Source organism: Nycticebus coucang, chromosome 11 (assembly GCF_027406575.1).
Source record: "Nycticebus coucang isolate mNycCou1 chromosome 11, mNycCou1.pri, whole genome shotgun sequence".
NCBI lineage: Eukaryota > Metazoa > Chordata > Mammalia > Primates > Lorisidae > Nycticebus > Nycticebus coucang.
Genome location: NC_069790.1, coordinates 56616259 through 56684839, shown reverse-complemented (window position 1 = coordinate 56684839; position 68581 = coordinate 56616259). Strand labels below are relative to the sequence as shown.

The following is a 68581-nucleotide window of genomic DNA, read 5'->3' as shown; positions in this document are numbered from 1 at the left end:
TCTGCAAATATTTTCTCGCATTCTGTGTGTTGTCTCTTCCCTTTGTTTATTGTTTTCTTTGCTGTGCAGAAGCTTTTAAGCTTGATGTGATCCCATGTGTCCAATTTTGCTTTGGTTGCCTATGCTTTGGGGTTATTACCCAAGAAATCATTGCCCAGACCAATGTTCTGAAACACTTCCCTAATGTTTTATTTTAATAGTTTTATATTTAAGATCTTAGATGTAAGTCTTTGATCCATTCTGATTTGATTTTTGTACATGGTGAGAAACAAGGGTCTAGTTTCATTCTTTTGCATATGGACATCCAGTTTTCCCAGCACTATTTATTAAAGAGACTGCCCTTTCCCCACTGCATGTTCCTGACACTTTTGCCAAAGTTAAATTCATTATACATGTATGAATTTATTTCTGGGTTCTCTATGCTCTTCCTCTGGTCGCTGTGTTTGTTTTTATGCTAACAACTTGCTGTTGGGATTACTAATGCTCTGTAGGATAATTTGAAATCTGGTACTGTGATTCCTCTACTTTTGTTCTTTTTACTTAGGTTGGTGTTGCTATTCTGGGTCTTGTGTGGTTCCATATCAATTTTGATATTTTAAAAAGACAAGGATCAGCTAGGGAAAGATGCATAAAGATAGACTTTGCCACTCAAATGACTATTTCTGAATGTTCAAGCTAAGGCTGGAGCAGGCTAGGGAGTGCGGGCTTTCTGGAGCACATATTCTCAACTAGTCACAACACATTGGTGTACTGCACACTCTTCCCTCAGGGGAGAGTAACAGTTTAACGTGTAACATTATTTTTGCTGCGAATGAGGAGGTGCTCCGTTATGATTATAACCAGCAGACAGGATGCTGAGCTGAGCTGATCATGCAGCATAATGTAGAGTATACCTTTTTGAGGGTAAAAGATGAGAAGATAAACTCAATCCAGTATAAAAGAAAGACAAGCATTTGTTGGAACATGTGAGGGTCTTGCTTAGTGCATGTAAAAGTATTATTAGACCATTCGAAACTTGACTCAAATAAACTCTTAAGGTGAAGGGTAACTAGTTGGAATGTGTAGTAATTTCAGGACGCTTTCGTTTCTTTTTTAAGTTTTCCAAAATGTTCCCTTTTTATAAACTGCTATTCATCTTTTCAAGTACGCTACCCACCCCAGTCTAGAATTCAACATGTGCTACAAAACACAAATGATGTAAACCACCATCTGCAGTATTTATAGCTGCGCTTTGAGTTGGGGTTGCCAAACCCAGTATTCCTAAGAAAATCCCCTACAGGTCACAACAGGGTCTAAAAACAGAGCTGAGCACAATAGATAGTCCTTATTTGGCATCATCATTTTAGAAGCAGTGGACAAACCTTCTCTTCAACCCTGTAAGGCCCCCTCTAATTCTCAAAATTAGTCCAGCCTAGCTATATGAATGGATATTAAAATTACTGAGGAGGTGCTCACGGGAAGAGGTAGATGAAGAGAGAGATACTGTCTGTGCCAGAGGGAGGCCTGCAGGAGAAGGTCTTGGACTTCTGGAGAGAATTCCCCAGATAGGACAGGGATTCCACAGACCACAGATGGGGACAGACGTGATGCAAGAAGACCCAAAGACAAATCGGCTTGGCCAAGCCCATCCCTGCCCTCCCCACAAAGTCATGCGGCAAACACAACAGAGGATGAACTCCCTGCACGTCAGTTAAAACACTCCGCTGCCAGCGGACAGTCTGACTTCCTCCCTAATAGGAAGGTTACACACACAAACAGATAAACAAAAAACCTGCCCTCTGCACCCGTGAAGCCATAAAAGGTCAGCTACAGGACGTGACCTCTTCTAACATTACCTGGAGAACAAAAAAATAATAATAAGAAGAATTTCCCTCAGAAACAACTTCATTCTTCATTTTGCCTAAATATAGGGAAACATGCAAACATGTTAGGCAAATGTGCTAATTGACTACCCGCCACGTTTACAATTTTACTTTATAAAGGAAAACCCTGCTGTGTCTGGACCAAATAATAAAGCCCTTTCCAGGAAAGTTCAATTTGAGGACTGGCTATATGTTTCAGTGAGAGACTTTGGCCCCTGGGAAATATAAGAAGGAAAATGAAGACATACTGGTAATAGATTTTCTGTCTTTTAATCCTGATGGGAAAGCTCCTTTTAAAGATTTCAATTTTTAATGAAGACGTAGGACAGATGACAGAACCGATGAGAGTTCAATTCTCGCCCAGCCATCTACTCAGGTTTGATTCCCCATGAAGATTCAGTGCTGAGTCCACTAGCGAGGGAAGGAGGGAAGGAAAATAATGTCTCTTGCTTCAAACGTCTAACGGCCTCCAGCTCTGCTTTGCCCACTTTAAGTAGATTGCTTGGTTTGGCCTCTTACACTGTTTTCTCTGGAAACCTCTCACGCTTCTTCTGGGTTGCACTCCTAAACCGCTGGAAGTGGTCTGGCTGGGCAGGAATTAGAGTCCAAGTGCTTTTTTATGACTTTATTTGACCTACTCCTCTTGAGCGCCCTGTGCTTTAACAAACACAGAACACAAATGTATGGACAATTCCTTACAATTACGTCCTACAGGAAGATTTGGTTGTTCCCTACTCCTTCTTTCCAAGTTTTACTGCAAAAGAATAAGCACGGCTGAATCCAGCTGGGGACGCTTATGGAAAAGTTTACCACAGAAACATTTGCAATCAGTTAAGACTTTGGTCCCATAATGCTTAGCAAAAGAAGCTGAAGACCAACCATTCGGAATGGAAATGGAATACATGCGCCGAGCCTCATAGCTAAGCTTTAAAAAGCCACCCATGAAAAAGATGTGCACTTTTCTCATTGTTTGGTGTCCAGTAAATGGAGACACCAGTGGCCGTAAGGAGACTGCACCCACTATATTTGTGTCTGCATCTGTACAGAAGGTTAGTGTCCCCTTGGCTCAGGGCTAAGTCTCACCCACATCTGTTTCTACTTTCATCTCTCTTGCCCTGTTCATTTCTGGCCAGGAGTCAAAAAGAACTGCAGGTTTGTAAGTGCCACGGAGGCAGGCATACGGTGGAGGAAGTATTTTCCTCTTTATTAAGCCTATGTTTCTGTTTTGATTGTTTTTTCCTGTTTCACTTAATTGGAAGTAATCATAATGGAGTAAAGGTTTTTATTAATATTCTGGAAAGTTACATTTTAGTCCATTTAGAGTGATAAAAATGCTGAGAAACTTTGTTTTTACTATTGAACCTAGGTCATACAGAGAGACAGCTCTGTACTGAGAGCTCATAGGTTTTAGTGTTAGGCAGAGTTAATTCTGATCCTAGCTCTGCCACGTACAGGCGATGGGACCTGCAGCATAGGCTTTCTCATCTGAATAAAAGGAATAAGAAAAGCCCAATATCTGTTGGTTGTTGTGAAGCTGAACCATAAATATATGCTAATTGCTTGGAAAAAAGGGGACTATTATGGATAAAGAATAGCTCTTATGAGTAGTGTGCACTAGTGAAATGCAACATGCTGGTCGCACTCTGCAATTTAAAAAAGAAAAACTTGCTGGTTATCATCCCTACAAAATCTAATTATTACATAGTGGTTTTCCATTAGGTCCAATAGAATGTCACTGCTGTTAATAAAAGATGTAAAGGCTTACTGAGGCATAGAAGTTTTATTTGCTTAGTGTGAGTGAATGGGTCCAAGGACAACACATTTATGTTTGGGAAGAAAGAAACAAATTTCTATAAAAGGCAATAGCACACTAAACATATCAGAAAAAATCAGAACACTGATAGACATGAAAATAAGTCCTGGTGCGAGGAATAAAGAAAAACGGTGATTATCTGCTACAAATCAGATAGTCCATGCAAATAAAACAGATAACAAGATTAGCCAAAGAAAACCATTCTCCTTCTCTCTCTACTATTCTCTTGATTATAATCAGTATTAGCTTTTAACTGAAGGGAACAAGGCAGGTTCCAGCTAGGTAAAGCCAAAGCCAATCTTGGTCAACCATGTAAGGGGACAGACGGATTTGCCTCAGAATGTCAATTTTGCTTTGTAACCAGTAATGTGAAGCAAGAAGACTTATCTACACTCATCTAACTGGATCATAAACATAACAGACACTGAAGTCTAAAGAATTTGAAGAGATTTAAAAGACAACAACACTTTAGGCATTTATTTCACTTCTAGAGTCAAGCAAAGTTGAGTAAGAAATATTGTACTATTTTGATAGGATTCACTCAACCAGCTGGGTTTAAAGGTTACTTCTTCTGCAAGGGTGATGGTGTTTGCTGTATCAGGGGAGAGATTTGTCATTCTTATCTTTAAAGCTGTGATTATTTTCTATACTTCCTAACAATTTCTCAGGTACCCCAAAGACAGCCACATCCATCTGCAGTCTCTAAAAATAAATGTTGGTTCTTCTCTTTCTCTCTCTCAGATGAGGTTGACTTTCATAAACATAGACAGAGATTCTGCTCAACATTGGAATCTTTCCTGTAATCGGTTTTCTTGTCTCCTATCTGGTATTACTTACTTCCCTCTGGGTCAGTCCAATGAAATTAGACCTCACCATGCCATACTGAATAAAGAAAAGGAAGACCATGAATTAATGAAGTTTGGGTAATGTAATTCTTTTAATGAAATTCAGGCTTATTGCTTTAAAGAACCTACGGTAATTAAAACTAGACTGAGAACTGCTTCGCTGAGATTCAAATTTAATAAATAACGAAGCAAGATTTGCAATTAGAATATCCAGGCACCAGCTCAAGTATTGCCAACACCTGCTTATATTGTAAGTATATTTTTTATTCATTTATTCATTCTTTCTGTCAACACAAACTTACCGAGCAGGTATTATTTGCTAGGCAGTACGCTAGATGCTAGAATGGCTAACAAGAGCGAGTAACTTCTTCACCTGCTTGTTTCTTGTGCATTTGGAAAAACTTTTTCTCTAATTAATCATCCCCCATGATCTTATTTATATTATTCAGCATATTCATATAATCTTAAACTCACAATTAAACCATAATTCATGTGGCTTTATGCTACCTTTTTTCAAGGGCAGAACTATTCAGTAATGCTTCTTTTCCTGCAACTATGTGTCTTAAAAGATCAAAAGCTACCTGAATCTATTTTCTTTTTCTCTTATAATTTACATAAAATGTATGCCTTTTAACTAGATGTCATTTAGTAGATCAATCTTTTTTTTTTAATTTCTGCTACACCAATATTACAAGAGTTCTAACCAACAAGAGAAATATTATAATGTCAAAAGTACGGTAAAAATACAGTAGAAATACATATTGATGGGAAAAAAAGCTGAACCCTCTAACATTGCACAGTAATACAGTAGTCTAAATTGGCAAGATTATTCTGCAAAGATAAGCACAAAAGGATACAGCCTTATAGTGCTTGGGAGTACATCCAGTGCCTCAAAAGGACACACAAGCCATAAAAAGCACAGGTTTTCATAACCACAGAGAACTCAAACGTATAAGCAAGAAAGGAACAAGTGATCCCATAGCAGGGTGGGCAAGGGATTTGAAGAGAAACTTCTCTGAAGAAGACAGGCGCACGGCCTACAGACTTATGAAAAAATGCTCATCAGAGAAATGCAAATCAAAACTACTCTGAGATATCATCTAACTCCAGTAAGATTAGCCCATATCACAAAATCCCAAGACCAGAGATGTTGGCATGGATGTGGAGAAAAGGGAACACTTCTACACTGCTGGTGGGAATGCAAATTAATACATACCTTTTGGAAAGATGTTTGGAGAACATTAGAGATCTAAAAATAGATCTGCCATTCAATCCTATAATTCCTCTACTAGGTATATACCCAGAAGACCAAAAATCACATTATAACAAAGATATTTGTACCAGAATGTTTATTGCAGCCCAATTCATAATTGCTAAGTCATGGAAAAAGCCCAAGTGCCCATCGATCCACGAATGGATTAATAAATTGTGGTATATGTAACATCATGGAATATTATGCAGCCTTAAAGAAAGATGGAGACTTTACCTCTTTCATGTTTACATGGATGGAGCTGGAACATATTCTTCTTAGTAAGATATCTCAAGAATGGAAGAAAAAAGTATTCAATGTACTCAGCCCTACTATGAAACTAATTTATGGCTTTCATATGAAAGCTATAACCCAGTTATAATCTAAGAATTATGGGGAAGAGGGAGAGGGATGGGAGAGAGGGGAGAATGGGCAGAGGGAGGGTAATTGGTGGGATTACACCTACGGTGCATCTTACAAGGGTACATGTGAAACTTAGTAAATGTAGAATAAATGCCTAAACACAATAACTATGAAAATGCCGGGAAGGCTATGTTAACCAGTGTAATGAAAATGTGTCAAATGGTCTATAAAACAAGTATATGGTGCCCCATGATCGCATTAATGTACACAGCTATGATTTAATTAAAAAAATAAAAAATAAAAAAGCACAGAGTTCCAGAAGAGGAATTGAGTCTGGTGGTCCCAAGATCTGCTGAGACCTTTTTCTTATTAGGGATACAGTTACTCCTAAGCACTAGAGTTGAAATCAAAGTCTGGCCAAATCCTATCAGGATTTGGGACTGTGTCCAAGCTTCTTCTCTCAGTGGGCTCTTTTGTCAAAATGAGGAGGTCAGACCAGAAGTTCTTTGAAGAAGTGCCCCCCAACATTTTGGCACCAGGGACTGGTTTTAGGGAAGACAATTTTCCACAGACTGGGTTGGCAAATGGTTTCAAGATGATTCAAGCACATTACACTTGCCTTAGATCATTAGGCATAAGAAGCATGCAACCCAGACCCCTCGCAGTGTACTTCGATAGGGTTTGTGCTCCTGTGAGAATCTAATGCCCGTGCTGATGGAGCAGACGGTGATGTGAGCAACCAAAGCGGCTGTAAATGCGGATAAAGCTTTGCTCCCACCAGCCACTCACCTCTGCTGGGAAGCCCCGTTTCTAACAGGCCATGGATTGGTACTGGCCCATGGCCCAGGGACTTAGGGACCACAGCTCTAAAGGAACTACCAGTTTAGACATCCTTTGTTTCTAGAATTAGAGTTAGCAACAGAGCTGCTTCCCAGGTGGAAAACTTCTTTAAAAACAGTTGCTCTGGGTGTCACCTCCCCGGCTCCACTACTCCTTTTGGGATTACCACAGGAGACAGTGGTAAAAGTGGCAACTCCATGTTGTGGGTTAGGTTGTGTTTCCCCAAAATACATATGCCGAATCCTAACCTCTAGTACCTCAGAATGTGATCTTATTTGGAGATAGAGATTTTTAAAGGGCTAATTAATTTAAAATGAGGTCATTAGTGAGGGCCATAATCCAATTAACAGTTGTCTTTATAAAAAGGGGGATTTATCTTTTTTTAGAGTTGATTTTTAATTAAAAAGCATAACTACATACATTTATGGGATACAATGTGATGATTTGATACTCAATATGGAATGCTTAAATCAGACCAAATAACACAACCATCACCTCACTTATTATTATTATTTTTGTGTGTGTGTATAGTAAGACATTTAAAACTTACTCATACTTTTTCTTTTTTTCAGACAGAGTCTCAAGCTGCCACCCTGGGTAGAGTGCCATGGTGTCATAGCTCACAGCAACCTCCAACTCTTGAGCTCAAGTGATCCTCCTTGCCTCAGTTTTTCTATTTTTATTTATTTATTTATTTGTTAGTAGAGACGGGGTCTTGAATTTTGGTCAGGCTGGCCTCTAATGCCTGAGCTCAAGCAATCCACCCACCTCAGCCTCCCAGAGTGCTGGGATTACAGGCGTGAGCCACTGTGCCCGGCCTACTCTTAGTTATTTTGAAATACACCCTTGCATTGTGCACACTAGGTGAGATCCCACCAAATGCCCTCCCTCCTTCCACCAATCGCCCTCCCATCTTCCTCCTCACTCCCCCCAAAAGAGGGATTTATACACAGAGGAAAGACAATGTAAAGACACAGGGAGATGGCAGTAGTCGCCTACAAGCCAAAGACAGACCCCTGGAAGAACTAGTCTCCCACAGCGCTCAGAAGGAGCCAATCTTACCAGTACCTTGATCTCAGGCTCCCACCCTCCAGGTCTGTGAGGCAGACATTTCTGTCTCTTAAGCCATCCAATTTGTGATACTTTATTGCAACAACCCTAGCAAAGCAATATGCACCACTGAAATGGTTCCAAGAAAGAAGAAAAAATGTCTATGTCAAATAAAAAGAACCTGGACTTCCTGCCCCTTCTAAAGACATACCCTAGTTTTCACATTCTCCTGTCATGGGTCTTCTTCCCTCCCCACAAATCCTGCTCCCTAAAGCTGCATACAGGCACATTTTACCTAGATATAAGCAGGCCAATTTGATGGCAGGATTTGTAACCTTATTTGTCCTTGCTTACCCACCCTACTTCCCTGCCTCAGAATATTTTTCCTTGTGGGTTGGACATTGTAATGCAGAGCCCTTTTACCTACAAAATCTATAGAAACATATGTGGTAGGTAATCAGGAACCTCTGAGACATTCTGAGAGGAGGAATGACATGATTAAAATGCTGCTTGAGAAATATAATTAGTAACCATCCAAAGGAGGGATTAGTAAGAGGGAGAGGGGGCGGCACCTGGGGCTCAGTGAGTAGGGTGCCGGCCCCATATACCAAGGGTGGTGGGTTCAAACACAGCCCCGGCAGAACTGCAACAAAAAAAGTAAGAGGGAGAAATAGCAGCGGAGGGACATTGATGATTACAATGGATCAAGCAGGTCCTCTGACCATGTCCTCAACAGGATTAGACTAATCAACAGTTCTTAAACCTGACTGGGCAGCAGAATCACCTGCAGGGCTTGTTAAAACACAGATTACTGAGCCACGTAGAGATTCTGTTTTATCATGTCTGGGGTAGAGATCCAGAATTTCCATAAACCTAAGAGAACCGACTCAATGATCATTGATGGTGCAAATTCTGTTTATTTGGGGACATGTTAGCTAGGAATTAGAGGCTTCAGAACCCAAAACTAAGGGAAAAGATAATGTATTGGTGTCCTCCAATCTGACTACAATCTTAAATTAAAAACATAGGCATTATCACTCCAATTTCACCACCTTCCTCACCCCAGTTGACCATAATTAATTTATAACTTGCAAAACCTTTCCATTTGACTTTCGAGAACAATTGGTGAATTCACAAATAATTGTTCAGTTCATCGTTCTATGTAAGTAGGCTGAGAAAATATTACCCCCAATTTGTTGATTAAAAAAAGATACTCAAAGGGGATCTTACTCCATCTCATTTCTGTTCTTGCCAAGATTTTAATAATTTGCCAAAAAGATTAATGTCCCAGCTCCAGAAGTTGCTCTTAACATATATGATGGAAACAATATTAGACTGATAATTAAATTCACACAACTAATTTAAAGCAAAGCACCACACAATCAGAATCCATTAAAAACAGCCAATCAACCTTAACCGACTTTGTCTCCATTGGTAAATTATGGATCCTGCTTGAATATTCATCCTATAGGGCTGACCAAGCTCTGGCTCTTCCCTATGTTCTTAAAATTTATTTTATATTGAGTAGCTTCAAGCTACAGATTCAGCACATAGTCCCTTGTCAAATGAGGAGAAAATAAGCTGCTTGTTTCTGATTTCCTTCAAGTTCATGAGAAGAAAAATCCCAAGAACTGTACTTTCTATTAAATTGAGAAGAGGGACGCGTAAGGAGGAAAGAATGTTGCTCCACAATAGCAGTGCCACATGGCTGACCAGCTGGAGCAGAGCCCAGCTGTGGCCCCACCGCCCTCTCTTCCAGAGAGACGCCAGCGTGGCTCAACCTCACCCTGGAAGGGTGAGAGGGGCCCTCACAGAAGGAGTCTGCCCTCAGTCTCCCACAGAGAAGCCAGCCCTCCCTTTCTGTAGCAGACTGTGTGTGGTTACAAAACTTTGGTGCGCGCTCTCTTTCCCCAACTCATACTTTTTAAGTCCGTTTTGTGGCTTTTACATGAGCATTTAAGCGTATTGGGTCTTCTCAGGCTATCTTTGGATTTAAATGAGTAGCTTTTATTTCCCTGGGGCTTAATTTCAATCAAAAGATCAGGGTTCCATACTGACCCTTGAGAGAGAGAGAGGGAGAGAGAGGGAGAGAGAGAGAGAGAGAGAGACACACCCCTGGGAGATCTGTGTTTCAACCCCTCCTTCCTGATCGCTATTTAAAGCACTTCTTCTGACTTGGGGGGAAATGTAATATATAGTTCCTTAATGTGTTTAGTTCAGGACCTCATGAATCATGTGGATTTCTCCACAACCTAAGTGGTTATTATGCTGACCCAAGGGTGTGCCTTTCTGTGGACACTTCGTCTTCGTGTCCCTGTTTATTTGTAGCAAAGGAGCTCAGTTCTATCAGACACTGATTAGAGGGACAACGGAAGTCGTTATCTACTGTAAGTTGCATACAGCAAAAAAACAACTGCCAAGTGTTGTTCACGTATTTGAAAAGGCTGAGCTTTCAAACCTGATTGTGATTTTTGGTTTACGGCTTCCCCTTCTAGCTCACACCCTCAGTAAGGGCAAGATGACTCCTTGTGCCAATAGCACCTTTTCAGGAACAACGCTCCAACCATGAATCTTGGAGATTGCATGCAACTTGCTTTATTTAAAACCTCCTTTTTAACTATAAAAGTTTTGTCCTTAGTCCTTCCAAAGCTAAAGAACCAAAGCTGCTTCCTTTGCTTACTTCTGGATTTCAACTTTGCAAGGAATTTTATTACTTGGAGAAAAACAGTGGGGGATGGTAGGAGCAGTGAGTTACTTGGTGTAACTCAGAGCTGAGTGTGAGGGAGACACTGGGCTTTCTCACCAGCTGGTATACATCAAGAAGAGGCAGGATTTTTGTAACCCTTTCCTGGCTCACTAGTTTCAAAAGAAAAGCTAGACACTCTGTTTTGATAAAGAATTTTTTGTGGAAAACATATATACAACATAACACTATAAATTTATTCATAGGTAAATATGATTAATAGAACGTCACACTGTTGGTTTCTGTGTTTTTAATTATCACAAGAAAGTGTGAAAACACAGAGGCACTGAACAGCTTGGGTATCATTGACATCCAAATGGGACTGCTATTTGCTTCTTTCTCAAAGAAAGGACTTTTTTTCCCATTGAGGAGTAGCGAGAGAAAACACAATCTGAAAATTATAAAGAAAAAGTATAGAGTTGGAGCCACTCTTGGGCAAAGCCCAGCAGTGTGTTTGAATGTGCTTCCCTTAAGGGTTAAGTCCAGGGAGCCTCCCAGGCAATGACAAAGATCCCACAGCCAAAGTTCGGCTCACTCCCCTGCCCCCAACATCCAGACTTCCAGACATCAAATAGTTAGAAAAAGTGTTTGGTTTGAAATGATTCCTGAGGTTTACTTTGCCTCCCAAACCACATTCTTCTTACTCTCCTCCCCCAGCCCACTTAAGAAAAGAAAAAAAAAGAAGAAGAGGAAAAGGGCTTGGAATTCTGATGATAGATTCTCATAAAATAGTCCACGTTGCCTGCTGAGGCAAAAAAAAAAAAAAAGAAAAGAAAGAAAGAAAGGAAAGGAAAGGAAAGTGGGAGGGAAGGAGAGAAAATCTATATAAAGTCATAACCCTCGCTACTAAAAGGTGGGTCTCCATTGGCGATATCTGTGTGCCGTTCTTCTTTCTTTCTTCTTCTTTTTTTTTTTTTCTCATCAGGAAACAACTTTATACAAGGAATTAGAGGGGATTTTTGTTTGTTTGATTTTGAGACAGATCTTGATTCTGTTGTCCGGGCTAGAGTACATTCTTATTTCTTTTTTATCTCAAATTCTTACTGTAGTTTTCCTTTTGCACTTTTCATTGTAATGACTTAATTCCATTTTAGCCCATGACAGCAACTATGTTTTCCCCTCCCACTGATATGGAGAAAATATCAACTATTTTCTTTTCTTCTTTACCTGCCCCCACCCCAGTCCCGTAGAGAAGGAGACACCAACTCTTTTCTGAAGCTCAAGGTCCTTGGACATCCCAAAATCCTTAAGTCAGTCTGTGGTCATTTTTTAACCTATAGATACTTGGGGCCCACCCTTGAAAATTCTCATTCAGAAAAGTCTAGTTTGAGGCCTTAGAAAATGTAATTGGCTCCTCCAGTGATTTTTTTTTTTTTGGAGCTGAGCTTAGAAAACACTGGTGCATGTATACATCTACACACACACACACACACACACACACACACACACACACGTTGCCCCCCCTTATTGACTGCTATCTGAGAAGAACAGTGACCATTAAGGGTTCTTTATGTAATTCTATTATAGAAAATATCCCATTTGTTCTTTACTACTAAACTTATTGAAAAAGTGACCAGTCCGGGGCGGTGCCTGTGGCTCAAAGGAGTAGGGTGCCAGCCCCATATACCAGAGGTGGTGGGTTCAAATCCGGTCCCGGCCAAAAAAAAAAAGTGGCCAGTCAGATCTTACTATTCCTACTACCTAACCCCTCAGGCCACTTGCTCCAGGTACAATCTAGCCTACCCCTATATGATTTCTAAATCAGTAGCAGTGGCCTCTTAATCATAAAGCTCAATGTTCTCCCCTAGTCCTCTGCTTCTTAGACGTATTTTCAGCATTTAACACTTGACCATCTTCCCCTTGCTGAGGCCCCTCCTCCTCTGGACTATGGAGATCAAAACTCACCTGCACTCCCCCAGCTCTCTTCCTAGTTCCCCCTTACTCTTTCGGTAGACCAGCGGTTCTCAACCTGTGGGTCGTGACCCCTTTGTGGGGTCAAATGACCCTTTCACAGGGGTTGCCTAAGACCATCCTGCATATCAGATATTTACATTATGATTCATAACAGTAGCAAAATTACAGTTATGAAACATCAGTGAAAATAATTTTATGCTCGGGGGTCACCACAACATGAGGAACTGTATTAAAGGGTGGCGGCATTAGGAAGGTTGAGAACCACTCCTGTAGACCCTTATATTCTTTCTACTATAACTCCTCCCATCACAACTCTCCCCCCACCACCAAATCTGTCCTTGGCTATTTTGCTTTCCATCTCTACAAATTTTTCTCTGACAGAGCTTATCAGTCCCCATAGCTTCAACTAGTGTCCCCTCACCAGGAGGCTCCCCAAAATACCTGTGTAATCCTCACCTCTCCCAAACACCATTCCTCTTCCCTTATTGCTTGCAAGACTCCATTACCTGGCTCTTCCACTGTCGTACCAATGTTAACATGTTAAAAATGGCATCAGTATCTCCTCCAAAACCCACTGCCCATCAGATTCCATAAAAGGTAGCTCACCTGCTCAGCTATCAGGGCTCAAAGCTGCAATATCATCTCTGATTGGTTCCTATCACTAGCCCACAACACCCAAACAGAAATCGAGCCCTGTTAATTCTTGCAACCCAATATCTTCAACCAAGTTTCCTCCTTTCCATTCCTAGTGTCAGACTATAAATTCTATTGTATTTGAAAAATGGGGAAGATTTTGAGAAACAAGTAATCAAAGAAAAATTGTAAATGATCAAGATGAAAGCTGAGTAATCCTTGAAAGACAGGTAAGGTTCTAGTAAGTCAAAGGAGGCGTAGGATAGAATCTGCTGGGAAGATCAGCATGACTGAAGGTCTGGATGTGGGAATAAGCATGGCATGTGCAAGTACAATGAGAATTTGTTCAACAAAAGCCAAGTGTGTTATTTAATCTCCAGAGGCTTCTCTGCAATAAACCATGCTTGCAATAAACACACCCTTATGCAATCCCATCCTCTTAGTAGCACTGCAGCTCTCCCTTTTTATTATAGAATGTAATGGAAGTGACACTGTGCAGGCTAAGACAGAAGGAGCTTCGCCACTTCCTCTTTGCTCTCTTCGAACACTCCCTGGGAGTCAAATAAGAAATCGTATGGCTATCCTAGAGATGCCAGATCTAGACATTTCAGCCAACAGTTCCAGCTAAGCCCAGTCTTCCAGTCATTTCTGTTAAGTCAACAGAGATGTGAACAAAGCTATCCTGGACCCTTTAGATCATACCAACTGCCATCTGAATCCTAAGAGACCTCTGTCAATACAAAGTAGAGCAGAGTAAGTCTTACTTAAATTCTTGATCCATAAATCAAGAGATATAATAAAATTGTTGTTGTTTTACTCCATATTGTCTTGATATAGTTGGTTAGGCATCAATAGATAACAAAAAAAAAAAAAATCAAGGCAGATTTTTTGGGCAGTAGAAAATAGGATTAGGTATGTGTAGTGATTCCATATTACGAATAGTTTTGAAAATATCAAGCAGAGAAACTCTTCTTACAATATGTGGTTAATAGGGAGCCAGTGAAAGTTTTTGAGCAGTAGAATAATAAACATAGCATTGATACTCTGGCAGAAATATACAAAAGGCAAAGATATAAATGGCAAGTATTTGGCAATTTGACTTAGAAGACCTAAGGTCCAAACTTGGTTGGATGATATTGAGAAAGTCATTAACTTGAGTCTGCTACCACATGGAAGTGCTGTGATGGTTAAAAGGGTAATACACATGACAGTGCTTTGAAAACTCATTCTAAGCACTATGTAAAATGTATTATTGTTCAAAATATGAGAGAGGGACTAGAGAAAATTGAGATCTGGGATGATTGGTTTAGTCTCTCTCTAACTTTATTTCCTGCAACTTTCAGATTCATAAGTTGTACAGTAGACATGTTAACTATGGAGAGTAGCTTCAGCATGCCACACCTTGTAAACTGTTCCCTGATTATCACAGTTTGAATTAGCTGCTCTTTCATTGGTGCCTTCACTGTACATTGTGCTCTACAATTCCATATTATTTACAATGGCAGTAGTTGGTTCACATATTTGTCCCTTCCTAACTACTACACTCTGAGTACCTTTGATTACCCAGCATATAGTAGGGTCTTAATAAATGTTCAATTTTTTGTCTATTCACTGGAACATTAGGGATAGCAACACAAGAAGGACTGAAATAAGAGGCATCTTAAAGGGGAAAAAAATACAGGACTTTCTGATTGATTGAATTTGTAGAAAACAGAATAAGGAAAGATCAGTAAGGATCTTGAGGTTTCAGATGTGTGCAGCTATAAGAACATGAATACACTATGAGACTCAATGAAGATCATAAGAATTCTGGACATAATGGAAGAATCTTGCAAAGCTGAGATATGAATATCTTTTTGTTGTTGTTGACAGAATTTCACTATATTGCCCTCAGTAGGGTGCCATAGCGTCACAACTTACAGCAACCTCAAACTCTTGGGCTTAAGCGATTCTCTTGCCTCAGCCTCCCAAGTAGCTGGGACCACAGGTTCCTGCCACAAACAGGAAAAGGAAGAATATTAAAATTCTTCCTGAAAATGCCCAGTTATTTTTTTGTTGTAATTGTCATTGTTGTTTAGCAGGCCCAGGCCAGGTTCGAACCCACCAGCTCCAGTGTACGTGGCCATTGCCCTAACCACTGAGCTACAGATGCTGAGCTGAGATGTGAATATCTTGAACTGAGAAAATGGCAAAGCATCTGAATAGAAACATCCAGAGATAGTTTTAAATGTAAAATTAACCTTCATTTCACAGAATAAGAGTCAACTTTGAGTTGTAGTGCTTATATCAGAGTGATGATATCCAGTATCTCCTAAATAAAAAAGTCTTCCCCAAGGTATTATGTAGAGAGAGAAAAAGAGGCCCATCTTTAGGGATCACAAGAAAGAAAAAAGTTATAGAGATTGAAATCTATTGACATTAATAAAATCATCAGTGTAGCTGGGTGTTGTGGTGGGCGCCTGTAGTCCCAGCTACTCGGGAGGCTGAGGCAGGAGAATCGCCTAAGCCCAGGAGTTGGAGGTTGCTGTGAGCTGTGTGACGCCACGGCACTCTACCAAGGGCGATAAAGTGAAACTCTGTCTCTACAAAAATAAATAAATAAATAAATAAATAAATAAATAAAAATAAAATCATATCAGTGGTGATATCACAGCAGCCAGCAGCAGTTGCCTACTGGTCAGCCACTGGTCCTGCAAAACATAGCAACTCCAGATCTAAGTTCAGATCCTGAAGGCTGCCTTTCCCCTCCTTTCACCCTCTCTGACAATGGTACCATCATCTACTAAGTGTTGTCAAAGAAATTTAGAAATCATTCTAAATGATTCTTCCCTTACTTCTGATATTCCCTCAACAAGTTCTATGAAGCTATGCCCTGAAATGTAATTCCCATCCTCCTTCTCCTGTTCAGCCCCTACCACCATGTGCACTTACTTTTTAACTGACTGTTTCTAATATCAGCTCCCCATGGCCCTCCTTCCCACTGCCAGGACGAGAGCCCCGCTGAGCACCCCTCAGTCATTCTCCGTTCCTCACCACATTCACCTCTGTCCTCCATGATATGAATGCCGCCTACTTCTTCACTTCTTTTCTGATTCTTTGCCTCAAGCAGTCATCTAGCCATAGGAAATTAGATGCAGGTATTTTAAACACAGCATGCTTGGAAGAGAAATCATCGGTTTTCCAAGTCCTCAAGTCCTTTCTTCTGCTGGAGTCTCCATGGCAGAAATGTAACCACAATGAGGTAGAAACCTGGTGGCCACATTTGATTCTTCCTTTTCCTGATTCTCATTCCCCCAATCCACCTAATTCTTGTCATTCCAAATGTTATCGCTCCAGATCCTCCCACAATTCCTCTCTCAGCTGGAAGAGGCTCTGAAGTTCCATTTGCCATTCTCCCATCTATTCCCTAGACCACAGACAGAGTTATCTTTGTAAACACACATTTGATCAGGGTTAGAGTTAGCGTGAGGATTAGGCTTAATATTTGAGTAGGGTTTGACACTTCTCACAGGGTTCTCACTGCTGTTAGGATCAATCCTTAACATGCCTTTCAAGACTCTCCCTGAGTATCTTCTGGTTAATTTGGAAAATACCATTGCAGACTCAACCCCTACCTCACCCATCTTCCTTCCCTTCACTAACCTGTAACCATTTATCATGAACTGACTGTTTGAGTCCCCTTCCCAAATTCATACTAACCCCAATGATAGTATTTGGAAGTGGAGCCTTTGCAAATGTATTAGGTTTAGATGAGGTTATAAGGATAGGGCCCCCATGATGGGATTAGTGCCCTTATAAGAAAAGGAAGAGACACCAGAGCTCATTTGAGCACACTTGTTCATGGTTGTAATATCTCTCCTTTCTCTCTCTCTCTCTCTCTCTCCTTCCCCCCACTCCCCTGGAGGACACAGTGAGAAGGTGGCAGTTTGCAAGCCAAGAAAAGGGCCTCCACTGGTAACCATGTGGGCTGGCACCTTGATTTTGGACTTTCCGGCCTCCAAAACTGTGCAAAATAAATGTCTGTTGCTTAAGCCACCAAGTCTGGGGTAATTTGTCATAGAGACCTGAGCTAAGACGCCATTGTAGTTCCGAGTTTGTCATTTCCTTAGTCTTTCCCCTGCGTGCCATGGCTTCTGTCAGGGCCTCTGCCATGTACTCCCATAGCATCCTATATAATTCCTCTAAAATGGTGTGTACCAGCTTATTATCTAGGCTTGTTTAATGCCCAACTTTTCTTCTAGACTCTAAGGCCAGAAGAGCAGGAACCCAATTACCTTAGATTTTTAAACCCCATCACAGTGCCAGAGATATAGTAGGCATAAAATACATATTTAGTAAATGCATGGGTGAATAACTTAATTGCACCAGGCTGCCATCATATTGCTTATTTCCTGTTTGTTTCCTGGAGTGCCAGGCCAACAAATCCTCACTCATCAAGATTATCGCCTCTTCTAGGGGTGCCACCTTAATATTCCCAAGTAAAGCTAGATACCTCCTTTCTGTTTTCTCACAGACAGCCCTCTGTCACTAATTTCTTCATTGTTTATCTCTCTCACATGCCCACTAAATTATGAGCAATTTTGGAGGCAATTATCTTAAGCATCTTTGTATCTTCACTGCCTATAATTCAGTACATTTGTTTGAATGAATGATAAATGATTCACTGGAGAGGGAGGAAGTTGAAGTAATATTGAAAGATGGAGCTAGCCTACCTGATAGGATCCTGGCTACCTTATTACCTGATTTGAGAAGAATTATAAAAGATATTAGAAACAACATTTTATTTTTAAAAAGAGATGTCAAAAGTAAGAATGTAAATATAGTCATTTTACATCAGCAAAACACCTTCAGTTAATTATAAGTCCACTCTATTAGTTCCTTATTGTTCTTTTTGTTCTCAAAGAACATTTTAGCCCATTCTTTGTTGTTGTTTTATTGTTGGGGATTCATTGAGGGTACAAAGAGCCAGGTTACATTGAATGCATTTATTAGATAAAGACCCTTTTATAATTGTGTCCCACCCCCAAAAGCCATTCTTTGTTTTTAATAACAACTTAAATAGTAGAGATATCTTAGTGTTCTTTGAGAAATCAATGCAAAACATTAAAGACCATACAATTTTAAGTTGTGTCATGAGTTTCCACTATTCTTTTTTAAACAATTCTTTTCCTATTTGTAATTTTTCTAAGCATTACTGTCATTCTATGGCTTTAATTTTTGGAGATAAAATCTATAGAAGGAACAAATTAAAATTCCAAAAGTTGGTGAACTGTTCTATTTCAGACCTCTGCCACTGACTAATCGCAAGAGATTAATGGAACCACTTATGTCTCTGGTATAACTCCATTATGCCTCACATGACATGTGGCAATCTTGACCATAAAAATAAAGTAGACGGTCTCTTAAATCCTTCTCACTCCCTGCTCCTGCCATTGGCTTTCACTGGTGTCCAGGGTTTACCCATACAGTTTCTCCGGCTTGGAGAACATTTTGTATTATTTGAGACCATTATTGATGGCTCAAATTGATTTATCATATTTTTACTAGTTTTTCTTTCTCATAAGACTGTGTACTTCTATTTTTAAAAGAATTTTTTTCAAGTGAAATTCATGTAACATGAGAACATATGAACATCTTAAGGTATAATTAACCATCCTGCTGTAGTAAATTCAGAGGCATTTAGGACATTTTCAGGCCTATGCAACCATAACCACTATCTACTTCCAGAACATTGTCATCAGCCTCAAAGGAAAACTTGTACCCAATTAGCCATAATTATCCACTGTCCCCTCCCCTAGTGATACAGGACAGGTGGTGCCCCAGCTAGATGGAGGACCCGCCCCCTCTGCCTCTGTGGTGTTGGTGAGGCTGGCAGCTGGTATAGGAAACAGTAGGCTGGAAGGTTGGAGTGTAGGCAAGGCGAGGGCCTCCCACCCCTCCCACCCCCTCACCCCCACCTCCACCGGAGGCTCTAATAGCCAGAGGTGCAGGACAACTGCTGGGGAGACACCAGGTGCCTTGGTATCTCCTTCCCTTTGCACTTAGGACTGAACAGGGAACCCCCATTTCCTGTGCCTAGGTCAATTTCATGTAAGTTTCCTAGGCCTCACTTCCTTGAATGGACTGTGTCCATTCATTAATACATTCATTCACCTTGCCCCAGCAGAAAGGACTGTGTCCATTCATTAATACATTCCTTCATCTTGCCCTACCAGAAGGGACTGTGTCCATTCATTGATACATTCATTCACCTTGCCCCAGCAGAAAGGACTGTATCCATTCATTTCCTGTCCTCCTATACAAGGAACCCATGCACCTATATATATACCCCTAGACAAAGAGCCAGGGGACAGACGGAGAGACAGAGAGAAAGAGAGACAGCTTTTTTCTCCAGGTTTTTCTCTCTGCCAGGAACTTTGGTGTTTTAGTATTCTTTTCTTTTCTATAAATAAATCCTGTCTTACCACAGATGTGTGGTCCATGGATTCATTCTTCAAATCGCCAACACCAAGAACCCACTAAAGACAAAATTCCAGTATCACTAGCACCTGGCCACTACCAGTGTCTTCTCTTTCTGTGGATTTACCTATTCTAGATATTTCATGTAAATGGAATTACACAATATCTTTTGTGCCCGGCTTCATTCCCTTAGTGCGGTATTTTCAAAATTCATCTATGTTGTAACATGACTCTAATTCATTCCTTTCCATAGCTGAATAAATTTCTCTTGTGTGGATATGCCATATTTTATTTACCCACTCAACTGTCAATGGACATTTGGGCTGTTTCCACCTTTTGGCTACTGTAAATAGTGCTGCTATAAACATATCAGCTTCTTAAAGACTGGAATTATTTTATTTTATTATTATATTTTTTATTTTATCTTATTGAGAAAGGGTCTTTCTCTGTAGCCCAGGCATGAGTGCAGTGGCATCATCGTAGATCATTGGAACCTCAAACTCCTGGGCTCAAGCAATCCTCCTACCTCAGCCTCCTGAGAAGCTGCAAACACAGGCACACACCATCATGCCTGGAGAATTTTCCATCTTGGGTACATTTTCAGGCCTATGCAACATGGTCTTGCTCTTGCTCTGGCTGGTGCCAAACTCCGACCTCAAGCAATCCCCCATCATGGCCTCCTACATGCTAACATTACAGGCCTCCAGGCCTGACCCAAAACTAGAATCATTTATTTCAATATTATCTGTGTCTGGATAATTAGTTAACCAGAAGTCTTATTTATAATGACATAAATTACTATTTTAACTGATACTCTAAGGCAGGCATACACACACACACACACACACACACACACATCCTCTTCTCCTTCCATTTTTCTCATCCCAAGTAATGATACTAAGTATCATTAGTAGATACTAACCTCCATTTTCCATATTTAATTGATCACCATGTCCTGTCAATTCTAAGTCCTAAAAGTCTTTCAAACCCCTTCCTCTCTGCCTTCACTGTTTCAGCCTTATTTTAGTTTAGGGCCTCATCCTCCCTGGCCTGCAGTATCATGATACTTTTCTAAGTGACTTCATAATCTCTGGGTTGTTTACACTGCTGCTTCTTACTAAAACACAGACTAGATAGTTTCATTCTCCTGCTTAAAGCTCTCCAGTACTTCTCCGTGTTTTATAGTGTAAAGAAAGATTCCTTAATATAGCACAAGATGCCTTGTATAATTTCCCTCTATCACACCAGTAGCCTTGTCTTTCTATTACTCTTTCACTTTACCCATCTGCTAACTCTGAGAATGTACTGATATTTTCCAAATGTACCTTCTCTTTTGTGCCTCCCTTTACTGAACAAATTTTAAATCAGTACCAGCTCTGACTCCAACCATGATAAATTGTATAGACGCTGTGTTGAATAAGACAGGCAGGGTCCCAGTCCTCACGGGGTGCACCTTACAGAGCAGTGGTCATGTTGGCCTTTGAGGTGGATAAGTCTGTTACAGGGTCTGTTCTGTGCACTGGCTTCTACTCACTAAATGCCAGTAGCATGACCGTCAAAAAATGTCTCCAGATACTGTCAAATTTCCCCTGGGGGACAAAATTGCCTTGGGTTGAGAACCGCTGTTCTAGAGGGAGATCATTATAACATTAATTATTTAAGCACAAATTATGATCAATGTCACCTCCAGCTAAACATGTTGTATCATATTTCTAGAAAGGGTTTCCTCTTTTTTGTGCCTGGGGGATTTCTCCAAGGTTTAGTTTCATCATTCCCTTTTCCTGGAAGCCTCCTCAACTTGCCCAGGCAGAACTAGTGACTTCTCATTCTTGGATCCTCTTTATGAACCACTTTATACCTTGTTAATATAGTTTTCACTGCAAAAATGCAAAATTTCTTTGTTTTGGAGAGCTAATAACGTGTCATTTTCTCAGGTTAGGCAAAGTAATCCCGCCCCATTAGTGAACTGCCCCTACTTCAAATTTCAGTAAACAAAGGATTCCAGCACATGCAGATTTCATTTTGTATACTTTTTCCCAACCATAAGAATTTTAGTTCCAATATATAAGAATTATGAATCACTCCTGTTGGGGATAATTAAAAAAAAGAGAGAGGAAATTGGGTGATGGGAATTAAAAAGTAAAGGAAGGTAGATGGGGTGGCAGTAACAGAGGTTTTTGCCTTGAGGCTTTAGGAAATAAGAGAATCTGAGGAGATGTGAACCAGGACCTCAAAATGGTACTCCCATAGCTGCGAGGAAGGAGGGAAGGGATATTTGTATAAAAGGCCTGATGGCATGCACTTTGGGGAGTCATCTCTGGGACTGAGGATGCAAGAGTCAACAATTCTAAATCATGAAATCTAAAAGGCACTGCACATTTGGATTGCGGATCAGATACAAGGTGAAAGATCTTTTCATATTTATATTATCTTTAGCAAAGCAAATTTATGGGCATTTCATTGAAATAGCAGGGGAGAGAGACCCTGAGAAATTTCACTTGAACAAGAGATACTAAATGGAAAGCAATTGTATCATAGGCATTATTAATAATTTAAGATGTGAAAATGTCACTGATCCTTCTTTAGCATGCTGTCTTGAGAGTTCTACTTTAGAGATGATACAAAGACTTACAAGGGTTTGCATTTAATCCCTTTATAATTGTATTGTTCCCCCCCCCCAAAAAAAACCCTAAAGTTCCTTAAATTGCAAAATCTCCTTTCCCTCACCATTGGGAAGAATCTGCTGTATTTGTAACAGTCTCCTAAGATTGGAATCTCTTACCTTTATCCCTCTACCTAACCCAACACAAAATAACTCCATCATTGTCTCTTGAACATACGATTCAAAATAAGACGGGGCAAAGGGAACATGCAAAACCCACACTCTTCTCTTGTATGGAGATTCTGAGAGAAAAGTGGACACGAGGCCTGCAGAAATGAACTCAACTTCAGACAATAGGTGGAAGTGAGAAGAAGAGAAAGCCCAGAGACACCAAACCAGAACTGCCATGGGAGAGGTTCTATAAGAAGGAAGGCAGGTGTTGCAACAGGCACTGGAAGATAGAGCTCTGGGGAAATACTGCTAGAGATCCAGGCAGGCAGGTCTGCAACAGTAACCGACATGAACAGAGAGACATGTCCTTGAAGTTTCAGAGTAGAGCTCCATCCCCAGGGTATAAGCAAAGGGCAGTGAAGGGAGGGCTGCCAAGATCCTGTCTCTGGCTCAGTTCGTAACATTGTGTCTTGCACAGGGGGTAGTAGGTTTGTTTAATAGATTAACAAATCAGTGAGTGAAAAGTTTTTACCAATTGTAGAAGAACCAGGCAGGTTATCAAAAGAGAAACTCAAGTGTAAGAAAATAAGATAGAGAATCTGTTATAAAAATGGGTCTATAATTTAGTCTGGGTTTCAGAAATACAAACGAAGCCCACACACAAAAAATGGAGTCACTGATTCAAATGCAATGAACAATGCTCAGAAAATACTAGAACTAAAGCCTCTTTCTTTCTTTTTTTTTTTTTTCCTTTTTTGAGACAGAGTCTTACCAGGTCGCCCTCGGTAGAGTGCTGTGGCATCACATCTCACAGCAATCTCAAACTCTTGGGCATAAGCGATTCTCTTGCCTCAGCCTCCCAAGTAGCTGGGACTACAGGCGCCCACCACAACGCCCGGCTATTTTTGTATGTGGATAGTGCCATAACTACTGTGCTAGGAACACCAACCCTAGAACTAGAGCCTCTCAATTTCTTTCATCTTCAACAAGGACAGGGCCTATTCCCAGAATCTGGGCGGGACTGTGTCTGCAGGTGTGCGTAAATGGCCACATTTGTAAAATGAGGTGCCTATCCGAAAACCCATTCACAGACACAAACAACAACTTCTGCAACTGCCTTAGTTCAGCATCTCACACATTCTGAAATTCTGAATAGGCAGATTTATTCCCTTACTCTACTGGATACTTCAGAAAGAAAGTCCATTTCTTAAGGCTCCAAAGTGTCGTTTTAATTCCAGTATCAAATGTGACGTGGAAACTACAGGGGACAAAAATATGTGTCTGTGATGTCAATGTATAAATAAAATGTTTCAAAACATCATCTGGACCTTTGAGGATATTTTCTAGAATGAGTAATGGATCTGCAATAAACCAGGAACTTTCTTGCCTCTCCTGACCATTGTAATTACCAAGGGAATTATACCCCAGGTCCACAGAGTGGTGAATTCCAAAGTGCTGTAACAGGGGGAATTAACTCCACAGAGGAACTGAGGCTACAACCTGGATTTCGTTAGTACCAGGTTCCAACTATTAGGCAAATCACCTTTCTTAAAGCGCTAGCGTAAATACTTCAGCACACTGTAAATGTTACGTTACCCAAATAACTTTAAATAAAGTTGGGACCAGCTTCCAAATAAAGTTGGAAGACCAATAAAATGGTCTTCCTTTGATGTTACAAATATGGCAGTAAAAAATGATTAATAGCCAGAATGTTCAGCTACCTTGACCCAAGGAGGATCAAGAATAAGAGGAAGATAGACAAGGAAAGGGAGAGAATGGCCAAGGGTACCAAGTTTCCGTGAGACCAGAGGAAGAAGTTCTGGTGAGTCACTGCACGGCATCATGGCTATAGTTAATAGCAACGTATAGCATATTTCAAAATAGCTAAAAGAGAAAATTTTCAATCTTCCAACCGCAAAGGAATGATAACTATTTGAGGTGACGCACGTGTTAATCAGCCTGCTTCAGGCATTCCACAACATATTTTATGCATTGAAACATCACATTGCAGACTGTAAATATATGTAATTATTATTTGTCCTTTAAATTAATAAAAAACTTAAAAGAAAAGCAGTAAGTTAACAGACTTACTAAGGAGAGCAAAATTAACATGAAGGGGGCTTTGTAGAGTGAAGCAGAATAGAAAAAAAGGGTCATCTTATCTGGATTCCCACTTTCCCATCTTGTCCTGTTCAGATCTGGTATCTTCATGATGTTATCACTGTGATTTATTTAAATCCAAGTTTAACCGTAACAGTCACATTCCTCAACATCAGCTCTCCATCTGAGGCATGATCAGAATCTCCTGGCAGGCTTTTTAAAACACAGACTGCTAATAACTCACACCTGAAGTTTCTGATGCCTTAGGTCTGAGATGGGGAATGAGAATTTGTGTTTCTAATAAATCCTAACATCACTGGTCCAGGGACCACACTTTGTTGAATCTCAATTTTATCCTTGTAAAATAGTTGCTACCCTTTAGATTGTTGTAACGGTTACATGTTTGCAAAATATTCTAAACAAGTGCCAGATGTTATTTTAATTTAAAGGAAACAGAAAGAAACTTTCAATCAAGAGACTAGTACCCTAGTTACAGGTCTACCATAAGCTGTCACTTACCTTCCCTAGGTATATTTTCTCATTTATAGAATGGATTAACTCATGCAGCTAGGACTTATTGACCACTTATTGCATATCAGACATTAGAAATATGGTAGAAAAACAAATATTAATTCTATACATTTATAATCATAATTATGATTGGGATGATATTTAAATTATCTTCCAACACTAAAATTAAATGACTTATAATTAATAAAATTAGCTTTTCTCTATTCCTAAAACACTTTGTTCTTCATAAATTTGACTTAATAAGATAAAATGTTTATGAGTTATCAGCGAATAATTGGGTGCTACTATTGGGTGAACTGGCTAAAATGCATTTATGTATTATGTAAGCAAATTTCATGTGTTGATTGCCACTCTATCAATAAAAGGAAATTTTTAAATGTGTAGGTCAAATAGCAAACCATCAGTGAAGAAAATAACGAGTATTTATATTTAAGTTCTATACTCTCCAGTTATGTATGCCAAATCAGTATTGAGTAAATACTTGTTGAGCATCTCCAGTCCAGCACTATGCCAGGATTTCGGGGTCAAAATGTGAATAAAATAAGCATTACCTCTGCTATAAAAGACCTCACATTTAAATGAACCTAGTTAATGAACAATTAGCTGTTTTAATTAATCGACTAGTTTTATAACAGATACTAAAATACAAGCCCTTTTGTATGTAAAATAGGAAGAATTGACCCATTCCAGGATACCAAGGAATTGAGCCATTCAATTGAACCCATTCCAAGATACCAAGGAACATCTTAGACAAGGCACTTCAGCTCTCTGAGCCTCAGTTCTCCTACTTGTAAAATTGGAAATTATAAAACATACCCCACCAACATTTAGATAACGATTGTTGGCACTTTGACATAGTTTATGTGACATTCTCACCATTCTTACTTACACTACAGGGTATAATGGGTAGTTATGAGGTCACATTAACTAACGGGAAGATTATCATACAAATTCAAAGGTCAAAATCAAATTTCAAATTTTAAAGAGTTCACCAATAATACCATTAACTTAATTTGGTAGTTATTTTTAAAATAAAATATAAACTATATTAATTCTCCACATGGTACACATAGAATTAAATCTTCATAATTCTTTTTCTATATGTAATATAGGAACCAAAGAGTATGTATCTTGATCCATCCTCAGGGTGAATCAATCGTTTCCCAACACTCAGACCTTTTCTTGCAACTGAAGTAAAAGTCTCCTTATTTCTTCCAACTACTTGAAATATATGAAAATATGATCCTAGAAACCAAGTCAATCAAAGTCCTAATAAACCAGAGTGGACTTTTGGAATGCATCAGCATTCTGGTGCTCTTCAATTTAAGGACGAATTTGGAACTGGCTGAAAAAACGTAATCAGCATCTTCTCAAGGAAAAAGGTGGCCTTAATTGAAAGCTGAAATGTGTGCGCCCTAATAGATCTCTCTGAATTACGAGGCTTAGAATAGTCAATAACAAGATACCACAAAGCAACCATTTCCATATAAGAATACTCAGAATCATGCCTAAATAAACTGGTTGTCTAGTTCATATTTCTACAGTTGAAAAAATGGGGCACTGAAAATTAAACTGAGTTTCATAAAATATGAAATAAATAGACTCTGTCTACATATTTAAAGGGACCTCATGGGAAAAAATTTATCATTCACTCCCAAGATGAAAAAAAAAAAAATCTTTATGCGCTTGAATGTTCCTGCTTCAATAGTAAAAAGTGAACGAGGAGGGGCGGAACATGGGAAACCCAATGAAAAACATTTTCGTGGAAGACTTTCGAATGAGAGTGAGTGTCAAAATCAAACAGCTGATGCCGATGGTCTAGTTCTGAATGTGTATAAGCCTCTTGCATATTAATCCTAACACCATCCTCAGACCAAACCCAGTTGTTTTGAGACTCTGATTACAACTAAAATTCTGCGCTAAATATGTATATTACCTCACCCCTCTCTCTTCCACTTCTCTCACTTGGATTCTGTTGCCCTGAAACCACCCTCGCCAAGTTCACCAGTGACCTACAAGGTACAAATTTATATCATCTTTTAGCCTTCCTTGACACCACAGAAAAATTTTAAACTTTCAAGCACTCTAAAAATTGATACTCCCATCCCCAAACAACCTGTTTCATTTCCACTGTGACAGTGAGAGTACTGTTTTGCTCCACTTTTTACTCCACTGTTGCCACTTTTCTGTTGCCTTGGTAGTTTTTTGTCTTCTGTCCATGCTTTACATGCTGAAGGCTTCCGGATTTTCTCTTAGGTTTCGCTATTTTCTACTTCCATACACACACACAACCTAGGGCATTTCACCTGCTCTATGACGTCAGTGATCTGATGATTCCCTTATCCATAAATCAAGGCCAAATATCAATTATGACCTAAATATCTAATTATTTAAGAGATCTCTCCGCTTGGATGGTCCGTAATCACCCCTCTTTACGCTCCCTTCCCTTATCTCCCGCTACCCAGTTGCGAAAGCAGAAACTGGTGATGTGCCTGGAGTCTTCCCTCTCCCCCATTCTCACAACCAAACATCTCTGCTTTCCTTCTATTTCTAAAATATTTCTAAATCTTACCAACTTCTCTCAAATTCCATCATTATCACCCTAGTTCAAGCCCCCTCTGCTTCCCCTCAGAATCACTACTGTGGCCTTCTAACTGATTTCCCTTTGCGGGGGTCCTCAAACTTTTTAAATAGAGGGTCAGTTCACTGTCCCTCAGACCGTTGGAGGGCCATACTGTAGTTTAAAAAAGAATACATGAACAAATTCCTATGCACACTGCACATATCTTATTTTGAAGTAAAAAAACAAAATGGAAACAAATACAATCACACCGCCTCATGTGGCCTGCGGGCCAGGCCACAGTTTGAGCACCCTTGCAGTCTACTGGGTTCCCCTCATCATTTATCCACCTTGCAGCCTAGGTTGTCTTTTTTTAAAAAGCCCTTTCTGGTTGCAGACCTTCTCTGTTTAAAACTTCCATGGCACAGTTAAGAATAACACAAACACCAGAATACAAGTTAAAAATCTAAATCTTTTAGATTGGGCCTCTATTAAACCCACCAAACTCATCTCTAGCTCTGTCCTCCCCCCTTCTCTCCACAATCCCACCCTGCTGAAATGCTTTCCCTCCTTAGACAGCCAGATTTTCTAAAGCCTCTTTGCCTAGACCACTTTCCCACCTCTTTGTAAACAGGGATTGAACAAGGATGTTGCATCCTTTAGGAAGCCCTCCCACCTAAATCTAGATCAGATGTCCATCTCAAATCCCTCCTTAAACACACGGGCACTCTTCCCCTCCATCATACTCATCAGACTCTTCTCTATCCTCAAACAGAGTATAAGCCCCTGAGAGCAATGACGATGTCACTCAGTTTCATGTTTATATACCCAAAAAGTAGTACAGTGCCTGATAGAATAGTATGTATTATTTGAATGAATATACATCTTGTCTCGTATAAATAATCAACAGTAACAGAATATCCTAACTGATATGACCTAGTGCAGCAATCTTCATGCCTTCTAAAAAAATATCACAGAAAGAAGTCAGCCCTTCAACTAGCACCTGATTATCAGCAAATACCTTCCTTCTTAGCAACTGTTTGACAACTAATCCAACTAGAACCGGAACTATAATGAAATAGGGGAGCACTGGTGCTTTTCACAGAGTGGAACCTCAGTAATATGTTCCAAAGGAACGTCAGTTGAGTGCCAAACTTTGATCAAAGAAAGAAGCCTAAGTTTAAGACAACATGGCCTTGTCAGGCCTTGTGCATGAGCCAGATTCACAACAATGCTCTAGGCCATATGTAACGGTGTGGTAAGTCTGTAATCTGTGAGTTGTAAGAAGCTGAAAACATCATCTTTTCTTGCATCAAAAAATAATTTGGGAATAGGAACCCAGGTGTTAACTATCTAGCAGCAAAGTTGCAGAAGCCTTGGATCTCCTGCCTCCCTTCTCCCAATGCAACACTTTCAGGCTTGACCTCAATCCACTCCCTTCCTCCTTTTTAATCATTCTCCTCAGTGTCTGCTCCCTCCCCTCCCAGTCTCCACCCCATCTTTGTGGACATTATGCCCCCCTCCCCCACCACACACACACACTTCAAAGCTTTGGGTCAGCTCTTCCATTCTCATCCCCATGCACACAAAAAGCTACTGACTATCTGGAGTCACAAAAATATTTAACCAAGATCTAAATGTAAGCATCCCTCCTTTAAAACAAATACGTAATCAACTACTTTCCCCCAATAAGTGTTCAGTAAAGGAAAGAGTGTCAAAATTTGTATGTAAAAACAGCTGGAATTGGAATCTGTTTCTCATTTTAAAAAAGAAAAATTCCTGTTCCCTTTTCTCCATTTTCATCGTTTCCTTCTAGATCCAGGGCCTCCCACCAAACGCTGACGAATGCCTGCTTCAAACCCTGCCACATCAGCAGGGAGGGCGCCCAGCAGCATTCGGTATTTGCATCAGTTTCCAGGAATGCTTTTCAAGTTATCAGTTCACTGCTGCCATTAGCAGAGATGTTTTTCCTCTCAGTTTATAGATGTGTGCTTGAACTTACAGTTCTTCAACTCTCAAAACCCGGCTGAGGATTTTTCTTTCTTTTTGCTATGAGGGTAATTATATTCACTTCTAAAAAACCTTCTACATTTTCAATTATTTGACCCACAATTAAATGTTTAAAATCTTTGATAGCTACGCAAATCCAATGATTTGGCCAACCAACTTGATCCCAGACAAGCTATCAGAAGTAAAGTGACCCCACTGAAAAGCATTTGGAGGATTTCTTTCATAAATCTATTGCCTTGCATACCTGAATAGTTTTATTCAGAATTAACCTTTGACTTTCAGCTCCATAGGACCAATGGCAAGTATCTGCAAAGGCAATTCAGCAGGGTGGTAATTAAAAAAAACTTAATACTCACTCTTCTGATTAATGCACAAAAAACATTTGGCTGTATAGTATTGAAGTTTTTCTATCCCAAGTGATGTCCACCTTCAAAGTTTTATTTAGTTCTGCAAGAGCAATATTTTGGGAAAAGGGTAGAAATTTTCTTAGAATATACAATTAAACCTCAGGAGGTTTGCTGCTGCTGCTAAAACATATAAAACTTTAAACATTGTTGCCTAGTTAGACACAAATGGGAATGTAAGTGCCTCCTCCTTGTAAACAACCTCCTGGAACAGACCAGACACACTTTTCAAATTCAAGTCAGTACCTTTAATTAGAATAAAATAAGAGTATATTATAGTTTTTTTGTTCCTCACTTTTACTTTCATTTAATGTTCTTTTTTTCTTCTAAGTTTAGATAGAGTAACCAGTGGAACAATATTCAGTCCCTTCAGTTTATAGCAGCTGCTGAAAGAGTTAATTTATGCAGAAATTCTTCCTTAATGCAAAGCAGAAAAGAGGAGGGTGGGTGGGAGAAAGAAAGGAGCAAAGATTCTCAAGGAACTACAGCCCACTGTTTCTGGTTTCTGTTTCACAGACAGCGCTGACCTAAAGATGCCCCCTTTGCGATGACTCCTGGGATACAGTGACACCCTGACTAGCCCACACTGCTGCCTCTCCCAGGGTGCTAGAGGTTTGGAAAAGGGCACTCAGTATTTAGCAATTCACATCCAGAAATCCCACCTGCAATGCCTCAGGATTAAGGTCCCAGCTCCCTGTCTCCCTGGTGGGGAGTGCAGAGTGGGTTTCCAAGCGAGGGAAGAAGGAAGTTGGGTATTGTGGAGTTAACATCCATATTGGTGGGAGCGTTGCTTGGGGTATTAACAGAGAAGACTGCACATACCCCAAACTCGAATTAGAAGGCCCTGGGGGTGGGATGAGTGTTTTGTCCCAGGTGGGGAGAGGAGATGGGATGAAAGCAGGGAGGCCCTGGGGGTGGGATGAGTGTTTTGTCCCAGGTGGGGAGAGGAGATGGGATGAAAGCAGGGAGGGCCTGGGAGTTGGCTGTAAGAAAGGATCAGTGAACCGGCGGCAAGGACAAGAGAGACTATTTGGGCCCAGGCTCAGGATACACTTGGTAGATCTTGACGAGGAATCTGCTGGGGAGAGGAGGCGAGACTGGAAACATAAGGGGAATGGGATGGATTCTCCACCACAACCTCAGAAAGAAAAGACTGAGAAAGAGGGGTCCTCCCTCCGCGGGTCGGCTGCAGTCGCTTCATAGCTCCAGATAACTCCCCCAAAGACCTCGATTAGATTTAGCCTCAGCGAGGCAAACTTGGAGGTCCAAGAGCTCCCCAGGTGACGTGGCCTGGAGCGCGCAGAGCCTACCAGGGTGCTGCGGCCCCCCAGCCTGCTCCCACCCCACCCGCTAGCAACGGGCGTCTTCGGACTGCAACCAACCCTCCACAGACCGGACACCCCGCACCCTCTCCCGAAGTCATGAGAGACAGGGAGCTTTACTGCTGAAAAAGTGGGCGCGCACACGCCCCAAAGCTAGAAAAAAAGCTGAATGGGGAGGGGGCGGGCTGGAGGGGGCGGGGAGGGAGGCCTCCGGCTGCGCCACGCTGTCGCGGCGGCCCTCCCACCTCCCCTGCGCCCTCCGCGCCGGTCAGGTCCCTTACACCCTGCAGGTGGCCTGCAGGGCACAGGTGAGGCAGGACTGGACAGCTCCTGCTTTGATCACCGGGCTCCCGAACCCTCTACAGCTGCCGGGCTGCCCTGAGATAAGCAAACTTTGCCCACGTCGGTGTCTGCAGAGCGCTCCGACGTGTCCAAAAGTGTTTCCAAACTTGGAAAGGGCGGGGGAGGGCGGAGGTATGCAGACAGCGAGTCAGAGTTTCCCCCTGAAAGCCTCAAAAGTGTCCACGTCCTCAAAAAGAATGGAACCAATTTAAGAAGCCAGCCCCGTGGCCACGTCCCTCCCCTGTCCGCTCCCTCCTCTGCGCCCCCGCAGTCTCCTCCCAGCTGTGGCTGCCCGGGCCCCCAGCCCCAGCCCTCCCATTGGTGGAGGCGCTTTTGGAGGCACCCTCAGGCCAGGGAAACTTTTGGCGTATAAATAGGGCAGATCCGGGCTTTATTATTTTAGCACCACGGCAGCAGGAGGTTTCGGCTAAGTTGGAGGTACTGGCCACGACTGCATGCCTGCGCCCGCCAGGTGATACCTCCGCCGGCGACCCAGGGGCTCTGCGACACAAGGAGTCTGCATGTCTAAGTGGTAGACATGCTCAGCTTTGTGGATACGCGGACTTTGTTGCTGCTTGCAGTAACTTCATGCCTAGCAACATGCCAATGTAAGTGATTTCAGCTCGTTTGAGAGACGGGGAAGAGAGCGGAGTTGGGTGGGCACCCCGGTCTGAAGAGGAAAGCCCCAACCTGAATTCCGGGCATAGCCTGGAGGGAAGGCTCTCCGGCACTTGGAGAAACACGGGACTTACTTTAAAAATGAAAGCATAAAAGGCTCACCTCCCGCCCCGCCAAAGTTAAGAAACTTTTCCTCCTAGTGCAGAGTGAGACTGTTAACTGGGTCTGGATCCTCAGCTTAGTGAAGCTAAAAAGGAGCGGAAAGTCTCTTCCCTAAGGATGAGATATTAACAACTAACATCCTGAAGGTCAAGGGCCTCTGCCTAACAGGCCTCATAACTGCCCTTGAGGCCTGTTAGGCAGAGGGTCTTGACTTCCTTCAGGAAGGAAGTAAAACTTGAGGCCTGTTTTAGAAAGTCCTCCAAGTAATGGAAAACTGGCCCCCTAAAAGCTTTTACCTTCTGGGCGTCGTAAGGCTTGTCTGGATGATGACGGCGAGGATGATGATGATGACGACGATGATGATGAGGCGCCCTCTGGAGGGAGGGAAATGAAAGCACAGGGGACCAGGCCTCCAGCTAGTGGAATCCCAAGACTAGGTTTAAACAGAACAATACTTTTCTGGTTGGAGCCATTCACAGTGGCTAGTCAGCGTACACTGAGAAGGAAAATGGATGTATTCTGAAAAGTAAAGTGAGCTTCTCAATACATTATCTCGTAATAGAAAAGGTAAATTGTTTAACTAAAATCTGCTCTACTTTTTGCTCAACCTTAAAATTACCCCTTCAACATGCCCCCAGTGATAATAGGACTTTATGACCACAAAGTTAGTATCTATCAACATTGACCTGAGGCTCCAGAGACCGGCTCCAACACAATGTTGATAGATCCTAACTTCTTCCTATGGCTTTGACACTAATTTGCTGCATGACCTTGGGCAAGTCAAACTGGGCCTTTTAAAAATATGAGATGGACTAATGAACTAATAATGGACTCCAAGGCCACTTTTCAGCTTTATGTGACCAGATTTTCATGTGAAGATAGAATAAAGAAAATTAGTCCGTTTTCATCTTGAAAATGGCTGCCAAAGTACTAGACAAAGATATTGACTTGTTGGGGGATAGTTATCTGGCTACACCCAATACCCCAAAAGGTTACTCCACAGGCACACCACCATATCTACCGCTGTGTAATTACTGATGAGTGTGTGTGTGTGGGGGGGAAGAATGGGAGTCCATTCTTTCACTTGTAATGTACACACTCTTGCTACTATGGATTATGAAGTAATTGAACAAATTTACATTACCAAGTTCATTTTTTATGAGATCTGACGGTGGGAGGAAAGGGTTGGAAAAATGAAAACAGACCTAGGCATGTTTGAAGATACAAAGGCAAGTCGCCTTCTGATCAACAGCCAGCTAAGGTCTGGAATAAACGTTACAAACACATGTTCTTCAAAATGGCCATGTCTGAGTAATTAAAAGGCAAATTTCCAAAATCTTAAGGACTTCCGTTAATCAAGTCAGGCATAATTATTCTTCCTACTGATGGACACAATGAAGTAAACATATCATTCTTCTAATTTAATAGTAATTCTCATAAATTGCCCTTAAATGTCAGAGCTGGATGTGGTCCACCCTCCTGAATTGTGACTCTTGCAACAGATGTTCTCACTCCAAATAACACACTTCTTGGCCACCTAATTAAAGCAATTTTTAGGGGTGATTCATCCTGTTGCAAGCTTGGCCACATTTGCATCCCACATTAACCTATAATTTTTATACCGTAGGAGAGGAATTTAGTCTTTAAAGACATAGTAATTATGGCAAAGGGGGCGATAATATTTTAGTTTATTTTTTTGATTATTTTTCAAGATCTTTAATCCACAGTGTTTTCATTTATACAAAGCAATCCTTTCTCAGGAACAAAAAAAAGATACATATTGGTAAAATTACCTTACCTAATTTAAGTGGACTGATTTAAAGCAAAAATTCAGAATTAATTCTGAATTATTTTCACAACAATATGCAAATTAGACATTTTGGAGAAGATTATTAAGAATGATACAAATTCGGTAAAGTACTAAGTAACTTCAAAGTTTTATAAAAACAAAGTTTGCTTTAGGTAACAGACCTTCCTGAATTTACCCTTTAAGATTTTTAAGTATTAAGAATGAACCAAGCTATGAAGTATTTCCTCATCAATCTATTGGTATTGTCTTAAATTCAGTGATTCATTTGTGCAATTTACCAGCTTAATTGCTAAGCATTAGAAATATCCTTCAGACACATTAATATTTCACGGCATTTATAAAATAGTAAATAATTAACAATTTAATTCAAAATATATTTACACATTAATATTGCAAACAAATCACCCTGCTGATCCCTGCCATACTTTTGACCTGCATAATTTCTTATGGTTAGAATATGCTTCGCCCTTTAATTAGGTAACTTAATTTTATAAATTTGTGTATCTATTTGTTAATTATTGCTATTGGTCAATGAAATGATACTAATAGTATTTTCCTACCTTCCCTTTTCTTCTACAGCTTTACAAGAGGTAAGTAAAACTATTTTTAGAATTTTTTTTTTTTTTAATAATTTGATTTCCTTAGTCACAGTGACACTTTCTCTGGGGACAGAAGGAGAAGCAAGCTTGACCAACCTGGATTCCCAAGAAAATCATAAAGCTATGGTAGTCAAAATCCTTTTGGCTGCCTTCAAAAGTGCCCACCCCATTTTCCAAAATGGGTGGAGCTATGGAGTAAGACAGAGTAAATAATCCAGTGGAAGTTTGCGTTTTAGCACCAGCTACTATGAAGCAGAAGACTTCACTGAGTAGAAAATCTTATTACCTTCCTGAAGTCATTTGCAAAAATATTTATTATGAACAGATTTCTTAGTTTGTCGAATGAACTTGAAGCATAACTACAGATAAGTATATATATTTGGTTCTGTACCTAGCATGTTATTTAACTCATTGCTAAAATTTTAAATTGTGTTTTGCAGTATTAATATAATAGGAAATATAATGTACTCTGTAGGTGTATTTGTGTACTATACAAATGGGAGTAGTTTTTGAAATATATATATACATATATATATATATATATATATAATTCTCCTAATGATAATCTTTTATTTATTCTTTTTTAGGAAACTGCAAGAAAGGTAAGAATAAAATACTTCTCCATAAATATCTAAAATTATCAGGGATAACTTCTAAAGTAACAAAATTTGTAGCAGACTATGGGAGGAAAATACTTTGTTAAGATTTTGCCTGCCTGGATCTGCATTAGCTAAACCATAAAATAAAGTAGCTTTGACGTTTCAGATAACAAAGTTTTTTTTATCTTCCAGATCATCTCTAATTACATTTATACATGTATTATGCAAACTGATTATTTACGTGCTAAAGAAAAAAGATTTGTGTTTATTCTAGAGATGGAATTCATTTTATGTTAACTATCGGTAGTAAATAAAAGTTATAGGGCTTTGACTCCATAAATGTGCTATAAAAGACATAATAGAATGCTCATTTCATCTGTAGTAATCATCTTGCTAAAAATACTATACTAAGAATAATATTGGCCTAATGGCTGGAGACTGTAGCAGTTTCCAGTCCCCAGCTGAAAAAGATCACATATAATTATAATAAAACAATATACTTTTATCTGTTGCATTGTGCCAATTTCTAGCTACAATCTGATAACATTGTGGTTAGATTAGTCTTGCCAACTAATTATTATAAAGAATGGTTTGCTTGTTCACTGGAAATTACTTTGACATTTATTGTGCTGTTTGTATTCCTTGTAGGGCCCAGCTGGAGATAGAGGACCACGTGGAGAAAGGGTGTGTAATTTTTTAACTATTAAAGAGCTTTGGCCCATATTTAAATAACTACATATTCAATACTATAGGAAACTGACAATCTATAAGAATATTATCTATCCAGATAATTATATCACCTTTTAGACAGATAATGCCCTACAGAAGAAGTGAATTAGTATTATTCTATATAATCAATATTCTTTTTAGGTCAAGATTATGCTTTAAAGAAAGAAAAAATTACTATAGACCTCCATGTTCATCGCATGATCTACCTTTTATTGTTTTTAATTGACCTGTCCCAACACATACATAGTGGAACTCTATCTGCCTACCACCACAGTCCTGTTTTTAACCTACTTTATTTGCTTTTGAAGTACTATTCTTCACATAGCTTGGTAATAATAGTGAAATCATTGTCAGTAACATGTTTTTCTGTCCAAATTCATACATGTACAAGTCAGGCTAACATTTTATTTTAGCATCCGTAGGCTTTCCTGCTATGCTTATTTGACATTTATAATTATGTGACTTGGCATTATATAACACTTTTGCTAATATATAAATACCTATATATAGGTATAAATATTTATATGTAGATATAAATACCTATATATCCTTTAGGAAGTACAGACTTACATGTACTTCACCCAAATAATTCATTAGAGAGAGAATTATATCAGTTAATTATTTTAACAACATAAATAGAGTTAATGGTAAGAAATATAAAGAATTTTTTATCCTGTGATAAAATGACCTTATTGATTATCATGTCAATTAATCTATTCACATATAACATTTCAAAACTATTGAACATGTTCAAAACTATTGAACACAGTCAGAAATCAACAATTGAAATACATACACATCATTGTATATTGTTAAAAAGATGAAGCTCATTGAATCACAAATTCTAGCTATAACTTCTACATTTACTTGTATACTGGACCTCCAGAATTGAAGCAAAGATAGAAAAGATTTATTCATTCAGTGGTTGAGATACTCCTCTAGGAAAGCTACCCTATATTGTCTTGGTATATCAGTTACTAAACCTCCTTCTAAAATAGATTCATGCCATAAGTGAATTTCAGTCAATAGCAAAAATGGGATATTAGATTTTTCACCCAACTGCACATATGCTTGAACAACTGATCTTACCGCGTGTATTCTTAAGTATGTGTTTCTACAAGACCTGCCTGACCTTGATCTCATTCATTTTTCACATGTCAGGGTCCACCAGGCCCCCCAGGCAGAGATGGTGATGATGGTCTTCCGGGCCCTCCCGGTCCACCTGGTCCTCCTGGTCCCCCTGGTCTTGGCGGGGTAAGGGTTTTAAGTATTGCTAACTTTTACCTAACTTGAGTTTCTTATACTTCTTTTCGAATAAAGCTCATTGTGAAATTTATTTTTAGCAGTTAACAGAGAAATCTGCTATGTGGAAATTAGTATATTTTATTTCATTTCTTTGGTTTCTTCTTTCAGCATTCTGTTTGCCAGTTCTCTTTCTGAGCCCTTGTCAATTACAGGACTAGTCTTTGTATGCACTGAAGTTAGCTGCGGCCATCACTACCATTATTTAATTTGGGGATTTAATATCTTTTATCAGTAAGGCACAAATAAGGGGTGTTACATTATTAAAGAGTCTGATTAGATTGAATTACATAAGTGAAATCCCTGATCTTAAGCAATTTCACAAACATCCTACTCTTTTTATTCTTCTTGGCTTGAAGTCTGCTAAACCAACATTCAAAGCAGTTTTAGGTTTAATTTGCTTGAAACTAATTTGAGAAAAGTACATTTCCCTTTTTCATTAATATCTTCTTTTAGCTTTATGTCTTTAACAATGGTATGAGTGCCAAATGGCCTCACTGCAGGAAGGAAAACATATTTGCTTGATTGGCTAGCACTATGAATCAGAAGCCCAATTCTAATACCCAACTGTATGCCAGTAAAATAAGACCTTTCTCCCCCCAAAGATCTTATTATGATTGCTTATCTATGGAGTGCATTAAAAAGTGCACCTTCTTTAATAGAGCTACCGCTATAAGAAAGATCTTTAACAGTAAAGTTATTACAGTGAACTATTTTTTAAAAGTTTAATCTTCCAAGGGGCATTTTAATTTAATTTTCCTCTAAACTTGAGAACTCTTTATATCCTCTCTGAAACTGCAGCAAGAAAACGTTTTCAGCCATTTTATGTAGTTCTAGTGTAGAGGGGCAACAGGTGGAAATGCAAAGTTATCCTCTTGATCTCTGCTTAATTCATCAGGGGTCCTCAGTGACATTAAACGTTTAGAAAGCTTCGCTTTTTCCGTGTAGAGTCAGCAGGTGGGAGTGGAGGTGCAGAGTTAGTAGGGCAGAAGAAGGGGTTAAAAGATAAGGTAGGGAAGCTCTCTACTTCAAAAGAGGTGAGGGCTAAATTTGAAATTTACATTTCTCCTGACTTTTTAGACATTTACCTCAATATAGCTAAATTTAGCTCAACCAATAATTATATTAAAAATGTTGTCACTTTTGAAATAACAGAACAACTTTTGCAAATAGAATGACAAAATGAACTACAAGGCCAGTAATTGTTTATATTATATACATGTACATATAGAATGTGTGTTTATATGTATGATTTTGTTTTTTTCACCCCGTAGAACTTTGCTGCTCAGTATGATGGAAAAGCAGCTGGACTTGGCCCTGGACCAATGGTACACTTATCTCTTTATCTCAGTCCTAAAATGTCCTAAGTGGACAACTCAGTTTATGTTAAGTTTTACAATGACATTTATTTAGCTACCTAGGTTAACGTTCAATACTTCAATCAGATTAAAAACAATAACTCTTTTTTGTATTCAAGTTTATTGAAACCTAAGCCGTAGTTAAAGGATTCAATTATTTCTCATTAGGACAGGCCAGCTGTGTATGTCCAAGAAATAATCTTTGGCCATGGTAACCATACTTTTTACTTCAAAAGAGTAATTATCCTGATTACTTTTTTTACATTCTTTAACATTGCTTAGAATTTTAAGCAACACTGAGAGATTCAAGTTCCTTGAACTTGTTGGAAAGGATCAAAAAGTTCTAACGCAGCTTGATCAATTTAAAACAAAGTTTACACCGTTTTCCCAAGGTCATGCAGGAGGTTAATGACAGAACTAGAACTAACCGCCAGGCAAGATGTCTGATACTCAACAATATCATAGTTCATGTATCTAGGCCTTGACGAACACATTCATTTAGTCAAAAAATATTAATTAGCAACCTGCAATGAGCCCCAAACTCTATTATGCATTAGAAAGATGACAGTGCATGTGACACGTACGGACCCTCCCTCAAGGAGGGTCCTGTACAATCGTGAAGATGATAACCTATCCAACAAATTAAGCTTCTAACAAGCAGTGGTGAGAAACTTTAGGTGAAAAGAACTGCTATGAGCATGCAAAATGTACACAAGTAAGGGTGGAAAAGAAGGGAAATTTTCCAGAAGCAAAAGCATTAATTTGATTAAGCACTGCAGTATTTAATGCACAAACAAGTTAGCGATTCTAATTAATTGTTTCCAGACAAAGGTATTTATCTTCCCAAAGTTACCATAGTAATATACATTGTACCTGGATGGTGTCTTCAGTGCTCAATCTTCAAAAGAAGATGTTCTGTTGAAGCTAATGGTGCGCAATAAGCTAATACACTCGAAGGGCGAGATAATATTTTCTGTAAATTAAAACTCTCACTTGAGAAGTAATGTAACTTTAATTGATGATTTCCAATTCCCTGATTTTCCCTGGTAATTTAAAATGTTCATATCGGAAATGAAAAGGTAGAGAGTTTCTCTTGGCTTTGTTTATATTGGATATTTGAAATCAGCCATTTCAGCTAATGCTGGACATTAGTCAGTTGTAAAGCAGTACCTATATCTCAGGAAGCAGCACAGGCAGGAAAAAGTCAAGTGCTAGTAAATGGCATTCTTGTAAAAAAAAAAAAAGCCCACAAAAGTTGTGAGGATTAATATGGATTTCAGATTCCCTTGTCTTTGGAACATCTCTCTGAGGGCATCAAGCAGAGTATCTTACTTTTAAACATCAGTGAAGTGTCATGTAAGCGTTCACATCCACACACAGGCACAAGCACACATAATCAGCAGGATGTGTTTCACACACAAGAAAGACAGGCAGTGAGAAGGGATTAAAATAATTTTCCTGTTGGAAAATCAATAACTATAAAATCCCACCGGACTCGTCAATGAATGAACGAGTAATCATAATCTGTCTCACAGCCTCCGCAAAAAAACTATACTTTATGTAAATGAAGTTGTTGCACATACATGGAAAAATAAATATAATTAAAAATGTATGGTGTCAAATAAAATAACTTTTGATATATGCCTGGAAACATGATTTCGATTGAAAGGTGACAGTTTCTTTAATGTTGAATTAATCTCTAAAACTAAATGAATAATTCTTGTAATTAAGAAGAGGTCTGTTTTAAATAAAATCCAAATTAGTTTCCTGTAGGCATTAATACAGTGGGGTAGGCTTTACTGCAGAGTCCCCCTGGTTGAAGTGTCATGAACAAAATAACTCAAGACTTGCATATAAAATATTTTCAGCTTTATGAGGAATGGACCCTACAAATGAGTTTTTGCAGGCATTGATTACTACAGAGGGGAATCAAAATTGTATATGTAGCTCAAAACTAATAGTCTGGTTTAGTCCATTTTTGTGCTCTGGAAGGAACAAAGGGGAAAACAGTCTGCTATCATTTGGGCCACATTTTCACAAATAATATCATATAATAGACTCTTCCAGTAGGCCATTTCAATAATATTTTATTTTTCCTTCACCCCTCATTACATCCACTTTTGTTTGACATTTTCATCAGTCACCAACAGCCCTTCGAGGAGCTATAAGGTTATAACAAACCTCCTCTCTCTAATCATTAAGAAAGACTTTTGATTCTTTTCAATTTATACCCCTCATGGCAATAAAAATATCAATTTCTTAGCTAAGTATGACATAGGAAGATGACATATGATCAAGAGTATCCAAATGGGAATGCTTTGTCAGCTGCACAGAAGGCACTTGTATATTCTGCACTTGTGTAAAGACCAGGGCGCACCATTGCATCACAACAATTTCAATGGAACAAATTTTGCACAATTTTAAGGAACCTATGACTGCTCCATCCAGTTCTCCTCGAGTTCTGCCTATCTGGGTTGAGAGAAAAGGAAAAGCAAAGGGAGGGAAACAGTGGAGGAAACTTAGGTCGTTAAGTGCTTCCTTGGGAAGGACAAGAACTATGACATAAAACCAGGACAATTTTGTTCATCTTTTTACAAACAGTGTCTATGGCAAGACCAAGCTAGTCCTATCTAACCCCACCAAGGCCTTGACAGCTTACCAGTACTAACTGCGTTTGCCCTCTTTACAGGGGCTAATGGGACCTCGAGGCCCTCCTGGTGCATCTGGAGCCCCTGTAAGTATGAAGAGTGTAACATCTCTCCTATGTAAAAGGACAGGGAATTAAAAAGTAAAAGCCTGGCATATGATATATATTTTTTCTTTTAGGGCCCTCAAGGTTTCCAAGGACCTGCTGGAGAGCCTGGTGAACCTGGTCAAACGGTGAGTTCATTTTTCCCCCTTTGTGATAACTTTTTTCCAGGAAGTCTATGAATAGAACCTTAATGAAATGATGTGTCTCCCATTTTCTTAGGGTCCTGCAGGTGCTCGTGGTCCACCTGGTGCTCCTGGCAAGGCCGGAGAGGATGTAAGTGTTCACTCCTGATCACTTCCATAATACATTTTAAATACTCCTGCCTCTGTGAGAATTTCTAGCTCTGAATTAAGTGTTCCGCCAAAAGCTAAATATGCCTGACCTAACTTTCTATATGGGAAATATTATTTTAATAAAATATTAATAAGCATGCTTGCATTTAGGGAAATATAATTGTTAATTAAATATGCATTTGGACCCACATTTTTATGTGATGCCTTTCTCCTCTGTTGTAAAAACCAAGATGACTCCACTTTTGTCTGATGGTTGCCTGGAAGGTGTGGACTCTAACTTTCATGCTTTCATGTTTTAGGGTCACCCTGGAAAACCCGGACGACCCGGGGAGAGAGGAGTTGTTGGACCACAGGTGAGTCTCCACAGACCAAACATCAGAGGCCCCTCAGATATAAGTTGCTAAAACTAGCTTCAGTCTAAATGACAACACAGATGTCACTCCAATTCATAACACAAATCAGAGGCGTCTGGCAAAGAGCCTAGTAAAACAGGCATGTATTCGTTATTAAGACAGATAATGGAATATTAATTCTAACAAGCATACTATAAGCAACTAAGTTGTGTTTTCTGTAGCTGTTGTCTTAGTTATTCACATTAGAGCAAGTTAATTTGTGGCTCTGTGTTTAAAAATTTGCTAGTCTTTGATTCCAAGCTTGAACTTTGATGAGAAGTACTCTGGAGGGAAGAAATCATTGTCTTTTCATTTATTACAAAATATTTTCTTCTTCTGTATTTCTTTCTCAGGGTGCTCGTGGTTTCCCAGGAACTCCTGGACTTCCTGGCTTCAAAGGCCTTAGGGTGAATGCATTCTTCACTTTGATATAAGAAAATGCTCATTCATTTGGGGGGAAAACTCAAGTGTATTTAAACTCCTGGGTGACACATACTTGCTTCTCAATTCCTGGAATTTGCCCAAAGGGAGAGAGAGTTAAGGAGTAAGATTGCTTGAAAGTAGAGTGGGGTGCTGTTTTTTTTCAGCATGTTCCTAGTTACCAAGAAACAGGATCACTACAGAGAAAAATGTACAGAACCTATATTATTTAACGGGTATTTACAACCAACCACCCGACAATCATAAAAGTACTAAGGATGGAAAAGGTGGAAAGAATGTGAAAGAGCACTGAGTCCTACATCCTTCCCTTCTCCAGTACAGGAAGATTAAGAGACTTATTTAAGGCAATGGAGTGAGTTTGCCAGGAGCTGGGACTCTGGACTCCATTCCACTGAAGCAGTCAAAAGATTCACCCAGGAGATGTCAATTAGAAGAGTTTTATTTGACCAAGCACAACAATGGAACAGCATTTTAATAATAAGCCTTGCTTTTCAGGGACACAGTGGTCCAGATGGATTGAAGGGACAGCCAGGTCTTCCAGGTGCTAAGGTAAATGTTAAATTAGAAGCATTATTTTTAAACAATTGAAATCCCCCGTGACTTCCAGAAAGTGTATATTTTACGGAAGACTACTCATATTCTGAAAAGCATCTTGTTTCCCCTTCTGTATTTCAAATCCCACACGCAGTGGGGACTATGCTATTCTGTGACTGAAGGTCAATTATTGTTTATTAAATTCAATGTCTGTTAAATAATCGAGATAAAAATAATAGTTTCTTCCTCTCTTTCTTTTCCTCCTTCCGTAATTTCCATCGATTTCTGTAGCCAAAATAAAAGTAAATAAACATAGGCAGATATTAGGACACTAGGTGTATTATTTTAAACTGTAAGTTCTCCTTTGCCATGCACTAATTAGATGGGTACATTCATGTCACTATACACTTTTCAACCTCTTTCCTGTGATTTATCTGTGCATACTCAAAAAAATTTTAATTAGGTAATTAAAGTCTCCAAAGTGTGTTATCTCTTGGCTAGGCTCTTCTCTGACAGCGTTTTCAACTATAAAATGTTCTCTTTCCTATTAAGGAGATAATGTGATATTAAAGTGAATACCAACGTAATTACAAATTAATGAGTAACGAATACTAGCGGGACCAGAAAAGAACATGAATATGGAGAATCTGTTCTAACTTTCCAGCTGCCACACAAATGGATAAGGTCAAACTCATTCTCCCAAGAGCTCAATATAACAGCGCAGACTACTAATCACAGTATCATAAAATGTTAGTGCTGCAAGGAGCTTTGGAGACTCCTCATCTTGCAGATGTGGGAAACTGAGGCTTAGTGAGGGCTAGGGACTTGCCCAAAGTCACACGTCTAGTAGTTAGTAGAGCACAGGCTAGAAGTTCTGATCCCCCCTGACCCTCCAACTAAGGTGCTTGTTCCCAAAGCATATACTGTCCATAGGATCCTGGAAATGAAGGATCCTTTGGAGGTCTCTTAAACCATGTTTCTTCTATACCTACATCAGATTATCTTGAAGGAAAGTTGTTTTACTTTTCCACAGTATTAAATCATCCCACCACTACCACTATCAGCATGGTTTTTATTCAGGATAAGAGTATAGGCTGGAAATAAATATGACAGCTCTAAAAAATATTATCATGAAGCTTCAATTTTTCATGCCTATTTTATGTGAGTGATAACACTGAGTGTTCAAAATAACTTCAAAGAGGGTAAATATGGTTATATTAAAAGAAAATGTATCCTTTGCCATCTCTTTTTGTAACACCATTCCTCATTTATAATAAGCTAGTCTAAATGATTCCCAGAGTCTGAGGGGGAATTTGGGGAGGGGTACACTCAACCACAACTCCTTAGTACTTTGATATTTGGTATTATTTAAATAAAAAACTCATATATTTTAGCAAAATTTTTTTAATTGATGTATCTGGCATAATTGAGAAATAATCTATATGTGTAAGAAATGTTACAAAATATGTGACGGATTCAAACTGAAATAATAGGCTTAAAGGCGCACAATCAAAAAAACAATCAATATGTTTTTTATAATGAACAAAAACTCAATCCTTCTCTATATAGGGTGAACCTGGTTCCCCTGGTGAAAATGGAACTCCAGGTCAAACAGTGAGTATTGATCACTTTATTGTGACTCTAAATGTGTACACTCTTTGTGAGCTGGAACTTCTTTCATGATTTTGCTAATTACCATTTCTCTGGGCATTGTATTCTTTGATATTTTCCTAATAGCCTTCTGCATGCTTAATTGAAATCTACTACCTTTTAGCTGGAATTACAGCAAGACCTATTTATTTTTAGTGGATTCTTATGCATGTTGGAATTTGGACAAAGTAAATGATGCCTGTGACTTTTAAAAAATGAACATTCTGGGTTTTATTGAAATATTTCTACTTCTAGGGAGCTCGTGGGCTTCCTGGTGAGAGAGGACGTGTCGGTGCCCCTGGCCCAAGTGTAAGTGCTTCTATTTTTGCTTATTTTTCTCCTTTTTAAAGACTTTCTGATGTCTGCTGTGTAACTCATCGCTTCATCTTCCTCTTTATTTTTTTTCATAGGGTGCCCGTGGCAGTGATGGAAGCGTGGGTCCTGTGGGTCCTGCTGTAAGTTTAGACACTGGGGAGTTTGGAAGGGGCCGAAAGTGTGGAGTGGAAGGTTTTTCTTCATTAATTTCTTGGAAAATAGCATCGTTTCAGACAAATGATCTATGAGATCTTTTGAAGCCTCCATTTATAGTACAGGCTATATTTACAAGTACTGGGGGCTTTTGATTGATGTACAAAGTAAAATCCTCCCTACCTTAGATACCGTGAATGTCTTCCCTTTGGTAAGATCCTAATGACAACAGACTGGCCATGGCTTTTTTTCCTTATCTGTATCAAATAAGATCAAGAAACTAAGCAACTTCAATCTTCTATCCTTATTTTCTTCATTTACTGGGAGCAAATTTCTTACCACCTTCTGCTTTGATTTCAGGGTCCCGTTGGGTCTGCTGGCCCTCCAGGCTTCCCAGGTGCCCCTGGTCCCAAGGTAAAAACACTGGTGACCATTGTCACTGCCTCGATAAACTTTTTACTGTGATGTGCAAGATCAAAACCAGGTTTGCACCTAGAGAGAGAATTGCAGGAAAATTACCTTAGTTAGTCCCTCTCTTCCAAATAGACATGGGATGACCAGTTTTCTCACTCGCCATTCAAAGTAGATCATCTCTCTGCACTTGCACCCTGTGATTATAAATACAGACAATATGGAAATGTACTCCATGGGGCCCCTATGGGACATATCCCCAGCTAGTCTGGACTGACTTGAGAACCAAAGTCAGCCACAGAAAGAAGTAGAATGAGGGTGGCAGTAATAGCCAAGATGCAGAATCCTAGAGAGAAAATAGGAAGTCAAACCCAAAGTTCATCCTAACGAACCAGACGAAGGAAATGATTGTAATTCTGCAGACATTTCATAAAACTTGTCTTCTAATCGGAGATATGCTGTTTCATTATTTGCTGGCTAATTCCTCAGTGTCATTTCTTTTAGGGTGAACTTGGACCCGTGGGTAACCCTGGCCCTGCTGGTCCTGCCGGTCCCCGTGGTGAAGTGGGTCTTCCAGGCCTTTCTGGCCCTGTTGGACCTCCTGTAAGTATCCATTAACTTTTCTTGAGTAGAAGAAAACAGGAAAAAAAAAAAAAAAAGAAGAGGAATGAAGGTGGGGTCAGAGAAGAAAATATTCTTTATATTTTACTTTAACTGATATCCTTCCTTTCCTTTTCCTCATAGGGTAACCCTGGTGCAAATGGCCTTACTGGTGCTAAGGGTGCTGCTGTGAGTACATCTGGGTAGCTAAAACGTGCTGCTGTGGGGTGAAAGGCATTTTACAGGAGCGCCTACCCAGCCTGTTGCTTCATAATGGATCATGCTGCATTCTCCTTCACAGGGCCTTCCTGGCGTTGCTGGGGCTCCAGGCCTTCCTGGACCCCGTGGTATTCCTGGGCCTGTCGGTGCGGCTGGCGCTACTGGTGCCAGAGGACTTGTTGTAAGTGGTCATAGCTGTGACCTTCATCATCCTGAAATATCAGCTCTAGCTAGACTTCATCATTTCTTCACTATAAAACTTCCTGCAGTTTTATTAATCCTACCTTTTCCTTCTTTAGCATTTTTAGTTTGTTTTCCTAATATAAGTGTATGTATTTGTACGTATACTCCCTTCTCACAGGCACACAGACGCATCTCTCCCATTATGTTAGAACATTGCCTTAAAGATAAACGCGGCAAAATTCTACAGTATTAATTGTATCCTTGCAACCAACACCATTCCTCTGTAGGCCATTTAAATATGAGCTTGGCCCTTTTCCTTGAGATGGCTTCTACCTTGACCCATAAATATTCTAAGAGATTGGTCTGCGATAGAGTTCTGGTGAATGTTTGTCATTTGACCACTGTTTTGTGTTGGCTTCTAGGGTGAGCCTGGTCCTGCTGGCTCCAAAGGAGAGAGTGGTAACAAGGGTGAGCCCGTAAGTAGCTCTCTAATCATGATTTTATGGGGTTAATTATCCCTTCAATCCAGTTTCTCTAGCTGGATGTAATATAAAAATTACATTTCTACCCCTCCTCCCTTCTCTTGTTCTTTTCATTAAACAGGGCTCTGCTGGGCCCCAAGGTCCTCCTGGTCCCAGTGGTGAAGAAGGAAAGAGAGGCTCCAACGGTGAAGCTGGATCCGCTGGCCCCTCAGGACCTCCTGGGCTGAGAGTAGGTTCCAAATGCTCCTGACACCACGACACACCAGAGGCAGATAATGACACCCTTGAGTGGGAATTGGTCAAAATTACTAAGTGTGTTTTCCAGATGAAAGAAACATCTGTTTTCCATCTGCTTTATTAAATCAGTGACTTTCAATTTGGTATGTTATAAAATTGGTCTGGAAACAATGTTGACCTACTTCTGCAGGTTGCTCATCCTCGCATTCCTTCGGGGTTTAGAGTGAAGTGTTTTGGTTTGGTTTGTGTCTATATCTCCCCCGACGGGGATCAGGCCATGTGTTAATCAGCTCTGCCTTATTGAATGCAAAAGTTTTTTCTCTAATTCCCTTCTGTTTCATATACCTTCTTGCAGGGTAGTCCTGGTTCTCGAGGTCTTCCTGGAGCTGATGGCAGAGGTGGCGTCATGGTAAGTTGTCCATCACTCACTTCCTGGGAAGGAGCTCGATGCTTCTGGTGGTGGGTGTGTCATCAGCTTTGGCCATCTCCTCCCTCACACCCTTCTTTTTAATAGGGCCCTCCTGGTAATCGTGGTCCAAGTGGTCCTGCAGGAGTCCGAGGTCCCAGTGGAGATTCTGGTCGCCCTGGGGAGCCTGGTCTCATGGGACCCCGAGTAAGTTTCAGATGGATTCTGAGCAAGTCACACCCGGCCCTGTCTCCTTCTTTAAGGGGTTGGTTAATACTGCAGATAACAATAAAAAACATCAAAAATAGATTTGTTAGTAGACTTGCCGATAGTTTGTCTTTTTAATTTAACTTTATCAAAGTTCAATGGATATTTTTGTGTATTTAATTAGTTCATAAATCTCCTATTTATTACCTGATACAATGGCTATGAGATCTATTTTAATATATCCAAATTTGGTTCGTTCTCCTATCAGCATGAATCCTTTATCTTAATTTGTGAGCTTTTTATAAGGTGTTCATGAAATATATTAGGACTATACATTATGAGTTTATTAGATTCATAAGTGAAATCATTTTTCCGGCAATCACAAAGTGGTCTAATGTATTCAGCATCACACTAGCTATGGAGAAATAACCTTTAGATCTGTAGACACTGTAAGCCATAGCAATGGAATAATTTTTTTTTGCCTCCATTATCTCTTATGGGTGAATATCAACTGTAATTGTACCATAAACAAGGAATAGGGACACCAAATATAGCAATAAAAAACCCACTTTGGAAATTGCTTTCTAAAAGTGTTAGTTTTTCTATTATGAGGTAAATAATATGATACATTTCAGCCACATAGCATGCTGCTTAACAGTTTCTTGAGATATCTGTAAATGGATCAGTTGCTCTAAAATTCAATAAAAAGAAAGGCACAAAACATAGAAAGAAGAAAATTTTCAAAGCTCTTTTCATACCTTCTAGCTAGCGGCTAATATCGCTAAATGATTTACCCTGGGCAACAGACAAAAAAGTGGGGGGTGGGGAGTGCTTTTGTGAGATTTCAATTAATTTGAGCCTGGAGTATGTGAGTTAAAGTGCCAATATAAAAGCATCCTCATTTGCTTTATAGGGTCTTCCTGGTTCCCCTGGAAATGTTGGCCCAGCTGGTAAAGAAGGTCCAGCAGTAAGTATTGCTCATTTTCCATTATATTCTCAAGGACACTTACTGCACCCTTATCAAGTCTATTTTGTGGCTTATTTATACATGAATACATTGAAAATAAATATCAGACACATACATCATCTGGGAACGCAAAGTAATAGATTGTAATTATGGAGCCCAAATGAATGCAGCCCTGAGAGCAGAACAGGGAGGAGAAAAACGTGGCAGGGAAAATTGAAGCAGGTGACCGGGGTATGGAAAGAGCGGGGACAGGGGGAAATTGCGTATGTAAGAGATTGAATTGGCTGTGTGTGTACTGACATCCTATTTAGAAAAGGAAAATGGATTCATAATTTATTGACGCTTTGTACAAAAAGCTCTATGCATTCAGGAAACCATACTGTCTCATCCCATGGCAGTGCCGTAAGCTTCGGGTTGAGAGAACGTGTTGATGCTGGGTAAACTTTGAGTAAACTCTGGTTTCAGGGTCTCCCCGGTACTGATGGCAGGCCCGGCCCAGTTGGCCCAGCTGGACCAAGAGGAGAGCCTGGCAACGTCGGATTCCCTGGACCCAAAGGCCCCAGTGTAAGAGTCACCACAACTGTCCCTTCATCACCACTTTTTTGCCACATTTCACCAAATTTCTAGTATTTCCCTCCTGCGTATCAATCAGTCCCATTTATCTCAAGGGGGTTCCTGTCATCACAGGAAAACTGCAAGCCACGGACTCCAATGCGTCCGTGCGTGCCTGCTGACATCCACCTCCCGGGTCCCACACCTCTGAGAATGCACGTGCTTTTTATTGTATATCGATCGTGCCTCACAAAACGAAATCTCGAAAGAATGCAAACGCAAACTAGAAAATAATCTTTCAAAATCTACATGGTTAATGTGACATTGAATGTGTAAGGTTGTCTTCTGTTTTGTTTTTAATTTTTATCATAGGGTGATCCTGGCAAAGCTGGTGATAAAGGTCATGCTGGTCTTGCTGGTGCCCGGGTAGGTGCTAACTTCTGTACAGATCTATTCACATGATACTCCCCTAAGAGACACACGTCTATAGAGGCCATCTTATTATCATTCTGTCACTTTCTTTCCAGAATGACATCCTCAACGGTCCTTTCACCATCATAAGTTGTCTTTTTTTTTTAAACCAAATTTATAAGATAGCGAGCTATATAACAAATCAGAATATATGTTAAGTAAAACAAAATACTTAAGAAGCATTTTGTTTTATTTTATTCATCTGGAGATTATAAAGGTATAGATATGAAGTAGTATTCTCTGGTCTTTATAAATTGCCTTTCCTTCATGAACTTCTCCGTGAGTCATATCAAAAGTTAGTAGGCAGTATTTGGGTTTGGGCAAAAACCCACAATGAGTTTAATTCATGCTAAAATGACAAACTGGTGTTGAGGAAATAATGCATGTGGCTTTGAAGCATCTTAAAGTGTCTGGCTTAACAGGTGACCACCAGCTTTTCTGTTGAACATTTTTAGGGTGCTCCAGGTCCTGATGGAAACAATGGTGCTCAGGGACCCCCTGGACCACAAGTGAGTATTTCTCTCACTCTAGTGCTTTTCTGCACTAGAATGTATCTGGTCCCTCGAAATGACCATTTCTACTTTCTGGTCCAACAGTTATATAGTTAGATGATAGTGGTGGCATACATTGCCATTTATGCTATTTTTCCTATCATTTTTAGGGTGTCCAAGGTGGAAAAGGTGAACAGGGTCCCGCTGGTCCTCCAGGCTTCCAGGTAAGTCAACTAAAACACACACTAATCCTGCCTTTGGTCAGACTATCAGCTGTAAATCATGCCTTGATTTCAGAATTCAAGCAAAGAAAGGTGCATTGTTTTTCAAAAACAAACTTTTGTGTAATGCTTTAATAACATAGAATTGTGCTCTGGTTCACATTTGGTAGTCCCTATTCCCAAATTCAACTATAAGCAAATGTCCTTAGCACAGCCGTAAGATTGAGATTTGTATGTCTTTTCATTTAGGGTCTTCCTGGCCCCTCAGGTCCAGCTGGTGAAGCTGGCAAACCAGGAGAAAGGGTGAGTAAAATAAGCCATGGTAAATTCACCTAAACTTCAGAATTTCCCCGTTTAATTCCCTACTGCAGTGCAGTTACAAAATGAAAAGGGAAATTTCATATTTCATATGTTAACAATAGAGTTCTACATCGTTAGTGCTGATGGAGAGAATGAGCCAAGTTAGTTTAGTTCAACTTACTTTGTTTTATGGATTTAATGAAACATCACATTATGAAAGTAAAATCCATCAATGAATATTTCATTTAATAGCTTTTGTTTTTTCACTGTTCTTGGTAATGTTAAAATACACATTATTTCCTTCTCCATAGTGAACAAGTAAACGCACTGATTTTCCATCAAACTAGATCCTGAAAAATTGCTTTTAATGTTTTTCTTGGCATTCAGACATGACACTGCTATCCACAATCAGGGCATGAGTTCTGAGTCATTTTCTCTGTAATTGTGATGAATGTGTCTCAATTTAGTTACATTCTGTGGCCTGGTCTCCTTTGTCAACAGTGGGGCACATTAAGGAGACAGCTGGTCAGTAATAAAAGAGATACACTTGGGTGTACAATTAACTAGGTAATGTACAGAATATGATAATTTCTATTAAGAAGACAGTCTGTTATATAGCTAAAAATAGGCAGTGTCTGATATTGTTCATGTTTATTTATCATATTATCAAAGGAGATGGTCTGTTTTGTCACTTTTTTAAACACAATAAGCTAAATAATGGGAATTAATTGTTTTGATATCAAGCTCTGCGATATATAACATTTTTGATATCAGTAGAATTCTGCCTCATGTTTTTAACTTTCCACACTAAAAGTTCTGTTCTTCTTACGCGCACTAGCCTGTGTACTTATGCACTCATGTGGTAGAGCCAGCTTTATTTCACTCTTTTTAAATCTTTCATATGTTTTCATTGTAAGTGAATTTAGAGATCACGCATAAATTTCATGCTTTATTTATTCTCATGTTTTGCCTAGGGTCTCCATGGTGAATTTGGTCTCCCTGGTCCTGCTGGTCCAAGAGTAAGTGTCACTTACTTAACTTCCATAAACTCCAGCAATGTGTTTTCAAAGAAGTAATGCTTTTTCCCTAACCCTGATGACCTTGCAACAAGTTCCTGACACTCTTCTAGAGTAAAATGCAATCTGTACAGAGCATTAGATTTCTAAGTTGATAGACATTTTTATTCAGTTGCCCATATTTCCTATTCAATAATTACATGGTCATAAGAAACAGAAATGAATTAGTATTAGATAGACAAGTATGATATAATTATGACAGTGGCTTGACTTGAGCCAAGGAAAAGTAGTATCTTACTAAGTTCTAAACTGAATTTTTGCAATGTGTGTTGATGAACAAAGTCTAAAGCTGAACTCATGAGTCTACTCTTATAAAGAATTATAAAGTAAATAGACTTCATTTGTCCATGGATATTAGCCTATCTAGAAGGATGTTTGCCCCTAATTTCCTGTTATGTTGCTAGTTCTATTATTGGGCTATATGTATTTAGGAAGCCCCAAAAAGTTTAGTGTCAAAAAATTATAATACCGTAGAACAAGGTCCTTTGAAACAGTTACAATATGGACCTATTTGAGATGTAAATTGGCAGATGTTTAGAGAGATAGGTAGACAAAGCAACATATACCCATATACATACACATACACGTATACATTCCCTTGAACACTATAAGCATTACAACCATTATTGTATGACATTATTATTATCATTATGTACAATATAGATATGAAAATATTTAATATTATCTGGCATTACTACTTCACTAAAATGACAAACTTTTCCTCTGAGTACTGCACATAACCAGCATAACTATTTTACCTATAGATCTATCACAGAAAAAAAAAAAAAAAAAAGTAAATAAATTCTAAAGGTTGACTATTAGCCATGACAAGCAACAAAGTTTGGGTTTCTAGTCACAAACGTTAGAGCCAAATGAGATTTTTTTTGAAGATTATCTCACCCCCATTCCTTCATTTTACTAGTGAAGAAATTAGGAACAAAAGGAACTTTAACTTGCTAATAAATGGCAGAACCAGGGTTCAAAATCTAAACAGGTACCAACTCTGGTATATAAAGCAGTTAGTTCTGAATGTGATGAATGGTGCAATGCTTCTTTGACTGACTTTTTTATAGGGGGAACGTGGTCCCCCAGGAGAGAGTGGTGCTGCTGGTCCTTCCGGTCCTCTTGGAAGCCGAGGTCCTTCTGGACCCCCCGGGCCTGATGGAAACAAGGTAAAATTGTATGTTTACATATTGCTGATTTGGCCCAGTCTGCTCTAAAATGAGTGGACCCTTTACAATCGAATTGCTTTTCAGATGTTTATTTTCAGTTCTGTAATGATTTCCCTCTCAGTAAATAACAATCTGATTCCAGTGAACCTGAATTATTCAAAACAAACCATGACCAAAAAAAAAGAAAAAGAAAGACTCTAGAGAAAATTTCAGTGTTCCACAAACATAAATGAATTATTATGGGGTTTCACCCTTTTCTCATCATACTTTTTATGCTTTTCTTTTAATGTAAAAATATCATAGGCGGTGCCTGTGGCTCAAAGGAATAGGGTGCTGGGCCCCATATGCCGGAGGTGGCAGGTTCAAACCCAGCCTCGGCCAAAAACTGGGGAAAAAATAAATAAATAAATATATACATATATATGTGTGTGTATATATCATATACATGGGACATTATTATTAGAAAAAAATTACTTTTTCAATATCTTACCCTGTAGAATAAAATGTCAAAAAGTAGTCTAAACTATAATAATGAATTTATGATAATGAACATTAACTAGACATTCACCCCCAAAATGAGTCTGGAAACGTGTGTTCCCAAACAGAATCTGTGTTTCGCTTTTAAAATAGATGGAATTACATATGTCTGGGAAACAAATTAACCACAAGAAAAAGAAGGGAACTCATATGACTCCTAACTCTTAACTTTCAGGGAAAAAAAAAATTTAAAAATCAGTTACAAAAAGCAATTTTAATAGGTGAAAGGATTTTACTGGAACAAAAAAAAAAAAAAACAAGGTAAGAGGGAGAAAGAAAATGAGAAAGAACATATGGTTCTATGAGGTAGCATTTTCAAAAGGATCTATTTATCTCAGAAGCTTGTCAACAGGTTTGAAGTATGTGGAATTGTAGGGTTTTATATAAAAACGGAAGCTATAGTCACCACTCTTAAGGAGATTAGAACACAAACATTGACAAAGTCTCTACGCTTCCTGTCTGGGCTAAGAGACTTATCCTTGAAAAATGTCTGTGGGCAAACATTTTTCACTATCTGCTCCCCATTGTCCTACCCTCTTCTTCTCCACGCCTGCCTTTCTCAAGAGGATTGGAGAAGGTTATTGAGGAATCACCATCACCCACTCCCACTACCTTTGTCTCCTTAGTCACTGCATCATTAATAGTTTTTCTCTGTTACATTCTTTCTCCTTTCAATAGCCTGTCTTTGTGTCTCTGAGCAGACAAGAATACGATCTATACAAATGTTTAAATTGGAATTCTTCAAGAGTTGGGTTCTTTATTTTCTTCTTTCACCACTGAAATAATTGATTTTATATGTGTTTGATTCCAGGGTGAACCTGGTGTGGTTGGTGCTCCAGGCACTGCTGGTCCATCTGGTCCCAGTGGACTCCCAGGAGAGAGGGGTGCTGCTGGCATGCCTGGAGGGAAGGGAGAAAAGGTACCTCTGAGTGTTGGGCCTTAATACATATTGTTGATGAACTCTAGCAAAGAAGGCCACGCAAGGATGCCTAATTTTTACAGTTCTTGGCAGGTGGTCTGGTAGCATTTTGATATCTGTCTATACCTATTTCCCCCTGCCACCCAGCACCTACGCATTTCTAAACTCACTAATCTGGCAAAATTCCTTGCTACCATGGAATTTCATGCAAACAGATGGTGTTGAGTAATACATGAGGCTCATTTTAATGCCACTAACAATAATGCCTCATCCTGCCCTAATTAATGGGAAGAAGCTATATTGAACAGCTGTCAACCGTGCTGCTGCTTTAGTTATGCCATAAAAGTGATCGGGCACTGCAGCCCACTGCGATGTTGCCTTTTAATTCTGTCCACATGAATTTGTACCTTGCCTGATTATGCTTCAAGAGGGTGTATGAAATTAGAAGAGAATGTTTAACAATAATCTGGAAAGGGTTTTGAATTTTTTTCTTTTTTTCCCCTTTGATTAGCCTCTATAGAAAGGTAGGGAATCAAGACATCACTCAGAGTCTCCAGTGACTGACGATAGCATAGCATCCTCTGGAAAAAAAAAAAAAATAAACAAAAAATAAACTTTATATTCATTTTTTTTTATTGTTTGGGATTTATTGAGGGTACCAAGAATTAGGTTATACTGTTCATATTCATTTTGATTCAAAAATTTCTTCCGAAAACAAAAAGTTGCTCCTGCTTTATGCTTTCAGGGTGAAACTGGCCCCAGAGGTGAAACAGGTACCACTGGCAGAGATGGTGCTCGTGTGAGTTTTACATGTTTGTTTATACTTAGATTTTCTTTTTCTTCTACATTTTACTTCACTGGAGCTGAGTTTTCCAAAATAGAACTACAAAAAAGAAAGATTCAAAGTTAGTAAGAGATCATTTCATTCCTCTCTGGATCTATGACCAATAGTATCACTCAACACGCTCCAAAAGAAAAATTCCACACGACTGACTTCTTGATTGACTCAGGGTTGAAAATCAAATTCTGAATTTCCTGCTTGCTCTAGTATTCTAGTATTAACTACAGCAACCACAAACTACACACCAAAAGCTTCAGGTTTCATAGGACATTCAATGATTATTTAAGTGATAATAGGGCATTTTTTAATAATTCTAATTCTTTTAAATTTTAAAAAGCCAGAACCTCTAATGAGGTCCTACAATTATTCAAATGTACGCTGTAGAAATTTATCACTCAAAGGGCAGCCCCAAAGATTAACTGTGAATGCCACAGAGATGCCAAAGATAATCCCATAAAGGCATAATTATCCTACTTAGGGAGTCAGCACCAGTGCTGCTCCAGGCCACAGTAAGCCTTGGTTCTTTTCCTCACCTTTCCCTCAGAGCTGGTAACTCATTGTAGCTCATTTGTAATAGTGCTTTCTTTGAATCACACAGTTCTAACAATTCCCAACAAGGCTACTCATTTGCTCCTCTCCAGGGAATCTTGCAGGAGCAGAGAGTTCAGATCTCTCACATTTCCAACCTGCTCTTGACTTACATATTTCTATAAATTTTATGACTGGGGTACTGTCCTCCTGAGAGTGGCTTCTAACAGTCTTGATAATTAGAACTAAAATGCACCATAGGCTTTCTTGATGTCCAACCCGAGTGTAAAGACTGAAAGTCTTCAGTCACTGTGAGCATAGCAGAGAGGTTGACAAGGTTCACTTGTGATGGTATGGGGTACTATTAATGAGACATGTTTCCTTTTGGGTACTAGGGTGCTCCTGGTGCTGTAGGTGCCCCTGGTCCTGCTGGAGCCACAGGCGACCGGGTAAGCATGCATTTTCACTAAGTTGTGATAGCAGTATCTAAAATTTCCTGCCTGCCCTCATCCCAAAGAGCCCCAGCAATTTATTTTTATGGCTTGGTATAAAGCCTGCTTCTTTCACAAACTAGCTGTTGTGATAGGGTGACAGGAAACAAATGCTATGTGTTTAAAATTCTCTTTCCCTTCCTATAGACGTGCCAGCTATCTGATCTATACGCTAATCCTTATCATTTGTTTTAGAGTCATTCCCTGTTACCCATTAACAGTATTATAATGCACTGAGCCTTCTCAAAGCCTTCAATTGTAAAAAATCAATGAAATACATAGCGTGCCCATTTCACATCAAACGGTCCACTTAAAATAGATCTTATTTATTGTATTGCACAGATTGCAGCAAATAGATCAGCCCTATGTCCATCTAAAAATTAAAATGTCCTCCTTCTGGTATCATGGGCACTGATTTATAGTGTTTTTGCAACTGTACGACCAATACCGTTTCAACCCCCCAAATGAATACAGCATTAAGTGGAGTAAGAATCCGATTCATTTTACTCTGTGAGGAATGCATTAGTTATCTCTTCCAAGGCAACTACAAAGTCTGACAACAGCCCCCTGTCCACCTCTTCCTCTCTCCTCCTTTGATTGTCTAGGGGAGGCACATTAACAAGTTCACCTTTGGTCCCATTCTAGGGTGAAGCTGGTGCTGCTGGCCCTGCCGGTCCTGCTGGTCCTCGGGGTAGCCCTGTAAGTGGAAACCTGGCTCATTCTGGATACTCCTGCCTCTCAACCTTTAGACATTGATGAAACTAGGATTGCTAAGACGTTTTTAAACCCCTTCTCCCACCTAGGGTGAACGTGGTGAGGTTGGTCCTGCCGGCCCCAATGGATTTGCTGGTCCTGCTGTGAGTATCGCATAATGAAGGTTAATCTGAAAACATTCCAAGTTGGGGAGGAGAGTGGGTCAGAAAACTAGAGCTGTGACCATTCCTTTCCCACAGGGCGCTGCTGGACAACCTGGTGCTAAAGGAGAGAGAGGAGCCAAAGGGCCTAAGGGTGAAAATGGTGTTGTTGGCCCCACTGGTGCTGTTGGACCTGCTGGCCCATCTGTAAGTTGAATTCACGGGTGGTCAGACGGCTTGTGTAGTCACTCATGAGATCTCAATCATACAGCACAGAGCAGGCAAGTGCCTGCTATCCGCTAAGGGATTTATCAGATCAAAAATGGTTAAAGAAGAAGAATTAACATTTGTATACTGTAAATATTACATTTTATAAAAGTTTCATAAATATTGTCTTATTTTAATTTTTCCATAACTCTTAGTGTGGTGATAGTGAAGAATGAACATTGATTTTTCCTTTTCTCTTTATTTTTGTTTTGGGGGGTTTTTTGGAGTTTTTCCCCTATAATTACTCTAAATTCTGGGGGAAAGAACTTTGATTTTATATAACATAATCATTTTTTTAATTTCTGATGTTTTTCTTATAGTTATGAGAATGATCCGTTTGAAGAAAAGAGTAACATCTGTGTTTGTTTTGTGGTTTAATCTCGCTTTTTTGTTTGCATTTAGGGTCCAAATGGTCCCCCTGGTCCTGCTGGAGGTCGTGGTGATGGAGGCCCCCCTGTGAGTATTTGCAGTGGACTCTGATCACTTCTCTTTTTTCAGAATCCCCCTTAGGAGCAACTTGAAAGTTTTGATAAATTTGGACTACCATGAACAGACTCTTGAGATTCAAGTTCATTCTCTTCAGAGCAATTCTGATATTGATAATGATTTTAACCCAGCTAGAACTCAGTGCAAAATATTTTGCTACCACCTCACCTGAGCAGTTTAACTGTGAAGTGGGGAGAATATTTCTTTGGTGCCTTTATTCTTTTGTTGCTGTCCCCCTTGTTCTGCCTGACTGAATCTTTTCCCTCCATGTCCAGCACCATCACTCAGACTCACTGGAGACCCAGAGCTCCCCAGGAATAAGCCACACTGACATTTTTTCCCACTAGACAGTGCTTAATGCTCTAGGTCACCTGTTGTAGCTTCCTCTGTAAACAACATTACTTATTCAGTGGTTATTTTCTTAGCACCCAGGCAGTGGTTAAGACAGTTATTAATGTATACACTTTTATACATAATCATGACAGGGCATTTTATCATCTTGCCCTTATAACCATCAGGTACTATGTTAGCATTTCAAAAAAGACCACCAAAATCTTAATGCAAATTATGGGCACTGTAACTGGTGGCCAGCTAGGAAGGAAGCTGTGTGAAGGAGGGCCTTCTGGCTCCTGGTTAAGTAACACCCTATACGAAGCTGCCTACTGGCCACTCCTTGGTCCATCCCTGGTCATAAGTACTGAGGATTTGCCAAAGGATAAATACCCATCTTATCCAAATTCCAGGAGTTGGTGTTGACTGTGGAATTTTAATGTGCTTGGTTCTTAGGGTATGACTGGTTTCCCCGGTGCTGCTGGACGGACTGGTCCCCCCGGACCCTCTGTGAGTAAATCACCCTCAATGTCCCTCTTTATTTACTCTAGTCAAAAGTCCCAGTAGGAAACTGGTAAGAGACTTTTTAGGAAAACACATCACTAATGCTTGCTATTACTTGCCAGGTCTGAAATCAGTTTTTCTGAATTATTAAGGCCAAACCATCACAAATTATATTTTATAATGTCAGTTTAAGAGGCTTTTATTCATCCAAACCCCAGTCTCCTTTCAGGAGCCTGGTCTCTTTGTTAAAAATAAAAAACAGAATAGTTTTAGTCACGTATCAGATTATTTCCATATCTAATTACCCTTTATGGCTAACATTCTGCCTCCATTGTTAAGGTATAATTGTTCCTGAATTTGAAGGTAGTTTGGCCTCTAATGTAATTCTGATTCAGACTCTCTTGTCAGGACTCAAGAGAATTTAATTAATTACCAAGTATTAAGTCTTCCGGTTAAGGTTTTTGAAAAAAAAAAATAGCAAAGATGTTGATTTCTTGGAATCCTTTTACAAGTTCACAACAAAAAAAACTTCATTCCCAGTAGGCATTTAATTAAACCTAGTTGACAGCACATGTGATTCCTCAATTGTCAACAAAATGCCAATGTTGGCTTTCTTCAAAAAGAAATGGGCAGAGTCCTCCAAAACCCTAAGACCCATTCATTTACAACCAACTCTTACACTCTGCACAGTTCTGGTTCCAATATTCCAGGGTACTGGTGGCACAATGTTGCTTTTCCTCACAGAGATTTGCCATAGAATCTGCCCAATTATTACAGCCCTAGGAGAAGGAAAACAGAAATTACTCCTTTCTGAAAGAAAAAATGTTAAAAAGTTTAACCATTCCCCAAATTGACCGGGATATTATTTTGTTGCATTGCATGTTTGCATCTTGCTATCTAGAATCTCGGCTGCCCTCTTCCAGGTTCCAGATGACTAATAGAAAATAAATGACCTTGTACATTTGCTCTCAGGGTATGACTGGCCCTCCTGGTCCCCCTGGTCCTTCTGGTAAAGAAGGACTGCGTGGTCCTCGTGGTGACCAAGGTCCAGTTGGCCGAAGTGGAGAAACAGGTGCATCTGGCCCTCCTGGCTTTGCTGGTGAGAAAGGTCCCTCTGGAGAGGCTGGAACCGCTGTAAGTGATGTCAGACCCCTCTTCCTTAATGGCTTGTGTTGAATCAAAACAAAGCTCATATACACTTCTTCACGGGGCATATATCTGTTGACTAGTATTGCAGGAAGTCTGTTGAGCATACACTGAGGTGCCTCAGCTTTGCAGATGCTCAAAAAGCACATCACAGGGGCAGCAGTACACGAGGGAACTCGTTTTATCCCAGCAACCCTTTAAGCTGTGGAGGGCACTTACCAGTCCGGAGATCAGAGCAGGATCCCCTTGTTGTGCCTATCCTACTGTAAATTAGTCAACCACAGTAAGCTACAGTTTCCTGAAACGTGCATTGCCCAGCAGCAGTGCTGTTCTGAAAGCTGCCTGAATTACTTTAGTTTTATCTTTTCATTTCTTGTAAGAAATCTCCATTCTATGTACAACTATCATGTATCTATAATAATTAAAAATTAAAAAAATTAAAATTGCATCCCTCAAAGTTCTATAAAAAACTATTCCATTACTCCAAGTGGCTTTAGTAACCCCAACCATATATTTTTAAAAGTTGCACCATTGGTCTCAAGGAGGAACCAGGTACAAAAAAAGTATATATGCCAAGATGTAAACCCATTGTCATCACGAAAGGAAAGATATCCAAGGATATATCCTACCATTAGGAGGCCATTAGTCTTTCTAAGCTGAGGGCAACTCATTCCCACAGTCCTCAAGCAACCTGGGATACCCCTGAGGCTCTTCCCTGGAATACTCAGTCCTTTTCCTCCTGCTCAGGGACCTCCTGGAACTCCAGGGCCTCAGGGCCTTCTCGGTGCTCCTGGGATTCTGGGTCTTCCTGGCTCCCGAGGTGAACGTGGTCTACCAGGTGTTGCCGGGTCTGTGGTGAGTGTTTGACACCATTCTGATTTCCATTAACATAACAAAAGATTTCAAAAGCTGCCACTTCAAATGTGACAGATTGATCACTGAATAACTCCACTTAAGATCTTTATTCATAGCATTTTCTTTATACAGATTACGTCGTTTATCTAAGAAGCTTTAATACTACCTTACTTAGATACACAGTGTAAAGACACAGCCTAACTTTATGCAGAATGATTTTTGTTCTTTCGACATGCTGAAGAATGATATAAGCTCTAATTGCATTTACTTCTCTGCAATATGAAATGCTGGCATCATTTATCCAGTAAGAAGAAAGAAACTCTGGAAGTTCTGAATCATTCCATTAAGCCTGACCCATGACAGCAACTAGGAACCATCTCATCTCCATAAACTCTATCAACTTTACAAATTCATTTTAGTTGAGATATTGGATAAAACTAGGCTCACCTTGCACAAATTAATGCCCCATAATCACACAGTGCTGACCATCTAAGTGTGGAGAAGGAGGGCAGGGATGAAACTTAGGATACTTTGTACCATAATGTGGGCCATTCACACTCAGTCCACCTTCTCCCTTGAAACAAGAATCTCATGGCTAAGGTTGGTTTTGGAGGGTGAGATTAGCATTCCATCCTCTGAGAGGAATGTCATTTTATCTTCTCTGCCTGTTTAGGGTGAGCCTGGTCCTCTTGGCGTCTCAGGCCCTCCTGGGGCCCGTGGTCCCTCTGGTGGTGTGGGTAGTCCTGGAGTCAACGGTGCCCCTGGTGAAGCTGGTCGTGATGTGAGTTCAACAGTTGGTTTGTAAAATAAAATCAAGCAGGATTTCGTGTATGGAACATTATTTCTTGAGCTGAGGTTCTCCTGTTCCAAGTGTGTGAATAAGATAGTCTGTTTCTCCATAATATCTACACCAAATATTGAAAATACGAAAAATCATTTGGGCTAAGGAATGAATGGGCTTTTAACTAGCACATTTCAAAACCAGGTCCAAATAGCCAAAACACCTCTTAAAGGCAATCTAGGTTGGCAAGTTCTTGTCCCTAGTTTGTTAAGTGGGGGTTCACTACTAAGCACCAGGAGTGACAGAGACAGAGCAGCCGAAACCCAGGGGCTGCTAAGGCAGAGTCTCACCAAGAGCCGTCCTTTGTGTGGTGTCTTCACAGGGCAACCCTGGAAACGATGGTCCCCCAGGTCGCGATGGTCAACCTGGACACAAGGTCAGTACACTTTTCCTCTTTCTTTAATTTAAAAATGATTAGAATACAGGCCCGACTGATGCTGAGCTCATTTTGCCTTTGGTAGGGAGAGCGCGGTTACCCTGGCAACGTTGGTCCCACTGGTGCTGTAGGTGCACCTGGTGCTCACGGCCCTGTGGGTCCTGCTGGCAAACATGGAAACCGTGGTGAACCTGTAAGTTTGAAAATATCACTCCCTTAATGCTGTCCTCCTCCGGGGCTTCACTTGGGGACAGCGGGTATGGAGAGGGGGATCTTGGACCTAGCTGATGAGTCGTGTTTTTTTTTTTCTTTTCCAATTCACAGGGTCCTGTTGGTTCTGTTGGTCCTACTGGTGCTGTTGGTCCAAGAGGTCCTAGTGTATGTACCTGGTGAAGAATTCTTTACAAATTAATATTTAGGGAGAATCAACCCAAAACATGCATTAAGAAAATAAATCATATATAGGCTAGACTTCATATTTCTAAAAAAAGTTAGTGCATGCTGAAAATTGATACAAACTGATCTGTATTAAGTCTTTTCTGCTTGTTAGTATTAAAGAATTATAAGGATCTAGCCACTTTTGAGACAGCTTAACTAAAGCAGATTACTGGGAGAGATGAGATCCCATCTACAACTTGGCAGGTCTTCAGTTACCTTTGTAAATGGATTAAACAGTACTTGCAGAAGAGTGTCATATTCTGAAAAAGGTAAAAGTTCTACCCATCTTTCTCTCTCTTTACAGGGTGCACAAGGCGTCCGAGGTGATAAGGGAGAGCCTGGTGATAAGGGGCCCAGAGGTCTTCCTGGCTTAAAGGGACACGGTGGACTGCAGGGTCTTCCTGGTCTTGCCGTAAGTAAAATGTGGCCATTTTGCCTGTAAACTGACCCTGAAGGTTTTCAGCAAGGAAAAATCTTCTTCACATTTTCACTGCTGTTGTTCTAAAACATCCCACATCATATCCATTGCCCGTTCTCTAGCTAACTTCATCTCTCTCAGCAATAATGCTATTTCATCCCAGCACGAAAAGGTGAGGGTTAAGAGAGTTAGAAATACACATGTATTAAAATCTCCCAGCAACAATGTCCTTCAACCCCACTTAAAATAAATATAATTAGAGGAATGACTAATGTTGCAGTGCTGAAATAGCTTGTGAAGAAAAATAATTGAATGTAATAGACATAATGGGAGAAAAGGGCCCCACTTTACATTTTCAATTTTCTCAATCCAGAGTCCATTGAAACTAAAGTTTCCCATTTAATTTTTTTAAAAAAGCTATCTATTAGCACATGTTCTGAAAGTGATTTTCCCATTCTCTCTTTAAAGGGTCACCATGGCGATCAAGGTGCTCCTGGCTCTGTGGGTCCCGCTGGTCCTAGGGTAGGTAAAACCCAGGGTTGCTTCATGTTTGCAGCAGAGGCTAAAGCAGGCAGTGAGCCCCAGGCCACTGCACCTTTGTGGGGCTTCAGACCAGCTCACAAGAACTTGCTGTCTTTCTTCCTTAGGGCCCTGCTGGTCCTTCTGGCCCTGTAGGAAAAGATGGTCGCAGTGGACATCCTGGTACAGTTGGACCTGCTGGTGTTCGAGGCCCTCAGGGTCACCAAGGTCCTGCTGTAAGTATGATTTGGGAAAATAATAAAGAATATCACTGACTTAAGAAATATTTTCTTCAGAATAAACCAAGACAATTATGACAACACATGAAAGTTGACTCATTTCAAAATACTCTCTAAAGTATCTGAAAATTGTCTGTACATAATAGGCTTTTTAAGCCCATCCCTGAAAGTAAGCCAGAAAGTTATTTATTTGTATGAACTTGATTCTTTTTTACTTATAAGAACATGCTTTTGTGTAAAGCTCAGTTGAAAAAATCCCATTACTGATGTCTTTCACCATAACCCAATACCAAGCTCTCCTCTCTCCTTCACCTTTGCAGGGGCCTCCTGGTCCTCCTGGCCCTCCTGGGCCTCCTGGTGCCAGTGGTGGTGGTTATGACTTTGGTTATGATGGAGACTTCTACAGGGCTGACCAGCCGCGCTCACCACCTTCTCTCAGACCCAAGGATTATGAAGTTGATGCTACCCTGAAATCTCTCAACAACCAGATTGAGACCCTTCTCACTCCTGAAGGCTCAAGAAAGAACCCAGCTCGCACATGCCGGGATCTGAGACTCAGCCACCCCGAGTGGAGCAGCGGTAGGTCAAGGCATTCACACCAGACTGACCCTTGTCACAAGCTGAGCTTTTCAAAACTTGTTTCCACTGACATTTAGAATGAAAATGTATTTGGGCAAAAAGTACATTATATGAAATTATGCCCAATTAATGAGGCATCATTTTCTTCTCCTAACCAGCACCCACCTCAAATTTCTCTTAATATGTATTTTTGCCCTTTTCATGTTAACAAGTACCCATTTTTAAATTTCTTTTTAATGGAGGAGAGGAGCAAAACTAATTTTGAAAACAGTCACTCTTGTCCTATTAAATGTGGGTAGGTGCCATAATAGTATGATCTCAAGTGTTATTTGTAGCAATCAATATCTTACTAGTTTATTAGAATCCATGTTCTGCTCAACGAGAAGTGTTATGACCTGGGTCTCGTTTTCTTAAAAGGTTACTACTGGATTGACCCTAACCAAGGATGCACTATGGATGCTATCAAAGTATACTGTGATTTCTCTACTGGTGAAACCTGCATTCAGGCCCAACCTGAAAATATTCCAGTCAAGTATAGGAGCTCCAAGGCCAAGAAGCACATCTGGTTGGGAGAAACTATCAATGGTGGCACACAGGTGAGAAATCCTACAAACATTTCTCTTCCTACTAAATACTACTTGATTAAGATGGTTTGATGATCCATATTTTAATCTCTTAAAAAAAAGGGGCTTATTAAAAGAACCTGTTTTTTACATAGGTTCTAATTCTATATAAAATTGCACATTAGAATATGGATTAATTGAACACATCCATATTAATTCAAGGTTATTATTCACATCCGGCTTAGTTGATTATCACTAATGTCCTTTATTGTAAAGGAGCACTGGCCAGTATGTACCCCTACACCCAGGCATATGCATTTTCAAAATGAGAGCAGCTCTTCTGAATCTTTCATTAAACCTTTTCACCAGCTTTACTGAATGCCTAAAGAATTCAATAAATTACAAAATTACAGAAAAATAAAGAAGTCCAAATCTCTACCATCTTTCTCTCTTATTCTAAAGAGGAAACATACACATAAAGCTTAACTAAAACAGATATCTTTTTCAGATGTTTGCCTTTCTTAGCCTTGTAAGTCTATGTCCATCTAGGTCAGGCGTCCTCAGACTTTTTAAACAGGGGGCCAATTCACTGTCCCTCAGACCGTTGGAGGGCTAGACTATAGTTAAAAAAAAAAAACTATGAACAAATTCCTATGCACACTGCACAAATCTTATTTTGAAGTAAAAAACAAAACGGGAACAAATACAATTCACACCGCTTCATGTGGTCCGTGGGCCGCAGTTTGAGGACACCTGGTCTAGGTAACTGATGCTTCAAAAACAAGTGAATTGAATTTCCTTTCTCCTAAAGCTTAGATCTGAATCCATTATTCCTGCCTATACCAGATCTTGTTTTAATTTGACTTAGTATCCAAGTCCTTCTCTGCTTAACCAGAATTCCAATCTTATTTTCTATAGTTTGAATACAATTCAGAAGGAGTGACCTCCAAGGAAATGGCTACCCAACTTGCCTTCATGCGCCTGCTGGCCAACCGTGCCTCTCAGAACATCACCTACCACTGCAAGAACAGCATTGCATACATGGATGAGGAGACCGGCAGCCTGAAGAAGGCTGTCATCCTGCAGGGCTCCAATGATGTTGAACTTGTTGCCGAGGGCAACAGCAGGTTCACTTACACTGTGCTTGTAGACGGCTGTTCTGTAAGTATTAATGAAATACAGGAAGTGGGGGTGGGAGGAGTTCTAGCTTAGACCAATTAAATGAACAAGAGAATAGGAGACCTAACTTAATTTGATCTTTATTCATAAATGGATTTATTCAAATTCCAATGGTAAATCCAGAGTATTCCCATCAGACAGTGCCCTCTGAAATGCTGAAATGTATACTGTGTCCATGTACGAGTTGTGTTCCTTTAGCATGAGTTTCCTAAATAGTGATGTATGACCAGAACTTCCAATTTCTTCAGATTTAAACAGCATAAGCTATAATTCATGTGTATTTTATTTTGCTTGTTAATGTGGCCAACACTTGATTTTTTTTATGCTTTATCTACAATATGCTACAACAAAAGAAAAATTAAGATTCACTAATAGCAACACTGCTTACCTATCTATCCAAGTCCCCTCCCTCAGACATACACATCAATCCTAAACATGATATTGTAGAAAAAAAGCCAGTTGGAATGTGTGTTGAAAGAATTTTTCTAACTACACTGAGAGAGAATTCCTCCCCCTGCAGACACCTTTAATGTTGCTGTTTCAAATATAAACTTGTTAATCTGAGACATACATCTTCTGAATGGCACAGACAAGCCAAAAAGTGATTCTTATAAAATCTATATTCTAGTATTATCAGATTCAAAAATAGTGCTGCCTTATGTATCTTTTCTCTTTTTTTTTTTTAAACAGAAAAAGACAAATGAATGGGGAAAGACAATCATTGAATACAAAACAAATAAGCCATCTCGCCTGCCCTTCCTTGATATTGCACCTTTGGACATTGGTGGTGCAGACCAAGAAATCCGTGTGGACATTGGCCCAGTCTGTTTCAAATAAATGAACTCAACCTAAATTAAAAAAGAAAAAAACCAAAATTGAAAAATTTTCTCTCTTTGCCATTTCTTCTTCTTTTTAACTGAAAGCTGAATCCTTCCATTTCTTCTGCACATCTACTTGCTTAAATTGTGGGCAAAAGAGGAGAAGGATTGATCAGAGCATTGTGCAATACAATTTAATTAACTTCCTCTCCCTCTCCCTCTCCCCTCCCCAAAAGATTTGGAAGTTTTTTTCAACACTCTTTTAACACCTGTTATGGAAAATGTCAACCCTTGTAAGAAAACCAAAATAAAAATTGAAAAATAAAACCGTGAACATTTGCACCACTTGTGGCTTTCGAGTATCTTCCACAGAGGGAAGTTTAAAACCCAAACTTCCAAAGGTTTAAACTACCTCAAAACACTTTCCTGTGAGTGTGATCCACATCGTTAGGTGCTGACCTAGACAGAGATGAACTGAGGTACTTGTTTTGTTTTGTTCATAATACAAAGGTGCTAATTAATAGTGTTTCAGATACTTGAAGATGTTGATGGTGCTAAAAGAATTTGAGAAGAAATACTTCTCTGTATTGAGTTGTATTGTGTGGGTTTTTTTTTTTAATTTGATTTAGCATCAGTATTTTCCATCATATCCCCAATTAAAAGTATGCAGATTATTTGCCCAAAGTTGTCCTCTTCTTTAAATTCAGCATTTGTTCTTTGCCAGTCTCGTTTTCATCTTCTTCCATGGTTCCAAAGAAGCTTTGTTTCTTGGGCAAGCAAAAAAAGTTAAATTGTACCTATTTTGTATATGTGAGATGTTTAAATAAATTGTGAAAAAATGAAATAAAGCATGTTTGGTTTTCCAAAAGAAAAATACTGAGTAAAATTCCTTGCTCCAATGCTCTTTGCAATATAAACGTGCATCTCTACCAGCCATTAGACCAAGTGCCTCTCATTAGATAGAAATTATGCAAAAAGGGCAGTTTGGTATGGTAGAAAGAGCAGAGACCGAGGACCCAGGAGATCTGAACTCCAATTTTGGCTCTGCTCCTTGTGGGTGAGTGACCTTGAACCTCTGAACCTCTGCATTTCAGTTTCCATATCTACAATATGGGAAAGATTCCTTCACACTTCTACTAAGCATTGGACATATTAAAAATATATAATACCCAAGCAACACACATTGTTGCTATAAGCTTACTATAGCAAAAAGCCATAGAACCATAGAAACTTTTGGTTTATTATCCATTAAGCATTTGGCAATAGCAGCTGAAAGTTGGTCTATGCACAATTAACACTATTACCTAAAACAGTTTCAAATATTCAGTAAAAATGCCA

The 68581-nt window shown here is 39.6% G+C and overlaps 1 protein-coding gene across 1 annotated transcript; it reads left to right on the top strand.

The window, feature by feature from the left end:
• The first annotated feature begins 32073 nt into the window (after nucleotides 1-32073).
• COL1A2 (collagen type I alpha 2 chain) lies at nucleotides 32074-68117 on the top strand. The gene is made up of 52 exons (XM_053609703.1): nucleotides 32074-32421; nucleotides 34983-34993; nucleotides 35590-35604; nucleotides 36250-36285; nucleotides 37492-37584; nucleotides 38907-38960; nucleotides 41680-41724; nucleotides 41817-41870; nucleotides 41962-42015; nucleotides 42335-42388; nucleotides 42781-42834; nucleotides 43364-43417; nucleotides 44972-45016; nucleotides 45308-45361; nucleotides 45463-45507; nucleotides 45881-45934; nucleotides 46436-46534; nucleotides 46676-46720; nucleotides 46833-46931; nucleotides 47356-47409; nucleotides 47537-47644; nucleotides 48008-48061; nucleotides 48167-48265; nucleotides 49179-49232; nucleotides 49698-49796; nucleotides 50157-50210; nucleotides 50711-50764; nucleotides 50917-50970; nucleotides 51217-51270; nucleotides 52242-52286; nucleotides 53417-53515; nucleotides 54864-54971; nucleotides 55717-55770; nucleotides 56736-56789; nucleotides 57477-57530; nucleotides 57635-57688; nucleotides 57785-57892; nucleotides 58355-58408; nucleotides 59225-59278; nucleotides 60245-60406; nucleotides 61166-61273; nucleotides 61947-62054; nucleotides 62437-62490; nucleotides 62576-62683; nucleotides 62815-62868; nucleotides 63233-63340; nucleotides 63815-63868; nucleotides 63994-64101; nucleotides 64425-64683; nucleotides 65101-65279; nucleotides 66165-66407; nucleotides 67116-68117. Exons 1-52 carry the CDS (start codon nucleotides 32352-32354, stop codon nucleotides 67260-67262), a joined length of 4095 nt encoding a protein of 1364 aa, XP_053465678.1. The 5' UTR covers nucleotides 32074-32351; the 3' UTR covers nucleotides 67263-68117.
• Nucleotides 68118-68581: the final 464 nt, after the last annotated feature.

What these genes read in the sequence shown, in the direction of transcription:
- COL1A2 (XM_053609703.1), top strand. Translation starts at nt 32,352, where the DNA reads ATGCTCAGCTTTGTGGATACGCGGACTTTGTTGCTGCTTGCAGTAACT. An exon ending in CTGGTGCCAGAGGACTTGTT is followed by an intron (nt 46,932 to 47,355) that starts GTAAGTGGTCAT and finishes GTTGGCTTCTAG; the next exon opens with GGTGAGCCTGGTCCTGCTGG. An exon ending in ATGGATTTGCTGGTCCTGCT is followed by an intron (nt 57,689 to 57,784) that starts GTGAGTATCGCA and finishes CCTTTCCCACAG; the next exon opens with GGCGCTGCTGGACAACCTGG.